This window comes from Pinus tabuliformis, chromosome 3_2, assembly GCF_031772625.1.
Source record: "Pinus tabuliformis cultivar Carrire ecotype Pingquan chromosome 3_2, CPIR1, whole genome shotgun sequence".
In the NCBI taxonomy this organism is placed as follows: domain Eukaryota; kingdom Viridiplantae; phylum Streptophyta; class Pinopsida; order Pinales; family Pinaceae; genus Pinus; species Pinus tabuliformis.
This window is the reverse complement of record NC_142302.1, coordinates 1,024,162,917-1,024,235,005: the sequence shown is the minus strand read 5'-3', so window position 1 is coordinate 1,024,235,005 and position 72,089 is coordinate 1,024,162,917. Positions and strand designations below refer to the sequence as shown.

At 39.6% G+C, this 72,089-nt stretch overlaps 1 pseudogene; it reads left to right on the top strand.

Annotated features, from left to right (window-relative positions):
- Positions 1-37,252: 37,252 nt before the first annotated feature.
- Positions 37,253-68,663, top strand: LOC149184072 (neutral/alkaline invertase 1, mitochondrial pseudogene; annotated as a pseudogene).
- The last annotated feature ends 3,426 nt before the right edge of the window (positions 68,664-72,089 follow it).

Sequence of the window (72,089 nt, the reverse complement as noted above, 5' to 3'; positions counted from 1 at the left end):
ACAGGCCCGAAGGTTCATGTTTACAGGCTGCCGACGATGGATTTGATGCTTGGCTGCATACGTCCGCGTTTTCATTGCATATGGCTAGCGCTGTGAATAGTGTACACTCTAGCGGGCTTAACTGTTACAGGACTCCTGCGGGATGTCTTGTAACAGTTCTTCCTCCTTGGGTGCATGCTGCACGACGAAGGATCTGGCCTCACGATCACGCTCCCAGAGCTTCTGGATGACTGGGATGGATATGGTATGAGATCTCAGCGTTTTTTTCATTTAAAAATTGCTTTTTCTTGATAACTCATCGATCTGCTTTGCTGGTGCAGGTAACTTTGTTGCATGTCGACAAGGATGGTAGGACAAGGTGACAACAGTGTGCAAGGGTGACAACAATAGCTTGCATGCATCCAAACCGATCCTTAGTCGTTAGATCTCCTCATAAAATGGATTTTGGGCCATCCTGAACTTCTACAGGAAGTTTCCTGTAGAAAGTCTGCACCTTCCTGTAGAAAATTTGCATCTTCCTGTAGAAAATCTGCATCTTCCTGTAGAAATCTCCAGCCATGATGAAATTGTGCACATACCTTGGAGAAAAGGAGTATTCTTGGAGGAGGTGCTGGTGAGGTCTCCTGACAGCATGATAAGGACCCTTGGCTTTGAGTTGAGAGGCTTCCTCTCCTCCATAGAACACCTGCAACCTGCATGCAATTTCACATGATGAGCTTGCTGTTATTGTTTTTTTCTTTTTCTTTTTTCCTCTTTTTTTTTGAAAGATAACAGGGGCGCCTCAATGAGGTTTTCACCCTTGCCATATGCCTTAAGCGCCTCGGAGAGGTTTTCACTCAAGGATCTTTTTCAAATCTCTCTCTTTTTTTTTTTTTTGAAAGACAATAGGGGCGCCTCAATGAGGTTTTCACCCCTACCACCTGCCTTGGGCGCCTCAGAAAGGTTTTCACCCAAGGATCTTTATTATTTTTTTATTTTTTTTTATTTATTTTTAGATCTTTCAGGGTATGCCCAAAGCAGAGGCAGAACCCTTCTCTATGACCAACATTGATTTCTCCATAGTTTTGATGAACTCTTGTCTTGAGAGAGGTTTCCTGTAGATCTTCAATCGATGCCCATTGACAAGCATGGGGATGGCTTCCTCATCAATGGTCCGAATAAGAACAGATCCATTGTCATGGCATTTCTCCACTGCATATGGTCCCAACTATCTGGTTCTCAGATTTCCCTTGAAATCTTTGTATCTGGAGTCATACAACAATGCCCAATCTCCTGGCTGGAATTGCTTGTCATTGAGGTGTTGGTCATGCCACACCTTTCTCTAAAGTTGAACCACTTTCGAGTGAAGGAGGGCCTGCATTCAGTGCTCGTCCAGTCCATTCAGCTGCAATAGCCTTTCTTGTTGTGCATGGCTGAGATCTAGGTCCAGCTGAGCTGCCATCCTCAAAGTGTTGTATTCAAATTCAATGGATAGCAAAGCTTTCTTCCCATAGACCAGCTCATAAGGTGTGAAGCCGGTGGTGGTCTTCCAGGTTGTGTTGTAATCCCATGTGGCCTCAACCAGGCGATCTGCCCAGTCCTTTCTGTTGCTGCTCACCACCTTAGTCAAGATCCCTTCCAATGCTCTATTGGTGACTTCCACCTGCCCATTTTCTTGAGGGTGATAGGGGGTGGAAGTCGTATGCTTGATCTTGTGATGAGCTAGTAGATCTTCAACTAGGTTGGATGTGAACTAGCTCCCTTGATCAGTGACTAGCTCTCTTGGGTATCCAAACTTGTAGAAGATGTTTTCTCTTAAGAACTCGGCCACCTTTTCTTCTGTTGTTGCTTTGATTGCTTTAGTCTCTGCCCACTTTGTCAGGTAGTCAGTACACACAATGATGTAAGACCTTTGCCTCGAATGAGGGTTGATGGGACCCACAAAGTCCATACCCCACTTCTCAAATGGCTCAAGAGTCACTTGAGGTTGGAGAGGCATCTCATCCCTTTGAGTCGGTTTCCCCATTCTTTGGCATTGGTCACATTGGCTGATATATCTTCTGACATCTTGATGAAGTGTGGGCCAATAATAGCCTGCCTGTAGGATTTTGAAGGCAGTTCCCTTTGCTGCAAAATGTCCTCCACAAGGCCCATCATGACAGGTGAGGAGGATATCTAAGACTTCCTCCTCCCTTACACAACACCTTAAGATCTGATCGGGGCCAAGCTTGAATAGATTGCCCCCGATCCAAGTAAATGAGGCACTTTTTCTGATGATTCTGCTCTTCTCTCTTGAAGATAGGTGCGGAGGAAACTGTGCTAAAACAAGGTAGTTTGCTATATCAGCAAACCATGGAGAGAGTGCTGAGATAGCAAACAGATGTTCATCGGGCATTTGGTCATCCACTGTTCCATCCTCATCTGCAGACAAATCCAATCTAGATAAAAAGTCAGCAACAACATTTTCTTTACCTGGTTTGTCAACAATGGTCAAATCAAACTGCTGCAACAAAAGTAACCATCTAATAATACGAGCATTCACATCTGGTTTATTCATTAAATATCTAATTGCAGCATGGTCTGTATGTACAAATGTTTGATAGCCAGTGATATAATGTCGGAACTTGTTCAGTGCATGGACCACAGCCAAAAACTCTTTCTCGGTTACAGTGTAATTCAGTTCAGCTTTGGACAAGTTTTTACTAACAAAGTAAATGGCATATGGAATTTTTTGTTCAACTTGTCCTAAGGCTGCACCTATGGCTTTGTTCGAGGCATCAGTGTGGATGTGGAAAGGTAGGGCCCAGTTTGGACCTCTCAAGATTGGGGCTGACACCAACTTGTCCTTTAATTCATTCAAAGCCCTCTGACAATCGTCAGTCCATTTAAACTCCACATCTTTTGCCAACAGGCCAAACAATGGCGAGGCTAGCTTGCTGAAGTCTTTAATGAATCTCCTGTAATACCCTGCTAATCCTAAGAAACTCCGAACATCCCTTACCTTTTGAGGAGGTGGAACCTTCTTGATGAGAGCAATTTTGTTAGGATCCACCTGTAATCCTTGGCAAGAAATGGTATGGCCTAGCACGGTCCCTTCCGTCATCAGGAATTCACATTTTTCAGGACTAAGGGACAGGTTGATCTCAATGCATTTGGTTAGGACTTTTCCCAGATTGGACAATGCTTCCTGGAAGTTGGCCCCATAAGGAGTGAAGTCATCCATATAGATTTCCACTGCATCATGGACCAGCTCCGAGAAGATGCTTAAGACAGCTCTCTGGAAGGTAGCAGGAGCATTGCATAGCCCAAAGGGAAGAACTCTGTAGGCAAAGGTACCCCAAGGACAAGTGAAGGTGGTCTTATCTTGGTCTTCTGGGCTGATTTGAATTTGGTTGTACCCGCTAAACCCATCCAGGAAAGAGAAGAACTTCTTTCCTACCAGTCCATCCAACACTTGATCTATGAAAGGTAGAGGGAAATGGTCTTTCTTGGTAGCTTTGTTCAGTTCTCTGTAGTCCATACAGATTCTCCACTTCCCATTTTTCTTGGGAACCAGCACCAGAGGGGACACCCATTCACTATCTGAGATGGGGTAAATGAATCCGGCATCCAGCAGTTTTTGCAATTCTTCCTTGACAATGTTCTTAAGGGCTGGATTCATTCTCCTCTGAGGTTGTCTAACCGGTTTACAATCCTATTTGATGTATATGTGATGAGTACAGACCGAAGGATGGACTCCTTTCATCTCCTTATAGCTCCAAGCAAAAGCATCTAGATGGCTGGCCAACAGGCTACACAGCTCCTTTTCCTGGGAAGGAGATAGGGAGGAGCTGATCTTTAACGTTCTTTCAGGGCCGAACTCCACATTCTTGACTCTGGGAGTCACAGGGTTGGTTGTACAAAGACCCACTAAGGTGCTTGCTTGGGCATCCTCCACCAATTTCTCTAAGGATAGTGCACTGGAAGGTGGATTCTGGATCAAGGTCTCAATCAAGTCATCCTCAGTTGGGGGGTCTCTTCTAGTGGTATCTAGGGTGCACAAAGGTGCTGAGTACACCTCATCCTCTTCTCCTTCCTCCAACCAAAGTGGTAAGTCATGCTATAAGGAAGGTTGGGCAGGAGGGTATAGGACTAGCTGCTTGGACATAGGACCATTTTTGATGGTCATATTTCCTCCACGACAACTTATGTAAGCATCTACAGTGGCTAACCAAGGCCTTCCCAAAATAAGAGGATATCCAGTAAGCTTTGCCTTGGGTTGCAGAACCAAGAAGTCTGCAGGGTATTCCCAAGAGTCGACAGAGACCAAGACATCCTCCACAATCCCTTCGGGAGTCATAGTGGAGCAATCTGCAAGTTGCAGAACTGTCGAAGTCTTCCTCAAGGAACCTTGAAGATTGAGTTTGAGCATGGTATCCTTGGTCATCACATTAATGGCAGCCCCCAAATCAATCAAGGTGTGAGGTATGATGATGCCATTGATGTGGACATCTACTACAGGACTCCCAGGATCTAGATACTTTGGGCAGATGACTTGTCCTAACATAAGGTCAGACAGTTGTCCTAAGACATTGATGGTTGAAGCATCTCTCTTTCGCTTGCCTGGGTGTTTGAAACACTTTTCCTTAACCAGTTTGTTGTATATTGGCACATCCTTGATGGCTTGGAGAAGTGGTATTTTCACACACAACTGCTTGAGCTCACCCAGAAGCTCATCCTCCTCTGGGTTGGGTTGTGTGGTGGCTGTTAGTCTCTCAGGAAAGGGTGGAATAGCCTTTGGTTCACTTTCCTGTTTATCTTCCTCATCCTCTGGGGGAGGAGGTTGGCGATCTGGAAGAGTCTTTCCAGATCGAAGATTGATCTCCTGGATCTCCACAGCATAAGTAGGGCATGATGTTTCCCCAGTGTATACCTGTTGGGCCTGTCTATTGTTGGGGTTCGGGTTCGGTTGAGCAGGTATTTGAGGTTGCCTTGGAGGAGCAGGAGGTAATGGTTGAGGTTGAACTGGTCGTGGAGGCAAAATGGTAGGAGGAGTGTTGTACTGGGGCCTCCACCCCGACTGAGGTGCATTCCACTGAGGCTGTGGCTGGGCATGTGAGTGATATGAATGAGTAGTTCGTTGAGTAGGGTACTGAGGTGGGTAAGACCATGGAGGAGGCATGGACCAAGAAGGATGAGCAGGGGGACCCCAGGAAGGCATAGGAGTCAACTGGTTGGGGCTGTAATAAGCTTGGGGTGCCCCTTGCATCCCCTGCTGGTAAGGTCTAGGTCCTTGTGGCCTTCTTTGGTTGAGGAAATAGAGAGGTTCAGTGGGAGCTTCTGTCCCTTGGTACATGGCTTTAAATCCCAGTAAGGTTGGACATTGGTTTGTGGGATGGTCCTCCTCACAAACGAAACACACTTCAACCGAATGCAATGGGCATTCGTTCTTAGGGTGTCTCCTTGTACATCTAGGGCAGAAGATAGCCAAGGCTCTCCCAGCTTCTTCCTTCTTCTGATGGATCCAGAATGTGTCCAGCTGCATGGCAATGGTCTGTCTCACCTCACTCTTAAGATCTTCTAATTGATTTGCAAACTCATGTTTGGAGAAAGGGACACCAGCTGAGAGGAGGTTTCCTCTACCTCGTTTCCGAGCTACCCTGGAGTGGTTTCTAAACACAGTCTTGATGTCCTCATAAGGCAGATGGTAAATATCCCCCCCAGCTAACATGTGAAGGGTATCTAAGAGGTCTTCAGGGACTCCTCGGAGCAGGACCAACTTGAGGGATTCAGGGTCAAGTGTGCACCTGGCCCGCTTATAGCTAAGTTGGAACCTCTCCTCATAATCCTCTAAGGACTCATCATTTCCCATGGTCATCCGAAAGATCTCTCCCTTGGTTTCCTTGGACCTACAGTAATCCCGGTACTTGGTATTGAAAGCTTGCTGCATTTGAGCCCAAGTAGTGATACTATTCCCAGGTAAGCCCATGAACCAGCATAATGCTGCATCCTTAAGAGTTGAAGGGAAGAGTTTCAGCTTCTGCTCATCTTTAGTATAGTCATAGGTTCTACAAAGGATAGCAAACTCAAACAGGAAGGTATCAGGATCTTCAGTAGTCAGTCCATGGAAGTGAGGTAAAGCGGAGGGGCTAATGTTCTTCATTTTCATCTCTCCATTGGTCTCTCGGATGGGGAAGGCACTTTCTATTCTCTCATCTTCTCCTCTATTGTCAGCCATAGCTTCAGATGGGATGGTCTCTAATTCTTCTTCTGTTATAGGATCTTCGTATATCTCAGGAGGTTCACCTATAGGTTCTTCTGGATCACTGTCACCGAAGAAGAGAGAAGGGTGACTCAGTGATGTGGTGGGGGTGTTGGGTAAGAATTTGCCTGTTTTATCTCGATTCCTACAAGGCATGAAATGGAAAGATTTTTTTGGTTGCTTTTGTTTTTTCTTTGGTACCTGCAAAACTTAAACAGATTGATCTACAACTAAATATCTTACTGAAATAAAGATGCAGAATTGAATTGAAAGCAGGAAAGAACTAATCTATTTTGCTCAAATGAAATTGCAGGAATGGAAATGCTAGTCTATGCTTGCAGAATTGAAAATACTACTCTACGCTTGCAAAATTGAAATACTAATCTACGCTTGCAAAATTGAAATTACGGAATTGAAAGGCTAATCTATGAAATTAGGAAATGTCTATGCTACTTTTGCAGAATGGAAATGAAATAAACTACTTAGCAGAAAGCAAGAGTAGGAAAGTAGAAGAAAAGCAACAATTACTAATACTCTGATGCTTCCCCGACAACGGTGCCAAAAAGATGGTGGGCTCCAGTATTGTAGCAATAATGCTACAACTCCTGGAGCTTCCTTCTCTAATTTTATCAACCCGGTAGTTCGTAACAAACTTGGAAGCGACGGTGCTGTATGCACAAGTACTAGCTCTTGTCGCAGGTGTCACTTGGTCAGCTGGCACAAGTCTGCTAGGGCTCAAGCCAACTTCTATATGTTCTCAGAAGAAGCTTTCTAAATGATGAACGAAGACTTCCACATCCTCATCCTTTCTTGAGAGTGCATCTGCCACAACATTTTGTTTCCCTTTTTTGTAGATGATTTCAAAGTCATAACCCAACATCTTTGTGACCCATTTTTGTTGCTCTTTTGAAGATAATCTTTGTTCTAAAAAATATTTAAGACTATCATGATCTATTTTTACCTTGAAGTGTCTTTCCATTAGGTAGGGTCGCCATTTCTTAAGTGCATGTAGTATTGCTAACATTTCCTTCTCATAAATAGCTTTTTGTAAATACTTTCCTTTGATTGGACGACTTTCGAAAGAAATTGGTCTTTCTTCTTGCATTAAAACAGCACCAATTCCATTTCCTGAGGCATCACATTCCACAATAAAGGTTTTTGTGAATTCCGGTGTAGCTAAGACTCGTGCTTGACACATTGCCTCTTTAAGATGTTCAAAGGCCTTTGTTGCTTCTGGAGTCCATGAAAGTGCATCTTTCTTCAATAATGTTGTTAGAGGCACTGCTATTCTCCCATAATTCTTAAAAAAATTGTGATAATACCCTGTCAACTCGAGAAATCCTCGTAGATGCTTTATGGATGTGGGGATTTTCCATTCCTTAATGGTTTTAATTTTTCTACGGTCTACCTTAACACCTTCATGAGATACAATATGACCCAGATATTCCACCTCTTGTCCTCCAAAGAAACATTTGGAGATTTTTGCATATAATTGTTTCTCCTCCAATAGTTTGAGCACCATGTCGACATGTTGGACATGATGGTGGGCTCTAGTATTGTAGCAATAATGCTACAACCCCTGGAGCTTCCTTCTCTAATTTTATCAACCCGGTAGTTCGTAACAAACTTGGAAGCGACGGTGCTGTATGCACAAGTACTAGCTCTTGTCGCAGCTGTCACTTGGTCAGCTGGCACAAGTCCGCTAGGGCTCAAGCCAACTTCTATATGTTTTCAGAAGAAGCTTTCTAAATGATGAACGAAGAATATCTCAAAGGAAATTAACCTATGTTGCAAGAATGAACTGAAAGCCAACCAAACATAGAAACCCTAGTAAACCCTAATCTGACTAGCTTAATCCTTACAATGCAATGATGGGAGTGTAACTTCTAAAAATGATGCCATTACTTCTAGTGATATGAAATGCATGAATTTAAACTACTTCCATTGAAAAGAACATTGTTTTGGTATTTTTGCTTAAGTGGTTGGAGTTATCATGATTTTCTTCCTTATTAGGGTTTGATTGTGCAGGGGTAGTGCGAAGGGAAAGAAAGCTTGGGAAAGGTCAGGAGGGCTAGGAGAGGTTCCAGGGGATCTCTAACATCATTCCACAAAATTCCACAACGTTCAGATGCTCAGCAACCGAGTTTGCAGGCTTCTATAGGATGTCTGCAGGGGATCCTACAGGAAGCTCGGGATTTCTACAGGAAGTCTGCTAACTTCTACAGGATGTTCTGTGGTTGGAGTTTTGGGTGATGGAGGAGTGGAGGAGTTGTATGGGTGGATAGGTAGGATGGAAAAGAAGCTTGTGATGGCTCAGGGACAGAGATATGAGATGAGGAAAGAGTGCATGCAGTTGGTTGGTGGATGGAAGGGTGGAAGCAATAGAAAGTCCAAAAAGATGGAGCTACGCGAACAGTAGAAGTGTTGGAAGGCAAACGAGCTGAACAGAGGTTGGTTAGGTGACTTGGGCGTGGTTGAGAAGAAGCAGAAGATAACAAAGTGATGCAACGCAGTGTAAAGGAAACAAATCTGCACAAAACCGAGAATTCATCAACCTGTCCTAACTGTGTTATTAAATCAACGAACAGCAATGTAAATCTTGGAGAGAAAACGTGCATGGAGTTTGAATGAAGAAGTACTGCTTAAGATCAGAATGCATGGATGGATCTACAATTGAAATGACTGTGTTGAAGCTTGAATGAAAGTATAAGATTGCGTTTTTTGGTGGTTGGTACGGCCTACACCCCCAATCTCTAAACAGAGATGGCAGTGAGTGCACTGTCAACCTTTTCTTGGAGCTCTAATGAATACTAATCCTCCTACTCTAATCTAAGCAACTAAAAGCACTTGAACCATAAACTAATCCTACTCAATCACATAAAAGAAATCAAATCAGCAGACTGTAATTTCCAAATGCATGTCAAAACAGAGGAATGAAGTGCTGAAAGGAAAAAGACAAGTAACAATACAAGGAAAAGGAGGTCTATTGCTCTCAGGTTGGGCCCTAACTTGAGAGCTATAGCTCCCTCAATAACTCAGAATTAGATCCAAATCTTCCTGCCTTTATTAAATAATCATAAGTCTAACATCATGCCAAAATTAGCTTACAAAAAGCAAAAACCGAGCTGTAGCTCGTGCTTAGAAATTGCAACAGTAGTTCAAAGGTTCAAAAAGCTTCTATCAAAGGCTACGGCCTTAATATTTATACATGATGAGGACCACGCTGGCTTCCTCAATTAGTGGAGCTTGGCTATCCAACTGAAAGTTAAACTGCTGTTCCTGTAGAATCCATTGGTTGCCTTTAAGCTCGGTGGGGATAGCTGTTGAAGCTCGGAGTTAGGGTGGAGATCACGAGGGAGGTCATTTAAGGCTGTAGACAACCTCCCTATAAACCTGCAATGCCACCTTTGCTGTCTCCTTGTCTCCTTCTGCGTGGTCTTTGCTCCCTTTAATGCCAAAAAACCTGAAATCATCATGTATTAGCCACATAGATATAATGCCTGCCCTTCTTCCTACAAATAACACGAATATACTAAGAAATGAATGCATAAGTGATAAAAGATGAAGGGTTGAGCAAGGTAAGTAGGCCAAATGAGCCCAAATTGTTACCAAAAATTGGGGCTCATCACATGATCCTTCCAAGACTTGTTGTAGATTAGTATATCATCAAAAAATGCTAACACAAATTTTCTAAGGAAGGGTTTGAAAATGGAATTCATCAAACCTTGAAATGTAGAAGGTGCACTAGTAAGGCCAAAAGGCATGACCAAAAATTCATAATGATCCTCATGAGTTTTAAATGCTATTTTTGGAATGTATTTAGTCTTCATTCTAATTTGATGATATCCTGAACAAAGATCCAACTTGGTGAAGTAAATTGATCCATGTAATTCATCCAATAATTCATCAATGACAGGAATGGGAAAATTATCTTTAATAGTGAGCTTGTTGAGCTCCCTATAATCTAGACACATGCGCCATGATCCATCCTTCTTGTGAACCAATACTACTGGAGTAGAGAAAGAACTTTGACTAGGTTGAATTATACTAGCCTATAGCATTTCTGCAACCATACGTTCAATTTCACTCTTTTGTACATAGGGAAATCTGTGAGGCCTGATGTTTCGAGGAACACTTATTGGAATCAAATTAATAACATGATCATGATCACGAATAGGTGCGAGGCCTTTGGGAGTCTCAAATACCTTGGAATGATTGTCCAAGACTTTTTGGAGATCTAGAGAAATGGATTATTTTGATGTGGGAACCTCTACTGAAAATAATTGTGAAATTATGCCTCGTTGTTCTTTCTTTAGAAGCTTTGTCATTCTGTTAGAGTTGATTATCTTTCCCAGTTTCCCTGCGATACCCCTTAATTCAACTTCCTTTCTTTCTGAAGATAATTTCATGAATTTTTTTTGAAAATTAAAAGCTATTATACCCAATGATTGTAGCCATTAGACTCCTAGTACAACATCAGCACCACCCATTGGAATGGAAAGCATTGGGATATTCAATACATATTCTCCCATGGATAGCTTGATATTATGGCACTTTCCTGAGCAATTTATGGTTCCTCCACTTGCAACCATCACTTGACACTCTAGTGCCGGATATAGGAAGCAATTCAATTCCTTGGGTATCTTACAATGAATAAAATTATGGGTACTTCCCGAATCAATCGACACTATTACCTTTTTATTCTTGATATGCCCTTCTATCTTGATAGTTTGAGGAGTGGTAATTCTAGCCAATGCATTACAGGATATGGTCGGATTCATTTCTTCTTTTTCTAGGATTTGTTCCTGGCGTATATCCTCTTCTTTTGATGTTTCTTGTTCCTTTTCTTCCTCCTCTTCAAAATCTATGTAAATCATTTCTTCTTAACACACTTATGACCTTTAGTGTATTTTCTATCACAACTATAACAAAGCCCTTTTGCTCTTTTTTCTTCCAATTGTTGTGGTGTCAACCTTGTAGGTTGTGGATGGCTAGGGGAAACAACACTTCCATCTTTATGATTGTGAGTGGTAGCCTTCCTTGTTGCCATAATTTTGCTTTCCATTTTTATTGCCAACCTGAATGCTTTCTCCAATGTATCTGGTTCCCAAAGGCGAACCTCATGTTGGATGTTATATTATAAATTCCCTATGAACACATCAATCCTATGCTCCTCTGAAATATCTTTTACCCTTATATTCAATTTTTGGAAGTCCTCAATGTGCTCCATCATTGAACCCTTTTGTTTGAGAATTATCAATTGGCTAAAAAAAGTGTTGCTTTTTGTATCCTCATAATGTGCTATCATTTCATTAGTAAAAATAGTCCAAGTGACAATTTTTTTACAAGAGCAAAGCCATCGACACCATACAAACTGATTTGGTTCCAAATATAAAGTTGCAATGCATACCTTTTGTGTGTTCTGCACATTTTGGAGATCGAAAAATTGCTCCATCTATAGTATCCATGTTCCTGGATCCTTGCCATCAAACTTCAAACATATCAATCTTTGGAACATGGTGGTTCTTCGATCCAATGTTAGAGTTTATGAAATCATGATTAACATTTATTTTGTTCTCATCATGAGTTTCCTTTACTACCCTTTCGCCATTAGCAAGCATTTATTGTAGAAACTTTGTCAAATTTGTCTTCAAATCTTCCATTCCTTTCTTTAAATCATCCATCTTAGCTTCCATTCCATCCATATTAGCTTCCATGCTGTCCATATTAGATTGCACGTCATTCATCTTAGTTTCTACGCCTTTCTTTAAACCATCCATCTTAGCTTCCACGCCATACATCTTAGCTTCTACGTCTTTCTTTAAACCATCCATCTTAGCTTCTGTTACTTTTTGTGCGAGCAAAATTTGTTGCACTTGGTCTCATAATTTTGATATATCATGTTGCATTTCTTCCTCTTCTTCATGAGTCATGCGATAGATTTCAGGTTGCTTACTAGGTGTTTCCATTTTATTTCTTCGAGGCATCAATTACCAATAATAATTCTTCACTATGCCCTTTGAATTTCTTCAAACTAATTTTTCAAACCAAGCTTATGCAAAAATTTAAAAAGAACTACACAACTTTTTTCACTTTGTAGGAGCTCGATATTGAATCTGATGTATCTCTGTAATTTTGGATCTCCAAGGTCTGAAATTTATTCCTGTTGTAACCCTCTGAGTAATCATTCTAACCCCGCAAGTATTATCAATATTGGATTCTCTAATGAGGATTTATGCCAAATCTCCCCCAATGACCTGAGTATAGACTGGTTTAGTTGAGGTAACTTGTATGATGTGCCATAGGTCAGTGTTTCAACCTTAGGTTCGAAAAATGATACCCAAAAAACTTCAATCCATCCTCTTTCTATAACTTCTTACGAAAATTCAATCTGATGCTCAAAGCGAAAGTTATGAAGATTTTTCCAAGGTCACCTGTTTGGAATGTAATTCGGGGGTCTGCAAAAACCTTAACTTCCTCAGATTATATCTCCGAAAATATAGCGAGACAAGATTTGAAATTTGGGCCCGAGGTTCAAACCGATTCCATCTCAAATAGGTTTTTGTTTTAGCTTCTGAAACTTTGTAGCAAAAAATTTATAGTGAAAATTCCACGATGACCTATTTGGAGCAGTGAAACCCTAGAATCCAAAGCTTTGATACCAAATGTTATGAAACCAACTCACAAAAATATAGAAGAGATAGATCAACACCTTAGAAATAAGCCTCTTCAAGGGGGAAACCTCCTTTATATTACACAAATGAAAAATTCTTAGATGATTCAAATGACAAAACCTCCTTTCTATATATAGGAGTCTAAGGGGTCACAATATAACCAAAGCCGACCTAACAATAATAATATAAAGGCACAAAAATCACAATAGTGGGATTCTATGGGGCACAATAATAACAATATGGGGAAAATAGGGGCACAAAAATAATAATAAAGGATACAACGATAATAGTAATGGGGGAATCACTAGTATTATAGGGACCTAACAGTGTCTTTGCATACAACTTACCACTACTCTTAAACTTAGCTAAAATGTGCAATATCTTTAACTCAATTGGGTCAGATATTGTTTTATGTTCTTCACAATTTGTGTCTATAATATTGTTTGACTTGGTTGTCTTAAGTCATAGATTGATTGTAATTGGAAGCAAAGGAATTAGACTCAAGAGAATAAACTCATATAAAGAAGAGACATTGAGTTTGAGAAGAGGTGACATGTGAAAGAAATCTTCACTTGTTTTATTCTTGAGGCAAATTTTTATTCAATCTCAATTTGCTAAGGAGAAACAACAAGAGAAATTCATGCTTGGAAACTAGTTCACATGAATTGCTTTAGTAGAATAAAATAATTAAACTGTGCCTAGAAGTAAATGGGATGATAAAATTAGAAATTTATTTATCTGTTTATATGCAAAGATAATAAGATTGAACAGATATGAAGAATACTTTCTTGACTTTCAGTCACATGCTAAAGATGAAAAAAAATGAGAAAAGTGAGTTTAAGATGGACAAAATGGCCAAATATAAACTATAAATTTCAACACAATTAGTTTTAAGACATTCATACAAAATTTATATTCTTCATGTGAGAACACTCGCTTATAGGACAATTTTCTTAGTAGTTACGAAATAAATATTATGTCAAAGGTATAGGAAATGCTAAATTTTAGGGAGCTCACAACAGTTTGTTTCCTTCAACTCTATTGAAAGGAATATCATCCATTTTCATAGAGCAAAGTAGGGATGTTATACCACACTACTTACCATCAATATAATTGGATATCTTATAGTGGGGCATGGCTGCTTGAATAACACTTTGGACCTTCATCAATGTCGGGCTCCTCTCATTGTTCATGTAATTGTGTAGTTGTAAGGATGCAAAGAAAGGGTGGGATGGATCAATCATGGAAAGAAAGGATGGGGATGGTATGGAAATCAACTAGACAAGAAGGGGGAAAAATGAAGGAAGAAGACAACATTGCTTGAGATGAATGGTGGGAAAACTATGAAATGGGAAACTAACAGGTAGGGAACAAGGACAAAGGGAAATAAAGGGGACATAATCCAATAAAGTTAAGCAACATAATTTTTTTATCTTCAAATAAATAAACTTGAGAAAATATAAATGAGTGAGTCTCAGTTATCACATGCCAAAGATTAAAATAAATGAGTTTAAGATGGAGAAAATTCACCTGAGAAAGTTAAATTGTAAATTGTTAGATTCCAAAAACATTCATAAGGAAAATATTTCATTCGCCAAAAAGAAACAGGAATGAAAAGGACATGATTAAGTCCAATGAAAGTCCTAGATTTAGAAAGGGCTCAGAACCCTAGAATATTGTCCATATCATTGTGGAAGAAGAGATAAAGGGTTTCCCCATATGGTTTGAGCATTCAGAGTCTTGGAAAACTGCATATATTTTCTAGCATTACTATTCAATAATGATATCATTATCCATTAACAAAGTTGGATTCATCCCTTGGATGTAACCTCAAGGCAAAAACACGTGGCTCTACTCCTAGTCTTGTAATACCAATGCTTAAGTTATTGCTTCAGCCCTAAATCTCAATGAATTTTCACTCATAGCATATGTCATAGTGTTTGCATATTCTACAAAGAGTAAAAATGGTCTACCCTACACACATATACTTAATGGGGTTTATGTTTCCTAGGTTGCTTTTTAGTACAAAATTCCATTTTTCCTTTTCTTGTTCATATTTATTGCCATTTGTTCCCATCTAATCTTGAACCAAAGTTTGGTTAGATAGCTCTATTGTCTATGCTAGTATGGGTGAAGAGGGTAAATGCTTGCTCGACTAGTAGGAAAACTATGTTAAATGACATATTATAGTAACTTTGGCATACTTCATTTGCAGCTACAACCACTCAAATGATAGGAAATTGAACATGTTTTATTTTAGGAGCAATACTTTTTCAAGTTGGAGTTTCCTGAGGGAAGATACAAGAGGGGATCTCTACTTGATTCATATTCATGGAATTGTTGGGTTTATTGAGAAAATTGTAGTTATTTAAGATGAAGGTTGAAGATATAGTGGATATTTTGGCCCAATCACAAGGGGTGAAAGCACACTTCAAAGAGTAGATGTTCCATCATATGATAGGAGTATGTGAGTGAGAAAGGAGTTAGGAAGAGTCAATAAGAAAGCTTCGAGTAGGTCTCCTAATTGGTTCTTGAAATGTATGTGTTAGTGGAATAAAATGAATTAGACAATTAATTAATTAATCGCTCGTTGAGGATTGTTATTGAGTTCTTTCATATATTACTGCAAAATCTAAGTTGGAGAATTTCCACTCTAAGTGACTTGCTAAAAATTATCCTCACACAAGTTTAAGAATGCCAAGGAATAGGACTGACTAGTCATATTTTCAAAAAATAATGTTGAATCTATCTATTTAAAGAGCAATAATACTTTCTTTATAATTTATTTTAATAAGGATTGTCCATCCTCAAAGTTTAGTATCATCTTGATTGTATCAATTAAAACAGGGAAAACTACACAAGACATCAAGATATTTGCATATATGCCAAGGAAGTTGCTTGGGGTTTTGATATTCCAAATTTTAAGGGCATGATTTAAATTTTGTTGGATAGAGCATGCAAAGTTTTCAAATTGAATGAATACAAGTTGTTGTTTACCCTACTATTTAAACATAATTTATTCCTAACATTTTAAGTCCTGGAAATATGGAGATGGTGATTTATTTCTAAGAAAGAAAATTTCAATGAAAAATCATTCCAAATATAGTGGAGCACTTTGCAAGAAAGTTGTCATCTCTCTTGGTAGTGGATATCATGATCAGTTCATTTCTCTCTGTGGCAGTTATTGAATACTTCACAACTACGTGGACTAGGGATGGAAGTGCTTCATGTATCTTTTGTATTCCCCTAAAGAATAAAATCCAATGAATTTCAGGCAGTGTAGGAACATTACTATTTAGAAAAACTATATCAATTCTTGTGCCACAACCAAAACAAAAGGGTTCAATTTGTGATCTATGAGAGATCTTGGCCCAACCCCAAAAGGCAAAGCCACACCTATGTAGATCCTCCTTCATAATAGGAGAATACAAGAGTGAGAAAGGAGTTAAGAATGGTCCATAAGAAATCTTGGAGGGGATTCCTCATCGATCTACCCTCCCATGCACCTATGCAGATATTTTGGAATAAAAGAGATTTGATCAATATTTAACTATATATCTATAATATTTCTCTAACTTCTATCTAAACACTAATGATTTCCAATCTAAAGTTCATATACTTTGTAATCTATGAAAAAATACCTTTCTTTACTGTCTAAACACTAATGATTTCTTATCTAAAGTTCATATACTTTGTAATTTGTGTAAAATACCTATGGAATTCACTTCATGCAATAGTATTGTATTGGTGTTATACCAAACTTATGTGAGGCATTCTATCGAAAAAAATGAAAAATCGATGCTTCTCGTGCACATGAAATCATGGCTCAATACATACATATTTGTTCAGAATGAAAAAGTGGAGTTGACTTGTTATAGCCACAACGTGACCTTAATAATCTTCAGCGGTCAAACTTCACCCAATTTTTTATGAATATTGTATGTTAGTTGAAGGGACCCAGTTTTGGTCTTTTATGTTTGAGGGAAGGTCATAGATAAATAGGTTTACCAAGGAATGTGGGGAAAATCCCTTCATGGATTCATAAATAATTCTCGTATATTGTGTTGGGACTCATGGGATGCTGGAATATATGCTCTCTAACTTCGTCCCAATGAAAATTTTGGGTATGGAATCTTTCACTGATGCTCTTTATTGTGTTATCATTGAATCAATTGTGAAAAAATTAATGAACCTAAGGATAAAGAAACTTCATAAATTTCAATAGGATATGATTCTTCTTCAGAAGTAAAATTTTTACTTTTTCGATGCCTTATTATGTGATAATATTGGCTTATAAGAAGACTCTTGGTTGTCAAGAAATAAACATATTGTCCAAGATATAAGTTCCCATGGTGAATATTATAGAGTTTACAGTGATTCTTGAGCATTCAAAGGTTTATCTAATCTGTTTCGTACTTAGAAATATATGTATTAAGAATTGTTGCTTTGGAATCTATAGAGACAATGGACAAGAATGATAAGGTCCATGACAAATAGAAAGAAAACCCATTTCTAAAGTATCGTTTTAATTTTAGATTCACTAAAAATTTTAAGCGTCTCTACAAGTGTGGTTAGAATTTATGAACATCATTTGGAAGAAAGTCATTCGACATATATATTGCATGACTATTATCCCACAAAACTGAAGATTTGATGATGGAAATTTGTCCATGAAAATGCAAGAACGTGCGAGTGCAAATCCCTAACATATCTTTATAGGATACTGGTCACTTATCCCTTGAGGGTGCAGATAAGAGGAATAGTGATTATTCAACTATATCTATATTCCTATAGGAGGTACATGAAACAATGCAAAAATTATCATAATGTAATCATGAGATTAACTCTTTTCCAAAATTGTAGCACAACATTCAACATAAATATCTTAATGGAGATATATACAAAGAAAATAAATTCAATATTAAGATCAATGTCTTGAGTTTCAACAAAATAAGTGCTCTTCAAAAGTATATGGATTACTTGGGAAGCATGAGAGGATTTAAGATCATAACAGGGAGACATCAATGTCAGAGGGAGAAGGTAGAATAAGCAAGACTAAAGCATCAAAGACCATTTTATCTTCTAATTATTGGCGTTGATTCAGCTATATGAGCCTTGTTTAGATTTGGCATTATGGATTGTCTGTCCATGGATATCTTCTTGAAAAAATCTTTATTATTGAATTGATGAGACCTTCTTAGTGGCACATTTGATGCATACCTATCAAGGCTCGGTAAAAGTAATTCCAACCTCCATATCAAGGTTGTGATGGATGAATCTAGGAATATACTTCCTTGTGTGTTGGACTCCCCAATGAAAGAGGGAGTTGGTTGCTGAAATGGATAAGAAGAATCTTGGGTTGTGATGCAGAAGCATTCAGCCCAAGGAAAATCATTAATTAGACATAGGGGAGTCATGTATTTTTAGGAAATAGTTTTCCTAAATCTCAAGTTAATGTAATTTAGGCCTTTTAGTGATTTAATTAGATAATGGGAGGAAATTGTAAGTGCTCTCGAATAAATGAGAACATGAGTGGTAATAATGAAAAAAGAGCCTAAAGTCAATTAGGACTCTTTAAACAGTTCCATGATTTGAGGAACTAAGGAGAGCCTTTAGGAATTAATTAGAAGTGGACATAATGGACAGAGGACTTAGGAGTTAGTTCAATATATTTAGGAGTTAATCTAGGATTTACCCTAGAATTAGTTCAACCGAACCATCCTGGATATATGTAAGCCTACGGGTAGAATAGAGGGGAGGCCACTGATAGTGGAAAATCAGGCCTATGTGAGACAGAGGAGTCTCGAATGTAATCTTTGTTTTTACATATATATGCAGAATTTATTTCCTGGCCGTGTCAGTATGTTGAAGAAGTATTTCATATATGAATTACTTGTGAATTCGTAGGCTCTGCAACAGCTTGCAGGTAGAATTCTGAAGGACACAGAGGAACGGAGTTGATTCAGAGGAATCGTAAAAGGATCCTTGAACCAAGTGAGGAAAAGAGTGAAGCTTTGAGGTGGAAGCGCAGTGAGATTTATAGAGGAGTAAAGCTCAGAAGGATTCATGCAATAAAACAGCAAGAAGCACTAAAGACTTAGCAATTTCTAAGTAAAAGGAATGAGCAGAGGAACTAAAAGTGAGGCATAGGAACTGTTAGATCTCTTATAGATCAACGGTTCAAATGATGTCATGAGGAGAAGGGCGAAACATCACTTCGGCAGAATTATTTGTAAAGATTAGGTCTCGCAAACCAAAATTCAATTTACACTGAAATTAGTGCAAACCATAGTCAGAATTAAGTTCTGGACTTGAAATCCTATAAAGAGCAGTTTATAACCTTATTGGGTCTGGAGAACTGGTCGGATCGACGGTTTTAAGTGGTAAGGGTTCCGACCATAGAGGGAGCGATTGCGATAGAGTGATAGATCTAGGACCATCAGATTGAGAGTCCAGATCGATGACCCAGATCTTATCGCTTATCGCATATCGAGAGATCGGGAATCGGCGTATGGAAGAGACTTGCAATAATACAAAGGGCCGATGAATGAACATACCCAACATTACTTAGAGCTACGGTACATAAACTTTGAAGTCCACCTTATATGGTTCAGAGCGGAAGTCTAAGGTAATTCCTTTGTATTACGTTAAAGAGTTGCGCCGAGCCTTTTAAGGCTAGAACATAGGTTTAACGACTCCGATAGTCGCATATCAAAGTCGGATGGGTGATGAAACATGTATGTGGTAAGGCCAGGGAGAATGCGATGGCCGATTGTGATGAGGTCTAACCTCGGCGAATGTGCAAAGTTCATACGAAATGCGGAGGAAGGTATGTTTGTAGTTATTTCCTTTGTTAAAAGGCTATAACAGAAAAAGAGCGTCGATAGTGTATTCATATGTTAAAACCATACGTAACCAATGATTAAAGATGGATGGTTTTATATATGTGAATTATGGGTCATAAACAAAGGTTTTGAAAGGTTTTACAGTCCCAATAGAAAAGATTGAAAAGAAAGACTTTAAATAGTCATATGAGAAGGTTAAGGGGTGATTTAACTCCCAATAGGAGGTTTAGAAGGGGAGATTGGGTTTTGATATAAAGGGACCAAGATAGAAGGGCGTTAACCATTGATATATGGAGATTTGAATCCTTTGTGAGTCAATTGCCTGGGACAGTTGTGTTTATGCATTGTTATGCATAGTGTGGGTATGTGTGGGGGTAACTAGGACATCATTAGTGGTATCAGAGCCAGGTTTGAAATCAGAGTGGGGAGAGACTTCCTATGAAAGGATGTTGCACACAGAAGAAGGTAATGTGCATAAGACTACAATAGAAGACTGTAAGGGGAACTTTTCTGGAATATTATAGCAGTTCCAGCAAAGGCTTGGAATAAACAGGAACAAAGGATTCCTTGAAGGAAAGAAAAAGCAAGATTGCTTGGTGCAAGTTTTGAAGGAAAGAAGATTTGGAGGCAAAATAGAGAACAATCCATGGTGGAATGGTGAAACAAGATCATGCTGAGATCTTGAGGGTAAGGTAATATGTTCTGTTTGAAATTGAGAATGTGTGTTTTTATACTAATACACAGGTGAAAGGAAGAGAAGCTGTGAGAGAAGAACCAAATGTGTTCTTGAAGACAAAGAAAGGAGAATACTCTAAAGGAAAAGTGGCAGTGAACTTGAAGGATCCAACAAGAGATTGGACAGAGAGGACAACTAAAGTGTTCTCAAGAGGGAGTGGGAAATTGCAGAATCCTAGAAGGAGCAAAGGTGTTGCTCAAGAGGAGGTTCCAGACAGAGGACCTATGCTTACCAAAAGACTAAGTGAGGAGAGCTTAGTGAGGTAAGATTGCAGCAAGGAGGACTAGCTATTGCAGAGGTTTGTTGTGGATAAGTGAAGAGCTCATGAAGAAAGAAGAGAAGAAGATGACTACTTATAGTCATAGCAGAGGTTCAGAGAGAAGCCACAGTAGAGGATATAAGAAATGGGATGCCAAAGAAAATGGCAAGAGGATGAGTCAAGAATAAATTGACAAAGAGGTTGCAGAGTTAAAGGAACAACTCGATGCATTAAGGAGGATACTAGAGGAAAACCAAAGACTAGGTTGGGTCTTGAGGAAGAAGCCAGTGGAATGGTATGAGATGCAAAGAAGGCTATAGCAAAAGCAAGTAAGTGGTTGATGGAAAAACTCAAGGACATTGAGTTAGAAATGGAAGAGTCCATTTGTGAACCAGAACAGGGAGAAATTTTGGCAGAAAGTGAAGGCTACACTGAAGCTAAAGAATGGAGATCAAGTGAGGATCTCATGGACTATTGGGATAGTTCAAAACAGCATGACAAGATGCTGACTGAAGATGAAGACTTGAAGATTGAAACTTCAAGTGAGGCCAAAGGGTCACAAGTTTTTAAAACTAACAATTTGTGTATGTTTGTAGGTGAAACATGTAAGGAAGGACAATTTGCTGATATTGTCATGAAGAAGGAAGAAAACAAGCAGAATCCAAATTCTATTTTGGAAGAGGATGAGATAGATAGATCTCATATGCAGTTAGAGAAAGATATCAAGCAACCAAGTGAAGGGCTTGAAGAGATTGAAGAGTAGACTATCAAGGAATTTCTGAATCATATGAAGGATTTGGAACAGCAAGGAGACATGATAGCTGAACCATCAAGTGAGACTACAGAGTCTTATATTTTTAAAACTGATATTTTATGTATGATGGCAGATATTACAGGAGAAAAGTAGCCTTTTGAAGATATCTTCAGAGGAGATGAAGATCTAGAAGCAAAAGGTGACAAAGAAAACTTTTTAGAAGAGGAGGAATTTGACTGCATACAGAAGGAAAAGTCTATGGATGAGTCTATAAAAGCTGTCATGGAAATGAGGAATCAGGATCTTATTCTGATGAACAATGAAGAAATATTGTCTCAGAAAGGTAATTAAATGATTTTTATTGATGAAAATCAAATACAGGAGCATGATAATGCAGATGATGAGACAATGATAGTTCTTGGGGAAGATAAACAACAAGAGGTTGAAGGCAAGCTTGGAGAAGAGACTATGTTAGCTGAAAACATAGTAAAGGATCATCAATTCACCATGATGATAGGCATAGTGGAAATAGCCATGTAAGTTGTTGAGGAAGAAGGACATCTACTGAAATATGTTAATAAGGAAGAAGTCTATGAAAAATACTTAGCACAGGGAGAAATAACACTAATAAAGGAGTGTTTTGCAGAGGATGAGCAATCTATTGAAGTTGTCAGAAGTATGAGGAACTATCTTTCAGAAGATAAAAACTCTGAAATAGAAGAGGATGAAGAATGTCTCTTAAATGAGAAAAGCAATGATTTATTGCAACAGAAAGAACTTACCAATGCATGGATGTGTGAAGATATGACAACACAGGAACAAGTTCTTATGGAAGAAGGAGATGAAGTTCAGTTTGAAGAGCTGATATGTGGAGAAATAGTTGAAACTATTGAACCTTATGATTTCCAAACTAATAATTTGTATATAAATGCAGGAAACATAAGTGATGATGAGATACTTGCAAAGTGTCATAGAGAAATTGCATTGCTGGAATATTTGCTGGAAAATTCGGAGTATGACAATATGATTGCAAAAGAGGAAGTTCACTACAGTGGAAAAGGGAAGGAAGACATCATTAGGACATATGGTGTGGAAGAGAGACTAATTAACAGTCTCATGAATTCTTTTGAGAGATCAAATCAGCATACTGATGTGTTGACAGGGGAGAAAGAAATAGAGCAACAAACTGAATTGTTGCCAAAGGAGGATAAGGCACAACAGCCTCATGTTTTTTATTTTAACAAGTGTTTTTTTGAGTGTAGGTTTTGTTGTAATTGCTAGAGGATATTTGGCACAAGTGAACAACCAAATAAAGGTGAAAGAAGAGAATTCTATGGAAGAACTCAATCCATGGAATAGAGAAGTTAATTTGCTTGAGGAAGTGCTAAACAGTCATGATTCAATCATGAGAGAGGGTAAGGATGATAGGGAGGTAGTCAGCAAAGCAACCAAGACAAAGGTTGAAGAAAGCAAAGAAAGAGTTAGCATAGAATTCATAGCAAGAAAACCAAAAGTTGGCACAAGCAAAATAGAAGTCAAAGTAAGCAAAGCAATTGGAACAAGAGCAAATGAAGAAGAAAAAGTAAACCAACAGCAGTTTAAACAATTAATAGACAGCAACAACAACCTGAAACAAAGAGAAGGAGGTAGAAAAATGAAGCCAAATATGAACCAATCCAAAGATGTACTAGAGATAGAGATTGAAGAAATGTGGGAGTTGATGATGAAGCAGTCCAAATGGAGGAAAATTATAGCAACAGGAAGAAAGATCAATCAGAACTTGAATCTGATTGACAAGAAGAAGAAAATGGAGCAAAAGACAGCAATAGCACAACAACAACAAGGGAACAAGACATGTGGATAGTTACAAAACAAAGTGTGGGATCCAAGCAGATAAAGACCAGAAGACACATGATCAGGAGATCATGAATATTTTCTACTTTGTGAGTCTGATGCAGGAGCATTCAACCCAAGGAAAATCATTGTAATTAAGTAGACATAGGGGGGTCATGTATTTTTAGGAAATAGTTTTCCTAAGTCTCAATTTAATGTAATTTAGGCCTTTTATTGATTTAATTAGATAATGGAAGGAAATTGTAAGTGCTCTCGAATAAATGAGAACATGAGTGGCAATAATGACAAAAGAGCCTAAAGTCAATTAGGACTCTTTAAACAGTTCCATGATTCAAGGAACTAAGGAGAGCCTTTAGGAATTAATTAGAAGTGGACATAATGGACAGAGGACTTAGGAGTCAGTTCAATAGATTTAGGAGTTAATCTAGGATTTACCCTAGAATTAGTTCAACAGAACCACCCTGGATATATGTAAGCCTACGAGCAGAATAGAGGGGAGACCACTAATAGTGGAAAATTAGGCCCGTGCAAGATAAAGGAGTCTCAAATGTAATATTTTTTTTACATATATATACAAAGTTTATTTCCTAGCTTTGTCAGTATGCTGAAGAAGTATTTCATGTATGAATTACTTGTGAATTCGTAGGCTCTGGAACAAGTTGCAAGCAGAATTCTAAAGGACGCAGAGGAATGGAGTTGATTCAGAGGAATCATAAAAGGATCCTTGAACCAAAATGAGGAAAAGAGTAAAGCTATGAGGTGGAAGTGAAGTGAGCTTCATAGAGGAGTAAAGCTCAGGAGGATTCACGCAATAAAACAGCAAGAAGCACTGAAGACTTAGCAATTTCTAAGTAAAAGGAATGAGAGAAGTAACTAAAAGTGAGGCACAGGAACTGTTAGATCTCTTATAGATCAACAATTCAGATGATGTTGTGAGGAGAAGGGCGAAACATCACTTCAGCGGAATTATTTGTAAAGATTAAGTCTCGCAAACCAAAAGTCAGTTTACATTGAAAATTAGTGCAAACCATAGTCGGAATTAGGTTCCAAACTTGAAATCCTACAAAGAGCAGTTTATAACCTTATCGGGTTCGAAGAAATGGTCGGATCGGCGGTTTTAAGTGGTAAGGGTTCCAACCATAGAGGGAGAAATTGCGATAGAGTGATAGATCCAGGACCGTAAGATCGAGAGTCCAGATCGACAACCCAGATCTGATCGCTTATCGCATATTGGGAGATTGAGAATCGGCATATGAAAGATACTTGCAATAATTCAAAGGGCTGATGAATGAACAGACCCAACGTTACTTAGAGCTACAGTACATAAACTTTGAAGTCCGCCTTATATGGTTTGGAGTGGAAGTCTAAGGTAATTCCTTTATATTACGTTAAAGAGTTGTGTCGAGCTTTTTAAGTCTAGAACATAGGTTTAACGACTCCGATAGTTGCATATCGGAGTCGGAGGGGTGATGAACCACATATGTGGTAAGACCGGGGAGAATGCGATGACTGATTACGATCAGGTGTAACCTTGGGGACTGTGCGGAGTTCGTATGAAAGGCGTAGGAAGTTATGTTTATAGTTATTTCCTTTGTTAAAAGGTTATAATGGAAAAAGAGCGCGATAGTGTATTCATATGTTAAAACCATACGTAACCAATGATTAAAGAGGGATGGTTGTATATATGTGAATTATGGGTCATAAACAAAGGTTTTGAAAGGTTTTACAGTCCCGATAGGAAATATTGAAAAGAAGGACTTTAAATAGTCATATGAGAAGGTTAAGGGGTGATTTAACTCTTGATAGGAGGTTTAGAAGGGGAGATTGGGTTCCGATATAAAGGGACCAAGATAAAAGGGCCTTAACCATTGATATATGGAGATTTGACTCCTTTGTGAGTCAATTGCCTGGGATAGTTGTGTTTATGCATTGTTATGCATACTGTGGGTATGTGCGGGGGTAACCCGGACATCAGGTTGATGCCCTATTTGGAACTAGAAATCTAAAGTTTCCCTTGGGAAAGGAAGAATGATATCAAGATTCTACTGTAGGTCTATGATCATGATGTGTAGGCAGCCAATTGGGTTGAAAGGTTTTTTTGATTAACTAAGAAGTACTAATGATAGAAAAAGCACAACCAGTCGTTAGTTTTGGCTTTCCTATGATAAGAAAAAAATCAATCTTCTAGGGCACCTAGTTCTACTAAGGCAAGGTGTATGGCAGGGGTAGGGTACCTACGTTTCGTCGATATAGAGCTCAAACCACTTTAAGATGTCTATTTGGACGATCTCAATTTCCAGATAAAGGATTTTATCTGGTGCAATACCAACGATATGTGTTTGAACATCCCCCATCACCCATATATTTTAGAAGTATTGTGAAGGTTGATGAGCCTCATAAATGGGTAATTATATGGGCTCATTTTACCTCATTACCTAGTCAAATCAACCATTCTCTTAGCTTATTGCATGATTTTCTAATTATATGTATGCTTATAGAGTGAGTTGAGTTAGTTATGATGCCATGTGGTCTAACATGTATTTAATTCAGATTATTGATGGATTTCGAGGTCAAAGCCAAGGATCCAGTGGTCAAATGGCAGAAATAACTCAAAGTAGACAAAGGAGAGGACTTATAGGAGGGAATCCCCCTCATTTATTACTCCTCACTTCGAATTCTCCTTCATTCAGCGTGGAGTACAAGCAACCGAATCATGCACTAGAAGGCAGCCAAGCAAGTGGAGGATGATTGAGAGTTATCTCGAGTTTTGGAAGCCAAGCCTCCCTGATTTTAAGGAAGCTGTTGATAGCTTCAGATGTATAAGTAGAGAGGCCTAAGGCCTCACTAGGGTTGGATTTTTTTTGCTTATGTAAACTCTGCTCAAATTCCGAGCTTATTATCTTGTTACAGGTTTATGTAATCTTGCTATTTTTTTAATAATGAAGATGGAATTCTTTTTGAGCTAGCACTGAGTTACCTCAGAGGACTAAAGTTCTTGGGTTAGGGCCCAATCGAAGTAGCCAAGCTTCTCTTTACTTGTATTTGTATGCTTTACTTCAGTTTGTAGATTAATTATTTGTTAGATGTATTTCTTTTATGGTTAAGAATAGGTTGCTTTTGATGATTTAGTAGTTTTCTTCCATTTGTGCTTTCTGTAGCAAGTTAAGAAATGATCAGAAAAGATTCAAAAGGCTAGAAAAAGTTCCTTGGCCTCTCTTCCTCCCTCTAAGACCATGATTTGAGGCAAAGACTCCCTTGCTGCCCTAAAAACACAGATTTTCCTCATTCATAGGACTTCTAGATTTTGCAACTCTTTAGTAGGTTAATAGTCCAGTTTTTCTTTGCTTTAGATCTCCTTCATCATGTTCACTTCCTGATTTACAATAGTCCTCTTTCATTCTTTCCTTTCTTACATCATTTCTCAGCATTTCCTTTCATAGATCATAGTTTAGACCATTTTGATGCAAAACTCTGTTTTTCCTAGATGCACTCATTTCATTGGTTGCTTGATTTTATCAATTGATTGCCAGTCCCTTTGCAGCAAATCTCTTCCAACATTAGGCTAGCTTACCAATAATCACACGCTCCATCTGATCCATTCCCTACAGGTCTCCCAAATCTCACCTCAATTCTGCCCTAGTTTCCTACATTTTTCCTAGAACTTCTTCCTCTCTCCTTGAGCAAACCCAATCATATTTCTCTCTCTTGGTGGTTCGTGGTAGACCTTAGGTGCCCTAACACCTCATTCCAACCTTCATCCACCTTTTCCACCCACTCTCACACCCTCAAAATAGCGAAAATTGCTCTCAGCCTCCTCCTGTAGGCCTCCTGTAGTTTTCATGTTTTCCTCATGTAGTTTCCCTATGTCCTCCTGTAGTTTTTCCTGTAGGCTTTCTTTTGAAGTTCGAGTGTGGAAAAATCCTCCAGAACGCCACCTAAGACCTCCTAGGACCCATCCACACCATATTACATCCTCCCAAGCTCCAAAACCGCCATTTAACACCACCTGTTCACTGCCACACTCACACACAATAAATTACATGCATGTCAAATTCACATAAAAATACATAAAAGTCCAAAAATATGTTTTTTGCTTATTTACTTCCAGAAATAGCATGGTTAGATGTTGTTTACTTTCTTCAGAGGTAATGACATTGCTTTCATGGTTTTCATAGTGTTTTGGCAAAAGTAGAATTTGCTTGTTAATTAGGGTTTACTAGGCTTTGCTTTGCATTCCAATTTTTTTCCTTTCTGCAATTAGAATAGTTTTTGTAGAGTAATGTTCCTTTTCTTTCATCACACATAAAGATTCTTCTGAAATCTATAGAATTTGGCTTGAGATCCTAGTGATCTCACACCGGCTGACCAAGTGACAACCTGCAGTGAGAACTATTACTTGTGCATACAGCACTGACGCTTCGAAGTTTGTTACGAATTACCGGGTTGATAAAAGTAAAGCTGGCAGCCCAGGAGTTGCAAGATTCTTGCTGCAATACTGGTGCTCACCACTTTTTGGGGTCGTTGCCGATGAAGCGTCAGAGTATTCTTTGATTACTACTTTCTTCTATTTCTTCTTACAACATTCTGCTAATAGTTTATTTTAGCAAAAGTAGACTAGTCATTTCTCTTCTTTCAAGTTCTGCATTTCCTTGCTTCCCTTTTCAATTCTGCAAATTTCATTTCAGCAAAAGTAGAGTAGTCATTTTTTTTCTTTCAATTATGTACTTCCTTGCTTTCCTTTTCAATTCCGCAAATTTCCAATCAGCAAGTTCATTTCAGCTAGTTGCAATTTGTTTCTTTTATCAATTTTAGCTTCTACAGGTACTATCAGTGTGGGGAGAAAGAAAAAAACCAACCAAAAATATTTCCTTTCATGTCTCATAGGAATAGAGATAACTCAGGAAAATTTTTGCTCAACACCCCCATTACTTCACACAGCCAACCTTCTCTCTTCTTCAGTGGCTGTGATCAGGGAGAACCCTTAGGTGAATAGCCAGACATATTTGAAGAACCTATAGGGGAAGAAGAAGAAGAAAACATTCCTTTGGAGCCAATGGCCGAAAACAGAAATGCGAGGGGGAATGGAGAGAGAATAGAGGGTACCTTTCCCATTCGAGAGACCAATGGGGACACCAAAATGAAGAATATAAGTCCTTCAGCCCTACCTCATTTCCATGGTTTGACTATAGAAGATCCCGACACCTTCTTATTTGAGTTTGTTTCCATCTGTCAAACTTATGACTAAACAGAGGACGAGAAAAAGTTGAAACTGTTCCCTTCTACTCTAAAGGATGCGGCGCTGCTGGTTCATGGGATTGCTTGGCCATGGCATCACAACTTGGGCTCAGATGAAGCGGGCCTTTAACAACAAGTATCGAGACTATTGTAGGAAAAAAGATACTAAAGAAGAAATCTTCTGAATGACCATGAGAGGTGATGAGTCCCTGGAAGACTATGAAGAGAGGTTCTAGCTTAATTATAAAAGGTTTAGGTGTCCACTTGACCCTGAGTCTCTAAAGTTGGTCCTACTCAGGGGAATTCGAGAAGACCTTTTAGACACCCCCCATCTACTGGACAGGGGAGACATCTACCAACTATCCTATGAGGACATAAAGAATGTTTTTAGAAACCATTCTAGAGCAGCCAGAAAGCAAGGTAGGGGGAGTCAACCCATAGCTAGTACCTCTTCCTCCAATTCATCCATTAAAGGGGAAATTGGAAGCATGCTGGAAGACTTCAAGAGTGAGATGCTGCAGACTCTTGCCATGCAAATGGATACCTTACATATCAAAAGAAAACAAGAGGAAGCAGAGAGGGCTTTGGCCATTTTTTTTCCTAGATGCATAAGGAGGCATCCTAGGAATGAATGCCCATTGAACTCTATAGAGGTTTATTCAGTCTGCGAAGAAAATGATTCTACAGACAAGTGTCCTTCCTTGCCCAGAATTAAAGTTGTATACCAAGGGGCCGAAGGAGTCACGGAATATATCTATTACATAAACCAAAGGAGACTGCATGGACATAGACCATACTAGTAGGGGATGCAAGGGACATCTTAGGCATACTACCACCCCAACCAAGGCACCTCCATACCTTCTTGGTGCCCCCCTGCTCATCCTGCCTGGTCCACACCTCCTCCTTGGTCCTTCACATCTCAATACCATGCCCAACCAGCCACTCATTCATTTCAACCCTATGCTCAACCGCAACCTCAGTGGAATGCATCTCATCAAGGGTGGAGGCCCCACTACAACTCTCCTCCTGCTCTTCTGCCTCCACAACCTACCCAGCCACAACCATTACCTTCTGCTCCACTAAGGCAACACCAAATGCCTGCCCAGCCAAATCTGAACCTGAACAACAGATAGGCTCAACAAGTGTATAGTGGGGAACCATCATGCCCAACTTATGTAGTGGAGATTCAAGAAATCGACTTGCGATCTAGGAAATTTCTCCCAGATAGCTAGCCTCCACCAAGGGAGGTTGAGAAAGATAAAGAGGAAAGCGAACCTAAATTAAATCCGCCCTTTCTTGAGAGACTATCCACGACAATTCATCTTACCCTAGAAGAGACTGAACTCTTGGGAGAATTGAAACATTTATGTGTGAAGATACCACTTCTCCAAGCCATAAAAGATGTGCCTATCTGCAATAGGTTGATAAAAAAGAAGTGCTTTAGGCACCCAGGAAGGCACAAGAGAGATGCCCCAACCATCAATGTCATAGGGCAACTATCCGACCTGATGTTGGGGTAGATAATCTGTCCAAGATATCTGGATCCTGGAAGCCCAGTAGTTGATGTCCACATCAATGGTACAATGGTCCCACATACCTTGATTGATCTGGGAGCTGACATTACTGTGATGACAAAGGACACAATGCTCAAACTTAACCTCCAGGGCTCCTTGAGGAAGACCACGACAGTGCTGCAGCTAGCAGACCGCTCCACCATGACCCCTGAGGGGATTGTGGAAAATGTGATGGTCTCCGTTACTTCTTGGGAGTACCCTGATGATTTCTTAGTTCTCCAGTCAAAGGCAAAGCTCACTCGGTACCCTCTCATTCTGGGAAGACCCTGGTTGGCTACAGTCGATGCCTACATTAGCTGTTGAGTTGGGAACATGACCATAAATGACGGGCACATGTCCAAGTAGTTAACCCTATATCCTCCTGCCCAACCCTTGCTAGAGCATGATCTACCTCTCTGGTTGGAGGAGAAGGATGAAGATGAAGTTTATTCTGCACCACTTTGCACATTGGAACTCACCATGGGGGGGGAAACCGCAATATGAGGATGATATGATTGAAAATTTGATTCAGAATCCATCTCCCAGTGTATCACCATTAGAAGACATAGTAAGAGAAACCCAAAACAACCCCTCAACTGATCTTTGTTTGGCCAACCCTACTTCTCTCCCTATCAAAAATATAGAGTTCGACCCAGAAAGAACATTGAAAATCAATCCATCCCTATCTACTTCCCAGGAGGAGCTATGCAGCCTACTGAGAAAACATCTAGATGCCTTCTCCTGGAGTTATAAGGAGATGAAGGGAGTGCACCCTTCACTATGTACTCATCATATATAAATCAAGGAAGATTGCAAGCCAGTCAGGCAACCTCAAAGGAGGATGAACCCAGCACCTAAAGAAATTCTTAAGGAAGAATTGCAAAAATTGCTTGATGCAGGATTCATCTATCCCATCTCTGACAGTGAATGGGTCTCTCCTTTGGTGCTAGTGCCAAAGAAAAATGGTAAGTGGATAATCTGTGTCGACTATTGGGAATTGAAAAAAGCCACTAAAAAGGACCATTTTCCTTTACCTTTCATAGATCAAGTGTTAGACGGTCTGGAAGGGAAAAAGTTTTTTTCTTTCCCAGATGGTTTTAGTGGGTACATTCAGATTCAAATCAGCCTAAAAGACCAAGATAAGACCACTTTCACTTGTCCTTGGGGTACCTTTGCATACTGAGTCCTTCCTTTGGCTTTTGCAACGCTCCAGCCACTTTCCAAAGAGTGGTATTGAGTATATTTTCTGAACTGGTTCATGATGCAGTAGAAATATACATGGATGATTTTACTCCTTATGGCTCTGACTTTCAGGAAACTTTCTCTAACCTAGGAAAAGTTCTGGATAAGTGTATTGAGATTAACCTGCCCCTCAGTCCGGAAAAATGTGAATTCTTGATGACTGAAGGGACCGTGCTAGGTCATGCAATATCTCAACAAGGACTGTAGGTGGACCCCAACCAAATTTCCATCATCCAAAGGGTCCCACCTCCTCAAAAGGTGAGAGATGTCAGAAGTTTCCTAGGCTTAGCTGGATATTACAAGAGATTCGTTAAATACTTTAGCAAGATAGCCTCTCCTTTGTTTGGACTCTTAGGCAAAGATGTTGAGTTCATATGGTCAGAAAACTATCAAGAAGCCCTAAATATTGTTATCACTCAGGTTGTTCCCTGCCTCGTGAAGGGAATACGGCTGAGGTAACCACTAACTAATCTTTTAGCTACAGGTCCTAGCCTACCTGCAACCAGAGAGGGCTCTCTCTTTGTAGTTTTAGCTTTGTTTTTGGGGTATCTTAGGCTAGCTATTATGCACAAGTTTTGTTTGGATTCTGTTGGAGGGTAATTTCAGGTGAAAAAGGAATGTAAGTAAGGAACAGTTTCTTCCATCGGGTAGATGGAGTCAGAGTGAATGAACTGTTTAAATGTTGAAGTATTCATTTGGTAAAGGAGTTTACTATAGAGCAGGGTAGTCAATTTAGGAGCAATTTTGGTATCTGAAATGGTGGGATTAAGTCAGAGAATGAAAGGCACTCAAGAATCTTTCATTATGGTGGCAGAGGGAAAGTGCATGAAGATTACTAAGGAGCAATGAAGAATTCCTAAGCAATATTCAGAATTAAAGAACTAATGCAAGTAGGAGCAATTAAGAATTCCTATTTATGATTAATTATGAAGAAAACATATACAGTAACTGAGATTGAACACAGAGTACCCTTAAGAAAATTATGTGCTATTCTTCCTCTCTGCTACCAAGTTTATGGAACATACATGGGATTGCATACAGAGAAAACATAAAAAAAAAAAAAAAACACAGAGAAGAGGGACTTATTGATCCATAAAAGACGCGAGAATTCTGTAGCGTTCCCAGAGCTTCAATTCCACATTCAGGTGGTCCAACACGGTGAAATTCCATCAACCATTTGTATTATATAGCTTTGATAACTTATAGCGCAGTTTAGAAATGAAATTAGCAACCCCAAATACATATTATGGGGGGTATTTATACAAAAGGAGAATATGAAATATCATGAGGATAAGCTTTCAACTCATAACTTTCTTTACCAACTATTTAAGAAGTAGTAAGTGAAGGAATAAATGTTGTAGTAAATATGAATGCGCTAGCTGTCCAATTTGTCAGAGGAGTTTTGACTTTCTGGGCTGAATGAGTCGGCTGCTTGCTGCGCATTTATTCTGCATGTGCTGTCCTGTCGCTGGTATGCTGCTTGTTGTTGTTTTTGTCTTTATCTTCATGGTGCTCGGTTTCTTTGCATTCAATGAGCTGTAGTGGTCATTCCATTTCTACCTTGCATTGCCTTTTCTTGCCTTTCGACGGGTGGAGCATAACATCTGTATGTGCTGACCTATAGGTTACAAAAAGCATTAATAATCAAAATCACCTGAGCAATGTCTCCACCATTCCTCTCCACCAATCCTCTGTAGGTAGCTGATGCCTTTGTATTTTGATCAGTGTCTCATCAGCTTCAGTGTATCTATAAAAGTTTGGCTGGACTTCAAAGAGATGGTTTATCTCGTGTGCAATGTAGAATATATTTTCTAATTTATCAAAGACACTCTATCCAGATGGAGGCCCTGTCTCTTCTGCTATGCTTGAGGAAGCTGTGATTTGATTGGAAGCATAATTGTTCACTCTGTTGGCATAATGCTCATGTGACAACAGTCTTCCAGCGCTGGTTACTAGGCTGGGCAGCTCTCTGCTCTGTAATGCTGTGATCTTTATTTTGAACTCATCTACCTCTGCCTGCATCTCTTGGCACTTTCTTTCCAAGGTCTGCACAAAATTCCTTAGGGTCAACACCCTTTTTACTAGCAAGATAGTGTCAGTCTGATTCCTGATTCCTATTGCCGCCAACTGCTCTTTGGTGTGAGTGTTTAGGAATTGGATCATCCTATTAGCCTGCTCAGGCATATGTCCTAAAGATGCTCTAGCCTTTTGATTTTCAAATTGAGCTATGCCTATCAAATCCATTTGCTCATGCATGGTTTCAATGGATTGCCATTGGTCTATAATGGATTGTCCAATCTTGGCCCACAGAATTTTCTTGATATCAGCTAAAGTTCTATCAAAAGTGAGCTCTTTCTCCAGTTCCTTTATCGTTTTTTCTCGAGCTTTCACTTCCCTTGTATTCTCAGCTACCACCTGCTTTGACTTGTCATATTTTTCCTCAATTTTAGCTAGCTTTTCTTTGGTTTCTTTCAATTCCACCATTTGCAATTCCAGGGCTTCTATTTCTTTCATCATATTGTCCATTCTCAGGCTGGTCCCTTGCTCTGCAGGTGCTGTAGTAGTTGCTGAAATTGGTGCTGAACTTGAGGTACCTGCTTCTGATGCTGGAGTAATGGGAGGGACTGTTGTGGTGGCCGTAGGAGGAGCAGTTGTAAGGATCTGAGCCATTTGAATTGGCTGAGAGGCCAACTCTCCCTGTCTTCCCTGTAATGATGCCTCCAAGGCACTCTCTGTCTCTATCAACCTTTTATGCAAGGTCATAAGCAAAGTTACCACATCTTGCTCTTCTTTTTGTTGGGCTATCTCTGTAGTTTGAGGATGCAATGTAGATGACAGTTTGATTTGTCTTCTAAGGGCGGCTATATCTTCGTCCTTCTTTTTTATCAAAGCTTGCACACCCTTGGGATCAGTGGGATCATGTCCCAGCTCTATAATGATTTCTTCCAAGGATTTGATTCTATTGTCCTTGGCCTGTGATGAAGCTTTCTCCAACTCTAGTTGAGCAGCAGTATTGTGCAAAGAGTTTTGCAATCTATGGGCTAACAATGTTTTATCTACTAAAGTAGAAAATACCATTTCCCCGGTCTGCTTGTGCAATTCATTCTGGTCCATTGGATGGATATCTTTCGCGAACACTTCCAGATTGGTTCTAATATAGTCAGCAGCTGACTGGGGTTGCTGAGTTGTAGGTGTGAAGTGACCGAGGGTCATTCTCCCTTCCTGGATGTCATAGGCTACCTGGGGGGGGCCATCCTTATTCGCTGGTTGTACAGCTGTAATCTTACTGGCTCATTCATAGCTTTGATATCAGTGAATGCTTTTTTTATATCAGAGCCCTGTCGGCCCTATTGCCTGGTGGATGTTACTTCTACCCCCTGTTGTCTCTCTTGCTCCTGCTGAAAGGAACTGGCCGATGTCTCCATTCTTGGAGGAACTTGCTGTTCTATTTTCCCTTCTAGCATTTGCTCTTCTGAAAAAGGATTTAACCTTTGTCTCTTCTCCCCTTGCTGCTCGGTAGATGTCCCTAGAGGGGTTTCTTCTTGTCTAACCCTTTTCTTTGCCCTTTCCTCATTAAGAGGTGTCTGTAACACTGGGATTTATGTTGCTTTTGCTTGACTAGAAGGGTCTTACCCTTGACTTTGTTCATCTGTAGAAGTAGGCCGATCTGCCATTGTTTCTTGTTGTTCCAAATTGTGTATTTGCTCTTCTGAATGCTCCAGCCCTTTACCTTTATCTGTTGTTGCTGGCGGGGCACTTACTTGGGCAAGTTGCTAGGAGGCCGTGGCAGATGAGGTGCCTTCTCCAAGGTGCCGAGGGGCTGTAAAAAACACATGTCCAAAAGATTCCAAGTCAACTACTTTTTCAAGGTCTTTGATTGCTTTTTCTGCTATTTCTTCCTCAGAAAATTCTTCAACTAGTGTGCCCTTTACCCATTCTTGTTGATTAGCATGTCGTTCAATTTGGGGGATACTGCAACGTTCATATGCTGCAAGCCTGTATTTGACTCTTCTAAGGCTTATAAAGTGATTGGGGTCATATGGTGCCCAATAAAAGCTTGTTTTTAGTAACAGAAAATTTTTCAACATCTTGTCTGCCTCCACCTAGGCTTCTTCTCTCTTATTGAAAATAAATGGGCCCAATTGATGCCTAATCTTGAGCTGTGCCTTTTTGCTTTTGCCATAGAAATGAATCATATCTGCATTAACAAATTACCGGAAGTATTCCAAGGTAAATAGTCTCATGGGGACATATTTGGGCAGTCTGTAAGGGGCCAATTCACAACCATAAATCCTGATTACTGTGTAGTTTTGGTAAAAATACCAGTCACCAATGCTGTAGCTTTTGGAAAGCTGCAGAATCTTTTGCATCTCATCAGTGAGTCTAGGAAGAGGAGTGCTCACCAGTAAGGAGGAAGCTGGGTGTATAAATAGTTCAATAAACTCGTAGTAGGTATATGGAGAGTAATAAACATGGAGGTAGACAGATGACCAAAATATTACGGATCTTCACTCCCCCTTGGCATCTAATTTTCTAAGGAAAACTGGGAAACTATCAGGCTGATAGTACAGCAGTAAATGATATATGTAGGAGGTATGTTTGAACACCCTTTCTCTCTCCAGGTTCATGAATTGATCATGAATCTTATCAGATATGAAGGTGGCATAATCATACTGGACAGCAGGGGGCTATCCTGGAGCAAACATGGACAACATTACCAAAACTGTCTCATCAACATACTCACTGGTATTGAATCCTAAGATGCAGGATATGATGTCTACCAGCATTCTCCCTGTTTCATTAAACCACACATGTAGATAAGGAGGAGGCTGCCGGGGCTGAAAATCTGGTTGTATGAACAGCTAGGCAATTCTTGTGATCTCTGAGCTGGGCAGCTTGGGACCTTGGTCAAGCAGAAGTTTCATGGAGAGAGGAACCAGAGGCTTTGTTGGCTCAAAATTCAGCATCCTGTTTATGGCTTGAGGGGTGATGTGAAACAAAATAGTCCGAGATGGAGCCAAAACTGCTCTTTGAGTGGGCTCATAATTCTCACAACATTGATGGATAAGGTCAGGGAATACATTTACTTGTGGGAGATAATAAATTGGCAGATTGGACTCCCAGATACCAAGGATATCAACATTGCTTCTATATCTTTTCCTTATCTCACAAAAGGTTTCAATGTGATATTTGTTGGTCAGTTCCATTGTTTCATTCATTTGGTAATCCCTGTCAGTGAGGGGCAGCCATTCCAAGTTCCTATGTGGTGCATTCAAGGGGGAAATATTTAAAGCTGTGGGAGTGGCCATTCTGAGGTTTACCTGTGCTTATATTTGAAGTGAAGTATAGAGCAGTAACAGAGTGAGACCAACTGCTTTCTGAGGATTTTGCAAAGGGGTTGCACAATGAGTTCAAATGAGGCAATAACCTTCAAGGTCTGTGGCTATCATAAAAGAGGTCAATTTGCAGAGTTTTGAAAGGCTTTTCTTTTCTTTGATGAATTCACAGGGATTAAAAGACTGTGGGAAAACTGCAAAGGGAAAGAGGGATTATTTTAGCCCAATGACTGAAGTTTTTTGCAGTAGAATGTAGCAAAGGGACAATGCACAGGCAATACGAAAATTTTGTCGGCAACACTCAATTTAGAAATGATTTTTTGACGGTGAATTTTGCAAATGGTCGCTGGTTTGCAGGATTTCTTTTGAACAGGGGGTTACTCAGTAAATTTTGGGCAGAATTCAGGTGTTGCAGAGTCTTAAATTTGGCAATTTGCAGGTATTCAAACAAGTGAACTGAAGAAAATGGCAAGAACAGGGGTAAACAGGTGAAATTCGGCAAATACCTGGTTTTAATGGCACCGAGGGCAACTGAGCTGGTGTAATGGAGAACAATGGCAGCGAATTTGCAGGCGGCAGCGGCTCGGATGATCGAATTTGCACTTGGGCGGACAAACAACGTAAAACAGCATGCACAGAGCTTCCAAATTGTCCAATGAAAATGACTTAAAACGGTCGAAACGCGTGTTTTTATGAAAATTTTGGCATATTTGGCGCTTTTGGCGCTTTTCTGCGATGACGTCAGCATGACGTCATCGGCGGGTCCCGGGTACGGCAAGGTGACGTGGCAGCTGACTCGGGCGATGACGTGGCACAGGACACGGTGGCAGGGTGGGGACGCAGGCAGATGAGGTGGCGGTGACACGGAGCAGCAGCAGGTTGACGCAGAGGTGACGTCACGGGGACGTGGCGCCAAGACAGAAGGCGGTAAATGGTTTTATCGGACCGCCTTCTGTACGGGGGCGGTAAGTGTCAGAGGAGGCCTGATGCAATGAAAACAGGACACGCGTCTTTTGTACGACGGCAAAACCGCCGTGCTATCGGACGCTAACTCCCGTACGTCGGGGGCGCTCCGAAATCAACCTGGGCCGTCGGATCTGCCGGACCCAAATCGACGGTTGACGGAATGGTTAGATGTTGGCGCGATACGGCGCGGGGACCCACCCGTATTTAATGTTATAATATGTCGCAGGGTGGGGTTAAAACTTTAGGTTAATGGGTTCCCGATTATGTGGTTTGAGACATGGTTATTAATTTAACCAAAGATTAAATTAATTCCAAAATATAAAATCATGGAGGGTAGTGTGGTAAGGTTTATGGAGGGTTTAGGCGAGGTTAAATAATTTAACCAAATGTTAAATTACTCCCAGGTGTTTGGACGCGGAAGGGCTAATACCAAGGCCCCAAATGGACTAGATATTTCCCAAGACTGCATTATATGGCTATAGTGCCATGGGGTGGGACTTTTTAATATTTTTTGGGGTTTTATATAATTTTTGTAGAACTAGGGGTAGGGAAAATGATTTAGGGAGTTAAATAATAGAGTTAGAAGTTAATATGACTTTATGGATTGAATTTGTATGAATGAATGCTAAGTTTATTGAGTGAACTTAGGCATGAGAGGAGATTAAAATGATGATTTTACATAAGAAATGTGGCTTTGAGCCTTTAAGCAAACCAAAAGTTTTACTTAAATTTTTCATGGAAATGGCGTGAAGTTTAAGAGTTTTGAGCAGATCTCAATCTCTTCAAGGGATGTTAGTGAGTGCTTGTTGTGAGGGAGGAGAGGGGAGGTTAGTCATGCATCCATTGTTCCACAGTTCAAAATTGCCTTAGTGCTTATGTCACTGCTGATATGAGTCTCTCTTGACAAGTCAATAGTGAGCACCCACCTGCTTCTGCAACCTCAAGTACCTACCCAACCTAATATACCTAGCATTTTCTCTTCCATTTGATTGGGTGCATTTGAACTAGCAAACCCTGATTGTCCTCTTTTCTTTTGACTGTCCTCCTATCTAAATCTACCCTTATTTTTTCCAAGGGCCTAGATTAAGCAGTTGGGCTCCTTCACTTCTCTGCTTATCTACTCATCTGCCAAGCTTGAACTGTCTGGACATATATTCATTCTAGTCTAGAACAAGCAATTTAAAACATGGCATGGTCCAGATTGAACTGTTGGGTCATCCATCAAGCTAGCAGTGGCATTTTGGCTAGCCAATTTCCTGGTTATTCTTTGGGGTTCATTTTTATTTTTCTTTATGACCAATTTACTCTTTTTTCCCTTTGATTATTCTTTTAGGGCATACCCTCTTTACATTTTTTAACTTTCTTTTTTCTTTTCACAAAATATGGAACCTTTGCAACATCAAAGATGAACATATTTGGCACTTCCCAGGTCAATCATGAAAAATGAAACCTATTGGTATAGGAACCTAACAGTGGCTCCACTTGGGGATGGCCTTTTCTTGTGAAAGGCCAAGAATAGCAGGTCAGATTGCCTTATTTTTCAGCTTTTGCTGCAGTCTGAAACTTCCTTGTCTTGGAGACCAATACACTGAATCTTTGTAACCTTTACGTAGTACCCTTTGAGCTGATCTGCTGTGAAATTACAGCCCTGCTTCTTGCTAGTTCCTTTGAGTGTTTATTATCATCTTCATACTTCCCAAGTGATTTTCTTGATTTCTTATGATAGACTCAAAAAATATATATCCAAAATGGTGCAGTCTCCTGATTTTTCTTCAAAATTTGCTGCACTTGATTCCTTATCAAACTGTTGTAAATAAAAATGCTGGAAATACAAATATTTATGTACAGTATATGGCTGCGTTGTGTTCATCAAAGGGGGTCAAAATAATGTTTGAGCATTCTCCCATTGACTGGGCCTTCTTCAGTATTTGTGCCATCCAAACTCTTCAAAAAATAAGTGTTATTACCTTGTACAGCTTGAATAATATAAGGTCCCTTCCATAGGAAATCAAACTTGCCATGTTTCCCTTTGTCCTCTCTTCTAGAATCCCATCTCAGCACTTTATTTCCTATGAAGAAATCTTCAGCTTTTGTTCTTTTATCAAAGATCTTCTTGAGTTTATCTTGCAGAACCTGGGTTCTCTGATATACATCTTCTCTTGTCTGCTGCAAGTGAATAGTTTGATTGATCCTTCTTTGAATATCATTATGTTCTGCTTGTATTTCTTGTAGCAACTTGATCACAGAGATTCCCAAAGATGAAGGAAATCTTGCCTCCATTCCATAAACCAATTCATAGGGACTTGTACAAATAGATCTTTTAGTGGTCAACCTGTCTGCCCTTAGTGCATTTACTAGCTTCTTATGCCAATTCTTTTTGTTCTCCTCCAAGACCTTTTTGATGATGTTGATGAGGCTTTTGTTGGAGGACTCAGCTAGGCCATTGCCTTGAGGGTAATAGGCTGTGGAATGGCCCAAGGTCATGTGGTATTTGTGGCAAAAGTTGATCATTTTTTTGGATTTGAAAGTAGCAGCATTGTCTGTAATAATTTTATCTGGACAGCCAAATCTGGACAAGATTTTGGTTTCTAAAACTTGGATGATGATTGAATCATTAGCTTGCCTACAAGGGATGGCTTCTATCCATTTGGTAAAGTAGTCTGTGGCAGTCAAAATCCACCTATGTTGGCCAGAAGAGGAGGGGTGAATTTCACCAATGAAGTCTAAACCCTATTGTTGAAAAGGTCTTTCAGTTGAAATAGGTTTGAGTGGTAATGGTAACAACTTTCTCTTGCCTTCAAAGATCTGGCATTTATGGCAGGAGATTACAAACTTTTTCACATCAACAAACAGGGAGGGCCAATAAAATCCAGCCCTTAGGATTTTATCAGCTGTTGATTTCCAGTATAAGTGTCCTCCACAGTCACCTGCATGAAATTCCTTGAGGACATTGTCAGTTTCATCCAATGTTAGGCAATTAAGTAAAATTCCTTCATGATTTTTCCAAAACAAAACATTGTCTATAATGCAAAACTTTGATGCCTTCATTTTCAAGAATCTCTTTTTAGTTCTGGACAACCCTGGAGGAGCTTGCAGGTTTAATAATACAAAACATATGTCAGCATACCAGGGTGATTGTAAAAAGGCTTGATTGATCTGTGGAGTCGCCATCTCCTCTTCGTTGTCCAGTTCATTGATGTCAAGGGCTTGGAAATTGGTTTCAGTCATTAGTTTGGCTAGCCCTTGTCCTTTTATCAGTTTTGTAGGCTTGATTTCAATATCATACTCTAAAATATTGGCTATCCATTTGCCCCTCTTGCCCTCAATTCCTTCTTGAGTTAAAATGTCCTTAACCACAACATTTGGGACATAGGCAATCACATGAGAGTATAAAATGTAAATTCTGAAATCCTTGATGGCCTTTACAAGGGCATAAGCTTACTTTTCCATGATTTGGTATTTGAGTGGGGCATCTCTAAGAGCTTTGTTGAAGAAAGCAATGGGCTTCTCACACCCTTGATCATCTTTTTGCAATAGGACAGCAGCAATTGTATGCTCAGATGCAAAGGAAAAAATGATGAAATCTCTATCAAACCTAGGACTTGTGAGGACTCGTGTATTTGTCAAAGCTCTTTTGATATCCTCAAAGGCTTGTTTGGCTTCCATGGTCCATTTTACTTTAGAATCTTTCTTCAGCATATTGTTTAACAGTCTTGTGAGCTCGGCCAAATTAGGAATGAATCTTCTCAAGAAGTTAATCTTCCCTAGGAAAGCTTGTAGTTCTTTGATGTTTCTTGGATGAGGCACTTGAAGGATAGCTTGAATTCTGTCTAGGTCGATCCTAATGCCATCTTTTGAGATGATGTGACCTAGGATCTTGCCTTCCTCTAGGCCAAACAGTGATTTCTTTGGGTTCAATGATATGCCATATTTTCTGCAAATTATGAACACTTGTCTGAGATGTTCTAAATGTTCTTGGTCTGATTTTGAGAAGGCAGTAAGATCATCAAGGTATATGACTAGGAAATCATGGATTTCTTTGGAAAAGGCTATGTCCATTGCTCTTTGAAAGGTGGCCCCTGCATTTTTGATTCCAAAAGGCATTTTCACATATTTGAAGGTTCCCCATGGTGTTGTAAAGGCAGTTTTGTCTTGGTCATCCGGGTGTACTAAAATCTGATTGAATCCCGAGAATCCATCTAACAATGAGATCCTAGAGGCTCCTACTACACTTTGCAGGATATGGTCCATTTTTGGTAAGGGGTAATGGTCTTTGAGAGAGACTTTGTTCAAATTTCTTAAGTCAACACACAGTCTTATCTCTCCCGTTCTCTTCCTAGTAGGAACTAAATTTGAAATCCACTCTGAGAACCTAATTGGAGCAATGGTTCCTGCCTCATACATTTGTTTAACTTTTTTTTCAATCAGAGGGATAAGGACAGGATTCACTCTTCTAAGCTTCTGTTTAAAAGGCTTTTGATTCTCTTTCAAGGGTATAGTATGTTGGATGACTGAGGTATCATAAGATTTGAGGTCCTCATAACTCCAGGCAAACACATCTTGGAATTCCTTAAACAAGTCAATGTATTTCAATTTCTGATCAGCAGGCAATGCTTTGGAGAGTTTTACCATTTTGGGATTTTCTGAGGTTCCAATGTTGCAGTCCTCAATTTCAGCATTCAGTGGTTGCATTTTTGGCTTCCTTGAGATGTCATTTGAATCGAATAGATCCTCCAAAGGGGTTAAACCTATAGGCAGAAAATTATCTTTTAGATCAATTACTTCAGCTTCTGCCTCAGCTATTTCATCACAATCTGTTTGCTTCAGTTCTCGTATATTTTTGACATCAAAAATGGTTGGGTGCAAGATCAGATTTTCTCTCTCAGCTGATATATTTTGCTCAATTTTGTCTGTCCGTTGTTGGTGATCTACAGTGCTGGTATCAATGTTGATGTTAGAGAATTCTTCCTTCAGAGTCAGGAAGTTATTTATCTGTGTGTCATTTTCAAAGATCTACCAATTTTTTATATTATCAGGGACAGCAGGTCTATGTTTGATTTCGGTAGTGAAATAGTGATTGGGCTCAAAAGGAAGCTTGCAAGTGCTGGCAAAAGTTGCCAAGCTATGTGCATGTAAATTGTGCTTTCTGGGGATTTTGGTTATCTGAGATTCGAAGAAAGTGTTAAGTATTTCAATGGCTGCCCCTCTGTAAGCCCTTAGCCTAAGATCATTAGTAACAAAATTTCCCTTTATCTGCTGTATGATCAGATCAGAATCCCCTAGTATTGAAATTTTTGTTGCACCTAGTCCTCTGATCAGCTTGAGTCCTAGCAAAAGGGCTTCATACTCGGCCATATTGTTTGTGCATCTGAAGTTTAATCTATATGCATGACCTTCAGCATGGTCATTTTTCATGTTGTGTATCCAAACCCCTGCCCCTGCTCCTAATTTGTTTACTGAGCCATCAAACTCTAAGTACCATAAGATTTCTTGGTTATGACTTGCATTGAGAGTTTTGGAAATTTGTTTAGTGGGCAGATTGGGTTCTTGTAAGTCATATGATATGTCATTTTTCTTTATTGCATTGGTCATATTGACAATTTTTTGATCTGGATCAGCAGATTGTTCATTCATGCTTCCTGGTTGTGCTATTATCAGGAGTTTAGCATCAGTTTTGGGGCACATGTCAGCATTATATAAAATGAATGAGTCCATATCAGAATGTATTGAATAGATGGGGAAGTTTTGGGGCTTTTCTTGACTACTCACCACATATTTCATCAATGTTTCATGGTACAATCTCTTTGGCTGTCCAAAGACTGAAATGGTGGCATAGGACATGTCTAATTGCAAAGATCCTTGGAGTTTTGCACCCCATGATCTTGATAAAAGCATACCGTACTTGGGTGGAATATCAGCTACCACCACATCCATCAGAATTGTTTTGGTTGGGTATTGGACTAAGGATACACAAAGGTCTTTGATTAGTCCTAGACACCTGACCTGGCTGGAATCAAATGAGAACAAATCTTTGTAGGGTCTTGTGATGTCTAGGTCTAGTTTTTCCATCACGGATTTAGGCATTAGGTTATGGGAAGCTCCTGAATCAAACATTGCATTGTGTAACACTTTGTCATGAATGTTTAAACTGACATAAAAAGGTGGAACTCCTCCATTTGCTGTCTTTCCATTAACTTCAGGACCAAAAAGTAATTCAGGTTGATCATCTAAAACATTTACAGCATCCCTATTGTCTGGTATTTGGAGGGACCTATTGATTTGCTGTCTATATACTTCATGTTTGGCCAATTCAGAAAGAGGAATAGCTATTTTCAGCTTGCCAATTTCTGTTTCTAAATTAAAGGGTTTTTCTGTCTGCAGCTTTGTGTTGTGGACAACAAACTTTTCTTTTTCAGCTGGATCTTCAATGATCTTCTCTTGATTTTGAATGTTGTTTTGAAGTACCTCTTTTTTAGAAATATTTTCAGGAACACTGTTTGAATTTGCTTTTGTGGGAGGACCTGTAAATGTCTGATTTTTTGTGGGCTGAACATCTGATATATCTTCCACAATAACTTCTCTTGGGTTTGGGTCTGTTTTATCAGAGGATTCTGTGAGCGTAGCTTTATCTTTTACTTTCTTTGGCTTCTTAGTATCCTTGTGCTTGGTAGTTTCAGGCACATCTATGGTTCTACTTCTTAATTTTTGGTGTTTATGAACCTAATAGACTGCTGCATCATAGCCTTCTCTAAAATCGAATGACTCTCCTGATTTGGTTTGAAATTGATTGAAATTATGGGCCTCTTGATCTTCTTGTGTTAGAAAGACTTGCTATTCACTGTCTAAACCCATCAAGTTGATGTGAGGGTCCTCTATTGGTTCACTAGATTTCGAGGCTGCGGCATAGTTCTCTTGAAAGGGAGGTTTGATGTTCTGGTCGGGGCCAGCCCTTCCAACATTTGGATTTTGATTTTTTCTAAAGTTTGGGTTTCTCACAGTACTTGATTGACCTTCCCATGATGACTTTCTTTCGATGGTTTCCACCCTATTCCCAAGTCTGTCCATGCCTTTGATGATTGCATCAAGCTTTTGTTCAAATGCTGAAGGTTCCTCTTTGAAAGTTGTTCTTCTTTCAGCAATTGCTCGATTTCTTTTAGCAATTAGGTTTGCCTCCACAGTAACAGCTATATTCTGCATGTCTGCTAAGGTTGGAGGAGCTCTTTCCCTGAGTTGATATGCCATGTCGGAATCAAATCCATCAGGGAATTTGATTAAGGCTAAGTCAGGTGGAGGTCTAAGGTTTTGAGGGATAGCATTGTATACACATTTGAATCTAGCACAATAATCTAGGACAGTTTCTTGTGGGCCTCTTTTTATACTGTCATACTCAGATAAAATGTGTAATGGATCTTTTTTCTTTTCCCATCTGTTGAGAAATGTCAGGTAAAGAGCATGCAGATTGGCTATGGAATTTGCAGCAAGTGCTCTAAACCAAGTTCTTACTTCACCTGTTAAACTTTGGACAAAAATTTTCATTCTCACATCATCATCGTCTATCTCATAATTCTCAAAATAGTCTTGCATTTTCTTTGTATGTTGTTGGGCTGTATATGTACCAGTACCATCAAAATAAGTGATCTTACTTTGATAATCTTGAGGCATAGCCCCAGGATTTCCAGGTAACTGTAAAGGAGCATATCTATTTGCCATATTTATAGGGACAAATGGGATAACAGGAAGAAATGGGACAGTTGGAACTGCGGGGAACGGAGTTGAAATATGCACAGTGGATGGAGGTGTAATGAAGGTTCTTTGAGAGGTGGATGAGGCAGAAGGAGAAGTAGGAGAAATGTGAGGACGAACTGAAGCTTTAGCTGGGGCTGAACTGTTTCAGGGCTTGAATCAGCAAAATCTTCTTGTTTCTCTTGTTTCCTAAGGATCTTTGGGATTAAGTTGGGATTGTCAAAAACAATTAGAGGATCTGGGTCAGGATTTGACCTGGTGTACCGAGTTTTCTTCTTTGGAGCCAGCTTCTAAATCTGTTTTGGTATTTTCTTTGAAATATGGGAGGCTTTGGGTTTTCCCTTTGAATACTTTAAAATAGGGAAATTGATCAGATGTTTGGAACAGCTGTTTACAGTCTAGAACTATGCTGGATATTGACTGAAGCAGCTTTTACTTACTCCTGTAAATGCACAGCAAGAACAGTTTTGGAGGCTACCTGGCTAACTTCAGGCTTCATCTGTAGTTTTAGAAAATAGATAGTAGTTACAAATAAACATCCAGTCCCCAGCGGAGTCGCCAATTATGTTATCACTCAGGTTGTTCCCTGCCTCCTAAAGGGAATACGGCTGAGGTAACCACTAACCAATCTTTTAGCTGCAGGTCCTAACCTACCTGCAACCAGAGAGGACTCTCTCTTTGTAGTTTTAGCTTCGTTTTTGGGGTATCTTAGGCTAGCTATTATGCACAAGTTTTGTTTGGATTCTGTTGGAGGGTAATTTCAGGTGAAAAAGGAATGTAAGTAAGGAACAGTTTCTTCCATTGGGTAGATGGAGTCAGCGTGAATGAACTGTTTAAATGTTGAAGTATTCATTTGGTAAAGGAGTTTTCTACAGAGCAGGGTAGTCAATTTAGGAGCAATTTTGGCATCTAAAATGGTGGGATTAAGTCAGAGAATGAAAGGCACTCAAGAATCTTTCATTATGCTGGCAGGGGGAAAGTGCATGAAGATTACTAAGGAGCAATGAAGAATTCCTAAGCAATATTCAGAATTAAAGAACTAATGCAAGTAGGAGCAATTAAGAATTCCTATTTATGATTAATTATGAAGAAAACATATACAGTAACAAAGATTGAACAAAGAGTACCCTTAAGCAAATTATGTGCTATTCTTCCTCTCTGCTACCAAGTTTATGGAACATACATGGGATTGCATACAGAGAAAACATTAAAAAAAAAAAAAAAAAACACAGAGAAGAGGGACTCATTGATCCATAAAAGACGCGAGAATTCTATTGCATTCCCAGAGCTTCAATTCCACATTTGGGTGGTCCAATACAGTGAAATTCCATCAACCATTTGTATTATATAGCTTTCATAACTTACAGCGCAGTTCAGAAATGAAATTACCAACCCCAAATACATATTATGGGGGGGTATTTATACAAAAGGAGGATACAAAATATCACGACGATAAGCTTTCAACTCATAACTTTCTTTACCAACTATTTAAGAAGTAGTAAGTGAAGGAATAAATGCTGTAGTAAATATGAATGCACTAGCTGTCTAATTTCTCAGAGGGGTTTTGACTTTCTGGGCTGAATGAGTCGGCTGCTTGCTACGCATTTATTCTGCGTGTGATGTCCTGTCGCTGGTATGCTGCTTGTTGTTGTCTTTGTCTTTGTCTTCATTATCGGTGCTCGGTTTCTTTGCATTCAATGAGCTGTAGTGGTCATTCTGTTTCTGCCTTGCATTTCCTTTTCTTGCCTTTCGACAGGCGGAGCATAACATCTGTATGTGCTGACCTGTAGGTTACAAAAAGCATTAATAATCAAAATCACCTGAGCAATGTCTCCATCATTCCTCTCCACCAATCCTCTGTAGGTAGCTGATGCCTTTGTATTTTGATCAGTGTCTCATCAGCTTCAGTGTATCTATAAAAGTTTGGCTGGACTTCAAAGAGATGGTTTATCTCATGTGCAATGTAGAATAGATTTTCTAATTTATCAAAGACACTCTGTCCAGATGGAGGCCCTGTCTCTTCTGCTGTGCTTGAGGAAAATGTGATTTTATTGGAAGCATAATTGTTCACTCTGTTGGCATATTTCTCACGTGACAGCAGTCTTCCAGCGCTGGTTACTAGGCTGGGCAGCCCTCTGCTCTGTAATGCTGTGATCTTTATTTTGAACTCATCTACCTCTGCCTGCATCTCTTGGCACTTTCTTTCCAACGTCTGCACAAAATTCCTTAGGGTCAACACCCTTTTTACTAGCAAGATAGTGTCAGTCTGCTTCCTGATTCCTATTGCCGCCAACTGCTCTTTGGTGTGAGTGTTCAGGAATTGGATCATCCTATTAGCCTGGTCAGGAATATGTCCTAAAGATGCTCTAGCCTTTTGATTTTCAAATTGAGCTATGCCTATCAAATCCATTTGCTCATGCATGGTTTCAATGGATTTCCATTGGTCTGTAATGGATTGTCCAATCTTGGCCCACAGAATTTTCTTGATATCAGCTAAAGTTCTATCAAAAGTGAGCTCTTTCTCCAGTTCCTTTATCCTTTTTTCCAGTGCTTTCACTTCCCTTGTCTTCTCAGCTACCTCCTTCTTTGAATTGTCATATTTTTCCTCAATTTTAGATAGCTTTTCTTTGGTTTCTTTCAATTCCGCCATTTGCAATTCCAGGGCTTCTATTTCTTTCATCATATTGTCCATTCTCAGGCTATTCCCTTGCTCTGCAGGTGCTGTAGTAGTTGTTGAAATTGGTGCTGAACTTGAGGTACCTGCTTCTGATGCTAGAGTGAGGGGAGGCACTGTTGTGGTGGCCGTAGGAGGAGTAGCTGTAAGGATCTGAGCCGTTTGAATTGGCTGAGGGGCCAACTCTCCCTGTCTTCCCTGTAATGATGCCTCCAAGGCACTCTCTGTCTCTATCAACCTTTTATGCAAGGTCATAAGCAAAGCTACCACATCCTGCTCTTCTTTTTTTTGGGCTACCTCTGTAGTTTGAGGATGCAATGTAGATGACAGTTTGATTTGTCTTCTAAGGGCGGCTATATCTTCTTCCTTCTTTTTTATCAAAGCTTGCACACCCTTGGGATCAGTGGGATCATATCCCGGCTCTATAATGATTTCTTCCAAGGATTTGATTCTATTGTCGTTGGCCTGTGATGAAGCTTTCTCCAAATCTAGTTGAGCAGAAGTATTGTGCAAAGAGTTTTGCAATCTATTGGCTAACAATGTTTTATCTACTAGAGTAGAATATACCATCTCCCCGGTCTGCTTGTGCAATTCAATCTGGTCCATCGGATGGATATCTTTGGCGAACACTTCCAGATTGGTTCTAATATAGTCAGCAGCTGATTGGGGTTGCTGAGTTGTAGGTCTGAAGTGACCGAGGGTCATTCTCCCTTCCTGGATGTCATAGGCTACCATTAGCCTTTGCTGATTGGTGGGGGCCATCCTTATTAGCTGGTTGTACAGCTGTAATCTTACTGGCTCATTCCTAGCTTTGATATCAGTGAATGCTTTTTTGATATCAGAGCCCTGTTGGCCCTGTTGCCTGGTGGATGTTACTTCTACCCCCTGTTGTCTCTCTTTCTCCTGCTGAAAGGAGCTGGCCGATGTCTCCATGCTTGGAGGAACTTGTTGTTCTATTTGCCGTTCTGGCATTTCCTCTTCTGAAAAAGGATTTAACCTTTGTCTCTTCTCCCCTTGCTGCTCGGTAGATGTCCCTGGAGGGGTTTCTTCTTGTCTATCCCTTTTCTTTGCCCTTTCCCCATTAAGAGGTGTCTGTAACACTAGGATTTCTATTGCTTTTGCTTAACTAGATGGGTCTTGCCCTTGACTTTGTTCATCTGTAGAAGTAGGCCGATCTGCCATTGTTTCTTGCTGTTCCAAATTGTGTATTTTCTCTTCTGAATGCTGCAGCCCTTTACCTTTATCTGTTGTTGTTGGCGGGGCACTTACTTGGGAAGGTTGCTGGGAGGCCGTGGCAGATGAGGTGCCTTCTCCAAGGTACCAAGGGGCTGTAAGAAACAGCTGTCCAAAATATTCCAAGTCAACTGCTTTTTCAAGGTCTTTGATTTCTTTTTCTGCTATTTCTTCCTCAAAAAATTCTTCAACTAGTGTGCCCTTTACCCATTCTTGTTGATTAGCATGTTGTTCAATTTGGGGGATACTACAGTGTTCATATGCTGCAAGCCTGTATTTGACTCTTCTAAGGCTTATAAAGCGATTGGGGTCATATGGTGCCCAATAAAAGCTTGTTTTTAGTAACAAAAAAATTTTCAACATCTTGTCTGCCTCCACCCAGGCTTCTTCTCTCTTATTGAAAATAAATGGGCCCAATTGATGCCTAATCTTGAGCTGTGCCTTTTTGCTTTTGCCATAGAAATGAATCATATCTGCATTACCAAATTGCCAGAAGTATTCCAAGGCAAATAGTCTCATGGGGACATATTTGGGCAGTCTGTAAGGGGCCAATTCACAGTCATAAATCCGTATTACTGTGTGGTTTTGGCAAAAATACTAGTCACCAATGTTGTAGCTTTTGGAAAGCTGCAGAATCTTTTGCATCTCATCAGTTAGTCTAGGAAGAGGAGTGCTCACCAGTAAGGAGGAAGCTGGGTGTATAAATAGGTCAATAAACTCGCAGTAGGTATATGGAGAGTAATAAACATGGAGGCAGACTGATGACCAAAATATTACAGATCTTCGCTCCCCCTTGGCATCTAATTTTCTAAGGAAAAATGGGAAACTATCAGGCTGATAGTACAACAGTAAATGATATATGTAGGAGGTATGTTTGAACACCCTTTCTCTATCCAGGTTCATGAATTTCTCATGAATCTTATCAGCTATGAAGGTGGCATAATCATACTGGATAGCAGGGGGCTGTCCTGGAGCAAACATGGACAACATTACCAAAACTGTCTCATCAACATACTCACTGGTATTGAATCCTAAGATGTAGGATATGATGTCTACCAGCATTCTCCCTGTTTCATTAAACCACACATGTAGATAAGGAGGAGGCTGTCGGGGCTGAAAATCTGGTTGCATGAACAGCTGGGCAATTCTTGTGATCTCTGAGCTGGGCAGCTTGGCACCTTGGTCAAGCAGAAGTTTCATGGAGAGAGGAACCAGAGGCTTTGTTGGCTCAAAGTTCAGCATCCTGTTTATGGCTTGAGGGGTGATGTGAAACAAAACAGTCCCAGATGGAGCCAAAACTTCTCTTTGAGTGGGCTCATAATTCTCACAACATTGATGGATAAGGTCAGGGAATACATTTACTTGTGGGAGATAATAAATTGGCAGATTGGACTCCCAGATACCAAGGATATCAGCATTGCTTCTGTATCTTTTCCTTATCTCACAAAAGGTTTCAATGTGATATTTGTTGGTCAGTTCCACTGTTTCCTTCATTTGGTAATCCCTATCAGCAAGGGGCAGCCATTCCAAGTTCCTATGTGGTGCATTCAAGGGGGCAATATTTAAAGCTATGGGAGTGGCCATTCTGAGGTTTACCTGTGCTTATATTTGAAGTGAAGTATAGAGCAGTAATAGAGTGAGACCAACTGCTTTCTGGGGATTTTGCAAAGGGGTTGCACAATGAGTTCAAATGAGGCAATAACCTTCAAGGTCTGTGGCTATCATAAAAGAGGTCAATTTGCAGAGTTTTGAAAGGCTTTTCTTTTCTTTGATGAATTCACAGGGATTAAAAGACTGTGGGCAAACTGCAGAGGGAAAAGGGGATTATTTTAGCCCAATGACTGAAGTTTTTTGCAGTGGAATGTAGCAAAGGGACAATGCACGGGCAATATGAAAATTCTGCCGGCAACACTCAGTTAGAAATGATTTTTTGATGGTGAATTTTGCAAATGGTCGCGGGTTTGCAGGATTTCTTTTGAACAGGGGGTTACTCAGTAAATTTTGGGCAGAATTCAGGTGTTGCAGAGTCTTAAATTTGGCAATTTGCAGGTATTCAAACAAGTGAACTGAAGAAAATGGCAAGAACAGGGGTAAACAGGCGAAATTCGGCAAATACCTAGTTTTAATGGCGCCGAGGGCAACTGAGCTGGTGCAATGGAGAACAATGGCGGTGAATTTGCAGGCGACAGCGGCTCGGATGATCGAATTTGCACTTGGGTGGATAAACAACGTAAAACAGCATGCACAGAGCTCCCAAATTGTCCAATGAAAATGACTTAAAACGGTCGAAACACGTGTTTTTATGAAAATTTTGGCATATTTGGCGCTTTTGGCGCTTTTCTGCGATGATGTCAGCATGACATCATCGGTGGGTCCCAGGTACAGCAAGGTGATGTGGTAGCTGACTCGGGCGATGATGTGGCACAAGACACGGTGGAAGGGTGGGGACGCAGGCAGATGAGGTGGCGGTGACACGGAGCAGCTGTGGGTTGACACGGAGGTGACGTCATGGGAACGTGGCGCCAAGACAGAAGGCGGTAAATGGTTTTATCGGACCACCTTCTGTACGGGGGCGGTAAGTGTCAGAGGAGGCTCAACGCAATGAAAACAGGGCACGCGTCTTTTGTACGACGGCAAAACCACCGTGCTATCGGGCGCTAACTCCCTACATCGAGGGCGCTCCGAAATCAACCTGGGCCGTCGGATCTGTCGGACCCAAATCGATGGTTGACGGAATGGTTAGATGTTGGCGTGATACGACGCGGGGACCCGCCCGTTTTTAATGTTATAATATGTCGCCGGGGGGGGGGGGGGGGGGGGGGGGGGTTAAAACTTTAGGTTAATGGGTTCCCGATTATGTGGTTTGAGACATGGTTATTAATTTAACCAAAGATTAAATTAATTCCAAAATATAAAAGCGCGGAGGGTAGTGCGGTAAGGTTTATGGAGGGTTTAGGCGAGGTTAAATAATTTAACCAAATGTTAAATTACTCCCAGGTGTTTGGACGCAGAAGGGCTAATACCAAGGCCCCAAATGGACTAGATATTTCCCAAGACTGCATTATATGGCTATAGTGCCATGGGGTGGGACGTTTTAATATTTTTTGGGGTTTTATATAATTTTTGTAGAACTAGGGGCAGGGAAAATGGTTTAGGGAGTTAAATAATAGAGTTAGAAGTTAATATGACTTTTTGGATTGAATTGGTATGGATGAATGCTAAGTTTATTGAGTGAACTTAGGCATGAGAGGAGATTAAAATGATGATTTTACACAAGAAATGTGGCTTTGAACCTTTAAGAAAACTAGAAGTTTTACTTAAATTTTTCATGGAAATGGATTGAAGTTTAAGATTTTTGAGTAGATCTCAATCTCTTCAAGGGATGTTAGTGAGTTCTTGTTGTGAGGGAGGAGAGGGGAGGTTAGTCATGCATCCATTGTTCCACAGTTCAAAATTGCCTTAGTGCTTATGTCACTGTTGATATGAGTCTCTCTTGACAAGTCAATAGTGAGCACCCACCTGCTTCTACAACCTCAAATACCTACCCAACCTAATATACCTAGCATTTTCTCTTCCATTTTATTGGGTGCATTTGAACTAGAAAACCCTGATTGTCCTCTTTTCTTTTGATTGTCCTCCTATCTAAATCTGCCCTTATTTCTTCCAAGGGCCCAGATTAAGCAGTTTGGCTCCTTCACTTCTCTGCCTATCTACTCATCTGCCAAGCTTGAACTGTCTGGACAGATATTCATTCTAGTCTAGAACAAGCAATTTAAAACATGGGATGGTCCAGATTGCACTGTTGGGCCATCCATCAAGCTAGTAGTGGCATTTTGGCTAGCCACTTTCTTGGTCATTCTTTGGGGTTCATTTTTATTTTTCTTTCTGACCAATTTACTCTTTTTTCCCTTTGATTATTCTTTTAGGGCATACCCTCTTTACATTTTTTAACTTTCTTTTTCTTTTCACAAAATATGGAACCTTTGCAGCATCAAAGATGAACATATTTGGCACTTCCTAGGTCAATCATGAAAAATGAAACCTATTGGTATAGGAACCTAACAGATACCCTAAAAAGCAAGCTAGTGACTGCCCCAATTCTCAAAGGCCCAAACTGGGCCCTACCTTTTCACATTCACAAAGATGCCTCGAACAAAGCAATAGGAGCAGCTTTAGGACAAATTGATGAAAAGTTACCTTATGCCATATACTTTATAAACAAAAACTTGTCAAAGGCAAAGTTAAACTACACAGTGACCGAGAAGGAACTCCTAGCTGTCATGCACTCCTTAAACAAATTCAGACATTATATCACAGGTTATCAAACTTTTGTGCACACTGCTCATGCTGCAATTAGATATTTAATGAAAAAACCAGATGTAAATTCTCGTATTATTAGATGGTTGTTTTTACTGCAGCAGTTTGATTTGACTATTATTGATAAGCTTGGTAAAGAGAATGTTGTTGCTGGATTTTTGTCTAGAGTAAATTTACCTGCAGGTGAAGAAGGAATGGTGGATGATCAAATGCCAGATGAACATTTGTTTTCTATATCAATACTCTCTCCATTGTTTGCTGATATAGCAAACTACTTGGTTTCAGCACAGTTCCCACCACACCTATCCTCGAAAGAGAAGAGCAAGATCATAAGGAAAAGCACCCCTTTCACTTGGATTGGAGGCAATCTCTTCAAACTTGGCCCAAATTAGATCTTGAGAAGATGTGTCAGGGAGGAGGAAGTCTTTGACATCCTCCTGACCTGTTATGACAGGCCTTGTGGAGGTCATTTTGGAGCAAAAAGAACCGCCTTCAAGATATTGCAAGCAAGTTACTACTAGCCCACTCTTCATCAGGATGTGAGGATATACACGAGCCAATGTGATCGGTGTCAGAGGATGGGGAAACCCACTCCAAAGGATGGAATTCCCATGCAACCTCAAGTGACCTTTGAGCCATTTGAGAAGTGGGGCATGGACTTTGTGGGACCTATCAACCCCCTTTCAAAGCAGAAGCAGTACATCATAGTGTGCACCGACTACCTGACAAAGTGGGTAGAGACAAAAGCAATCAAAGTAGCAACAGAAGAAAAAGTAGCTGAGTTTTTGAGAGAAAACAAATTCTACAAATTCAGGTATCCGAGAGATTTGGTCACAGACCAAGGCAGTCAGTTCACTTCTAGCCTGATTGAAAACCTACTCACACATCATAAGATCAAGCATAGGACTTCCACCCCTTACCATCCACAAGCCAATGGGCAAGTGGAGGTCACTAATAGAGCATTGGAAGGAATCCTAACCAAGGTAGTGAGCAGCAGCAGAAAAGACTGGGTGGACAGATTAGTTGAGGCCACTTGGGCCTACAACACAACATGGAAGACCACCACCAGGTTCACACCCTATGAACTGGTCTATGGGAAGAAGGCTTTGCTGTCAATAAAGTTTGAATTCAATACCCTAAGGATGGCATCTCAGCTGGACCTAGACCTTAGCCATGCACAGAAGGAAAGATTACTTCAGCTCAATGGATTGGATGAATACAGATTGTAGGCCCTTCTCCATACAGAGGTAGTTCAGCTTCAGAGTAAGATATGGCATGACAGAAACATTAAGGAGAAGAAATTCCAAGAGGGAGATTGGGCACTACTCTATGATTCAAGATACAAAGACCTCAAGGGAAAGCTGAGGATAATATGGTTGGGACCCTACACTGTGGAGAAATGCAATGACAATGGTTCAGTTCTGATCAGGACCATTGATGATGAAGCCATCACCATGCTTGTCAATGGACATTGGTTGAAAGTCTACAAGAAACCCCTCTCCAAGCGAGATTTTATTGAATATCTAAACAAAAGAGTGATGGTAGTGGAGCATGTCTTAGCTTCCACTTCACCCACTCACTGAAGAAAAGAAAAAGATAAAAAATAAGGACTCAAGTGAAAATCTCCAGGAGGCACTTGAGTCCCATCATTGGGTTGAAAACCTCTTTTGAGGCGGCCCAGTGATGTCAAAAAAAAAGAGAGAGAGAGAGAGAGAGAGAGAAAAGAATAAGATCCTTGGGTGAAAACCTCCCTTGGAGGTGCCCAAGGTAGGAAATTAAGGTGAAAACCTCTCTGAGGCACCCTAGTTGTTTTCAAAAAAAAAAGGAAGGAAAAAATGAATTTTTATTGAATTGCAGGTTTGCAGGAGGACTACAAGAAGTAGAAGAAGGTGCCAAGGGGACCTTGACATTCACACCATCATCCATCTCATCTTCTCCACACCTTCCTCCATCATGTTTGGCATCTCTTTCACCCCACTGTACCTTTTTCTTCCAAAACTGTGTTTTCTACAGGAGGCTTTGTGTTTTCTATAGGAGGCTCCTGTAGGAATTACAGAGAGCCAAAAATGTCTATAGAAGGAAATTTGAGGGACCAGGAGAGCTTCATGAGGCACTTATCATCCCTCTTACCACCTTCAAGCCTCCTTGCTATCATTTCCAAGCCTGCATCACACCCCAAGCATCATTTATTTTCCTATCCAAGAAAAACACAGGAAAAAGAATAGTTCTCCAATATTGAAAAAAAACAAAATAAAAAAAAGAAAAGGAAAAGGCACCAATAACCTTACTTGAAGCTTACCTATTATCCCTCCATCATGAAGGACACCTATGGCATTATTCTCAAGTTCCAATCATAGGGAAAAGCTGAAGTTTCAAGGGGAGAAGCAGCTACAGGAGCTCCTGTAGGAATTCCTGTAGCAGCTGATCCCATAGAAGTCCAACACCAACAACAAAAGAGTGCACATCTGAAGGTTGGAAAGGCACATGCAGCTCAGCTCCAGAAAAAGAAGAACCTACAAAAGTACACAACCACACATTAGCTAGCAGAGACAACATGCATGAAGAAGAATGAAGGCATGCAGCAGAGAGAGCCACAACACCTCACAACAAATACACTCGGATCATAGGTAAGTAACTAAGTCACTCCTCTATTTGCATTTGTGTAATTAGGAGTCATACAAGGAAACGAGATGATTGAGATTGAATGAGGGAAAGGAGGCCAGTTAACTTGGCCACCTTCATTTAGTTGACTTCACTCATCCGAGATGTCACCCATACGTGCGCATAGTCAACTCAAGCAAAAGATTCCAAGGACAGGTAGTGGAGAAAGGGTGAACTCCAATGCAATAATGAGGGATGATTATGAGGAGCGGCCATGATGACAAAGTCGGTGGGGACCAATGATCTGAATATGTCCAACGTACACCTTGCCAATTCAACACTCATAATCGAAAATATCCATAAAGGGTAATGAGCACTCCTCCCCGAGCATTCTCACCACCTTTTCTTCATTCTCTCCTCGTAACTCACCCACCATAGTCTTCTTGTGTCCCCATAGCCTCATAACCACCATCCTCCATTTATTTCCTCCCTATCTTTGCTCTCGACATTTTCTACAGGAGCACCTACAGGAAATCGACAAGAGCACCTATAGGAAATCTACAGGAGGGACAACAGGCTTCTATAGGAGGGGCAGTGAGCCATTTTGAAGGGAGAAAACACTGATTTTGACATGAAATTCAGTATGAAGAGGTAGGATTCATGCATGCCCCCTGTGAACATCAATATATGAAAGAACTGGTCTCAAATTGAGGATGAAATAAGTCTTTAGGAGGGAAGAAAATACATAAAAAATTTCTATTTATTAAAAAAAAAACACAGTCTCCTCTGTTTTTTATTTTTCTCGAAAACAATCTATCTCCACCTCCATATTTGGTTTTTTTTTAAAGCACAGGTAGTATGATAGGAGGGTTTAAGAGAATGGAGCCCACCAACTCCACTAGGCTCCATGCACATCCTCAAGTAGTGGACATATTCACAAGGGCAAACTAGATGAACTTCTTTGAGAAATTACAAGGGTTTGATGAGGAGATTGCCCAAGAATTTGCTCTCTCTCTGGTCCCTCACACAAGAACACATGCCACTATAACCATTAGAGGCATCTCCATCGGAATAACACCATAATTCATCAGTAGGGTCACTACCCTTACTCTTGGGCTGCCTTGGAGTAAAGATGAGAAACCAATTGGCTAGGATGCCAAGAAGAAATTTTTCCAAAATAATGAAACCCTTGTTGGAGATAAAAATGGGATTAGAAAGGCTATTATACCATATCCCTGGGATGAGGTTAGCTACCAAATAATCAAATACATTTCTTGTGAGGGGAAGCACAACATTGTCTATGGTTATCATTTCAGAATCCTCCATGACTTGAGGTATGGCATGGATACCCCAGCACCTCAAAAGCTCAGTATCCCTTACTTTCTCCTTCAGTCCCTGATTGACTCCAACACTAAGGTACAAGCAAGGAATTCCGAGGAATTGGCTCACCATGGCTTAATCAAAATCCTAGTAGAGGAAGCCCTCCATACCTTTACACTCCCTATAGCATGGGAAGTTTTCCAAAACATGACAGCTGAGGATGACATAAAGGCATTGACTTATGATGTCAGTCCTACTGGCAGTGAGGAGGAAGCACATCAAGGAGGAGAAGATGAAGCTAGTGGTGACAAAACAGAGCAAAAAAGGAAGGAGGAAGGAAAAGAAACAGAGGAGGGAAAAGTTGAAGAAACAGAAAAAGAGACAGAGGAAGGAGAAAAAGAGGCAGAGAAGGCAGAGCAAGGAGAAGAGTCCCCTGAGACTTTAGAAAGAGAAGTAGCAGCTACCCTCACTACCCTCAGTACACCAGTCAAGCCAAAGCAAAAGAGGAAGAGATAGACCTCCATGTATTTCAGGGCAAGGAAGAGCACAAGAATAAAAACAGGCAAACCTCAGCCCTCTTCAAAAGTACCCATAACCATTGAAGATTCACTAGCTGCCAAGGGGAAAGAATCCCCTTCGAAGACACCTATAACATATGAAAAGGGGACTCCAAGATCTTCTACATGGAAGGGAAAGTCAGTACTACAGGACCCAAAACCAGACCTACAGAAGGCTCAGACAGTTCTACAGGAGACACTGTCCCAACTACAGGAGACCCAAAAGCTTGAGGAAAGGATGGGAAGACAGCCAGAGGTAAAAGAGGAAGCACACGAGCTACAAGAAACTGACCCCCAGCTTAGTCTTGTCTCCTATGACAATCTAATTGAGGGAGGCAGGGTCATCCCACAGAAATTTGCAATTCCATTGTTTTTTTAGTTAGAGAAAGAAAGAAGGAGAACACATAGGTGGATGCAGATAGCCAAATCCAAAGGAGTTGAGGATGTTGGCCATATGGAAAAAGAACTCAAGGAAATGGGTAGAGAGTTGAGTGCTCTCAGAGATAACGAAGCCATTACAAGAAGCCACCTTGAAAATGAGAATGAAATCCTAAGGAGGTAGCTACAAGAGAAAGAGACTCAGCTGGCATACATGGCCAGCTTAGCCATGGAGGCATTACAATGCAGAACACCAGCCAAATCTTATGGCCTCTATCTGAAGGACTAATGGCTTTAATTCCAAATAAATACATTGGCATAAAGAGGCACAATGTCTTTCCAGGACTACAAGCAGTTCATGGATCTGTGTGACCAAAGCACCTCAGAGGATAAAGCAAAAATGGCAGAGTTCTACCTACACAATATGGCCCTCACAGACATGAATGTGTGGGACCCCAATGCCAAGCTATGGGATCTTAAATTAATGGCCATGGCCTCATGGATGAACCATGAAGAATTGAGGGCAACAGAAATAAAAAGATTGATGATAAAAGAGAAAAATGAACCATTAATGCTAAGATCTGAGCCATCAGATCCTATGGCACTCATCAGCACACACAACTTGCTTGCAAATGACCCTCAGATTGCCCCTAGATATATAGCCAATCAAGCACAAGCAATTGCACACCTTGAAGATATGCAAAGGCTACTTGGGGATGACTGTGTGCATGCATGCATGAGGAGATGGAACACCTGGCCGGATAACCAATCTACTCTGACCTCAGGTCTTCGACCTTCACTGACCTTTGGTCAGGTCTTCGACCTTCACTGACCTTTTCTTTTTACTTTGCTTCCCCTTCTACCCCGCCCTTTTCCCCTTCTTCCCCGCCCTTCAGAAACTGGTTTTAATTTTATTAACCTTTCAGGTTATGACCTGCTCAAAAGCCCAGCTCTTCGACCTTCACCGACCTTTGGTCTTCCCCTTCTACCCCTCCCTTCTTTGCATCCCCTTCATCCCCTCCCTTCAGAAACTGGTTTTAATTTTATTAACTTTTCAAGTTGTGCCCTGCTCAAAAGCCCAGCCCTTCAGAAACTGGTTTTAATTTTATTAACTCTTCAAGTTATGTCCTGCTCAAAAGCCCAGCTCTTCACCTTAAAATTTTTCAATACCTCACAATTTGCAAATCAGGGAATACCATTCCCCCATGAGGTTGAAGGAGGCATTGAAAAGAGTGCCAATGTACAAGCACTCCATGTAAAGGCCGAAGGTCAACTAGATTGGCCTCAAACTGAGTCCCCCACTCCTATTAGGCATGCTAGAAGGCAGAAGAGAAGAAGAAGAGGAGGAGTAGTGAAAGGACATAGACAGAACAACAGGGTTTTATGACCAACATAAGTAGACCACATCAGAAGCCTGGGATGCTAGGGATGCCACCAGGGCCATCAAAGATGAGGAGATTGACGAAGTTGCTCAGAGGATGAGCAACACCTTCAATAGCGAGGTGATGATCAGCCTCATAAATGGGTAATTATATGGGCTCATTTTACCTCCTAACCTAGTCAAATCAACCATTCTCTTAGCTTATTGCATGATTTTCTGATTATATGTATGCTTATAGAGTGAGTTGAGTTAGTTATGATGCCATGTGGTCTAACATGTATTTAATGCAGATTATTGATGGATTTCGAGGTCAAATCCAAGGATCCAGTGGTCAAATGGCAGTAATAACTCAAATTAGACAAAGGAGAGGACTTATAGGAGGGAATCCCCCTCATTTATTACTCCTCACTTCGAATTCCCCTTCATTCAGCTCAGAGTACAAGCAGTCGAATCATGCACTAGAAGGCAGCCGAGCAAGTGGAGGATGATTGAGAGTTATCTCAAGTTTTGGGAGCCAAGCCTCCCTAATTTTAAGGACGCTGTTGATAGCTTCAGATGTATAAGTAGAGAGGCATAGGGTCTCACTAGGGTTGGATTTTTTTTGCTTATGTAAACTCTACTCAAATTCCGAGCATATTATCTTGTGACAATTTTATGTAATCTTGCTATTTTTTTTATAATGAAGATGGAATTCTTTTTGAGCTAGCGCTGAGTTACCTCAGAGGGCTGAAGCTCTTGGGTTAGGGCCCAATCAAAGCAGCCAAGCTTCTCTTTACTTGTATTTGTATGCCTTACTTTAGTTTGTAGATTAATTTTTGTTAGATGTATTTTTTTATGGTTAAGAATAGGTTGCTTTTGATGATTTAGTAGTTGGCTTCCATTTGTGATTTTTGTAGTAGGTTAAGAATTGATCAGAAAAGATTCAAAAGGCTAGCAAAAGTACCTTGGCCTCTCTTCCCCCCTTTGGGACCATGATTTGAGGCAAAGACTCCCTTGCTGCTCCAAAAACACAGATTTTCCTCATTCATAGGACTTCTAGTGTTTGCAGCTCTTTAGTAGGTTAATATTTCAGTTTTTCTTTGCTTTAGATCTCCTTCATCATGTTCACTTCTTGATTTTCAATAGTCCTCTTTCATGGTTTCCTTTCTTGCATCATTTCCTTTCATAGATCATAGTTTAGACCATTTTAATGCAAAACTTTGTTTTTCCTAGATGCACTCATTTCATTGGTTGCTTGATTTTCTCGGTTGATTGTCAGTCCCTTTGCAGTACATCTCTTCTAGCAGTAGGCTAGCTTACCAGCAATCACAACCTCCATCTGATCCATGCCCTACAGGTCTCTCAAATCTCACCTCAATTCTGCCCTAGTTTCCTACATTTTTCCTAGAACTTCTCCCTCTCTCCTTGAGAAAACCCAATCATCTTTCTCTCTCTTGGTGGTTCGTGGTAGACCTTAGGCACACTAACACCTCATTACAACCTTCATCCACCTTTTCCATCCACTCTCACACCCTCAAAATAGAGAAAATTTCTCTCGGCCTCCACCTGTAGGCCTCCTGTAGTTTTCCTATTTTCCTCCTGTAGTTTCCCTGTGTCCTCTTGTAGTTTTTCTTGTAGGCTTTCTTTTGAAGGAAGAGTGTGGGAAAAGCCTCTAGAAGGCCACCTAAGACCTCATAGGACCCATCCACACCATCTTACATCCTCCCAAGCTCCAAAACCACCCTTTAACGCCACCTGTTCGCTGCCACAGTCACACACAATAAATTAGATGCATGTCAAATTCACATAAAAATACATAAAAGTCCAAAAATATGTTTTTTTCTTATTTACTTCTAGAAATAGCATGGTTATATGTTGTTTACTTTCTTCAGTAGGTAATGGCATTGATTTCATGGTTTTCATAGTGTTTTGGCAAAAGTAGAATTTGCTTGTTAATTAGGGTTTACAAGGCTTTGCTTTGCATTCTAGTCTTTTTCCTTTCTACAATTAGAATAGCTTCTATAGAGTAATCTTCATTTTCTTTCATCACACATAAAGCTTATTCTAAAATCTATAGAAGTTGGCTTGAGCTCCCAGTGATCTCACACCGACTGACCAAGTGACAACCTGCAGTGAGAACTAGTACTTGTGCATACAACACCGATGCTTCCAAGTTTTTTACGAACTACCAAATTGATAAAAGTAAGGTTGGTAGCCCAGGACTTGCATCATTCTTGCTATAATACTAGCGCTCACAAAATTTGAGATTCAGTTAGAAGCCTTCTGATTTCATTTTCTTGAGAGCGCTTCAGACTACTACAAAATTGTTAGCTTTACATATTCATTAGATGATATTGAGGTGGGCTATTGTGTTTCATTTCAATGGTGGTGTTGGACACCTAATCCTCAATGGGTTAGTGTGGAAGCCAAATGGACAAAAGGAGTCCAAGAGACCTTGGGATGTAAAACCCAATGGTCACAATATGTACTATAAATGTATATCAGTTGTTAATAAAAATTGCACTCCCATGTTTTATCCTTCATATTCTATTGCTGCTCATGTGTGTTTAACATGGTATCAGAGCAGACGATTGCTGGTCCTGCTCCAATTTGAGCCACTTGTTTTGTGGTCTCTATATACATGTCAGTTCTGCCTTTCTCCTAATCAGAATTGATCAGAATTGCCACCTTATAGAGTGTCAGATTCTGCCCGTCCAACAACATTCTTGACAACCTTAATTAATGCCCTATCTGCTTGTCAGAATTGAGCGTTTTATTCCTCATTCTACACCATATTCTTTCCTACGCTCTCTATGGGCTTTCTGCCATAACCCTTCGAATGAAGGGGGGGAATGTTGGACACCTAATCCTCAATCGGTTAGTGTGGAAGCCGAATGGACAAAAGGAGTCCAAGAGACCTTGGGATGTGAAACCAAACAGTCACAATATGTACTATAAATGTATATCAGTTGTTAATAAAAATTGCACTCCCATGTTTTATCCTTCATATTCTATTGCTACCCATGTGTGTTTAACAGGTGGATTACTTTTAATTTTTGGAAAGTTTTCATCCAAGAAACTAAGAATGAGAAGTGCTTCTTTTTCACCCAATTGAGTTCCTAGGATTTATATATGGCTTCCCATTGCATATCATAAACTCCATCCTTCTAAAGAGAACTAATTGTTTTAGCTTTTCCAGTAGGAATGACCTTAGCCTTGACATCTTAAGTACCCAAATCTTGCTGAACAACTTGAGTTTTTGTCTAGATATCTCTTGTAACCATGATTGGGTGTATGCCCATTTTATTTAGACCTTTTATGAAAAAAATTGCCTCCCTTTTAAATGGATCAGAAATGGCCAACATTGCCACTAGTCTTTTATCAAGGCCACCAAAATTCCTATTCTAGCATGTTATTCCATATCCTTTAAATAATCCTCTGCAAATGAAGGTGTAGACACTCCACACTCAGACATCAGCTTCCAGTTACCAACCAAAATATCTATCCCATCTATTAAACGTCTTACATATTTTCCGGCAAGAGCTTCAAATTTTTTGGAAGTTAATCAAGCAGTATTCTTGGTCCCAAGCCCCTTCATATACGTAGTTGTAGGTGGCTCACAAAAGAAATGAAAGTGATATATGTAGTTTACCACTACCCTTTCCAATGGATGCTCACTGCTCAACTCTGTTTGAATCAATTTTGTTGAATGTGTTTGAAGTGGAGGTCACCATAGGAATCTAATGAAATCTTGTTTGAACCATAGTGAAAACAATAAATCATTTTAGATCTGAACTTCTATTGCATGTGGAAGAGTGGCACAATTTTTGCTAGCTTGGGAATCATTTTATATCCAACCTCTATTTGAAAACCACTGAAATTATAGAGTGAACCATAACTCAATGCTCCAGGAAGTCTGAGGATTGTTGGATTAGTTGTGTAAATGGTCAGGATTAAATCTGGCATTTAATTCTTGAAAAATATCATGTGTTTTTGGCACTTCAATGTTATTGACAATGACTGTGGATTCATGGCTATAATTGGTGGGAATTTAGTAATACCTCCAATTTTAGAATGGGAAGATGAAGTTAGAAGATTGCAATAAGGTCATAATTGCATGGGTAAGATTAAGATTCTATTGTTAAATATTACAACAAGGAGAAACTATTTTGAGAAATTCTCCCAGTTGCATATATGATAGAACTTTAGCACTAGTAACAAAGTGTTTTCCTTTTGTGAGGGTACTTGTTTTATCAAAAATAATGCACTACACTTTTTTGGCACGTGGCAATGTGGGTCATTGATTATTTCATGAACAACATAAGAAATAACATCATACCTACTTGAGGGTCATCATCAGAGAAATGCGATCAGGGAGACACCTTGATATATCTTCCCCACTAGATGGGAGAGTTGCACCTATTGTTGGCATAGTGACTCCATCCTCAATACACCAAACATATGCAACTTTAGCACCAATATTCACAACACACGAAGTCAACACTTCATTTACAAATGTTGCAGAAGACTTTCCTGATGGATTACAGTAGTATTGAACTACAAGTCCCACAAAAATTGTTTCAATTCATGATTTTAAAATATCCATATAAGCTAGGAGGACTTAATGTGACACATTAGACCTTGATCGCCAAGGAGCATCATCACTAGTAGTTCACTTCCCATGAAAAATCCCTTTCTAGATCTTAAATGCTAGTTTGTTAGTTAGTTGCATATTTTGTTGTTTCTTCTAGCCTTTAATTTCTATGCATGCCAAATTTAAGGATTCACTCTTCAATTGATGATCTCTTTGTAAAACTATAAAAAATCCATTGCCAAATGAATAAGAACAAATCATTTTTCTTTGGGTTTCATTTATGATTTACTTTCTTTATTCTCTTGGCATTTTTTGTGAATTTCTTTGTGGATGCTTGAGATAAATATCATTAAACCTCATTACATTTATACTTAAAAATTTGATAGGTTTTGTCAACATACCAATAAGATGATGAGTGACATACCTAGACCCTTAGGCTAAGGCATGTTACCATAAATCCAACTTTAATACCATTTTGAAAGAAATGAATGTATGTTGTCTCACATATAGGCTCATGTGAGTGTCAGTGACTTTAAAATTCAAGAATGTAGATGAATTAATCATGCATAAAAAAATTAAACATACACAACATAAATTGGACATAACATTCAAGCATAACATTTACATATTAAATAATAGAGTGATTGGAATATTTATCCTTATAAATATTTTACACAACTAGCTACAAATGTCAAATATTCCATCCAACCATAGTTATTTTTGGACTAATTCTCTCTACAATAGGCCACGCCTAATCTAGGGCTATGATTCCACAAAGGTGAGCATCCTCCTATGGATGTCTATATTGAACACTAAGAGACCAATACCTACCAAATTAAGAGTGATGCGACCCCTACAATAATTCCTACTAGCCAACTCTCTTTCCCATCATATTTCACAATCTAAGGATGATATTTATTTCTATGTATCATAGTACCTTAGACAATCTCCATCCCCTCCAGGGCTCTAACATAGATTGGTAAGGAATATCTTAGTTATGGGATTTAGGAAATCTAACTACTAGTGGAGCACTTACAACAACCTTTACAGAAGCACTTGAGTGATTTCTAAATGAGAACCCCTCGCAAACATGAAAAGCTAGTTCTTATCATAAATATCAACACTAGAGATTGGTCTTCAACACAAATTGTATTTTCTCCTCTTGTAGCACCAAAACTCTATTTTTTTTTTGTCCTCTTGCTTTTTGAAAGTTAGCTATCTCCTCTACTCAAATTCCTTTTCTTATGCATGTTTTGACCCGAGCGATTCAAAACACAATTTTACTCATCACATGTTCTCACATCTAGGTGAGATGACTCTCTCACCCACCTCTTAAATTAATTCAATAAAACCACTCCCCTCATGAGTGTACTTAGCCCATGCTTCGAGAAATAATTGATATGACTCTTCCAACCAAAAAATTCATTTAATGACTGGTTTTAATAAGTCAAATGCGAATTATAAGGTAATGACAATTAATTTATGCTAATAACATGGGATTTTAACAATGTGTGATTTACCTTTGGACCCATTTTTATCCCCCTCATTTATGGAATGATAGGTCTTCCATGAATATGTTCTTATCTATCTTATAACCAGTGATGTATTTTATATTATTATTTTCAATATAAATGCTTACATATAATTTTTTGTTTGATATTGTGTCCATGACTTGTGGGACTAGCATGTGACCTAAGAAACCATAACCTAGGGCATCTAAGCCATCAAAATCACTTGACAATCACACTAGGCCTAGAACACACCAACCCTTAACATGGATAATTTTTTTTGGTGTCTCCTCCTGACTATTGCGAGTTTCGCACATTGGTCACCTTACATAATAAAACCATTGAAATCCAATAATGTTATTGAAATTTGGATACATTTTTACATAACACATGTCTTGGCATTTACACATTCATCATATTTGAAAATATACATTTCTAATCTAGTGACCAAAATTGGGGTGTTACATTTTCCTCCCCTACATTTTTTCACTATATTTGGTGCATATCACCATATAGGTTTACATGTAGATACATAATTGTTTTACATATTAGAACTTTATAATTTGACAATTTAGTAACTCCTATAGAAATTCCAAATGCCCAACTCTCACTCCCCTCAACCTACATAATCCAAGGAAGAGTACTCCCTTCACTCCATCACAATCCTTTAGGATGTCCCACTTACCATTGAGGGCTCAACCACTCGTTGGACATGAAATATCCAAGCTATGGAATTTAGTAATCCTAGCTATAAAAAATGGTGTCTTTAATCATTTATGCACAAATGTACATTCATATTTCCTCAAAATATGCAAAAATCTATGGGTAGTCCTCCCACATAGCCTCTTCATGCTCCCATGTGGTATCTTCAGGATTGCAATTGATCCACTAGACCTTTACCAAGATAATGGATTTGCACAAGAGCACTTCTAATTTTCAGTCTAAGATGCATATTGGTTTCACCCAAAAGTCCCTTTTGTGCTCCACCTAGACCATGGTCTAATCAATCACAAGGTTAGGATTAATAGGCACATACTTTTTCAATAAAGATACATGAAACACTTTTATGAATATTAATGGATGCGAGTAATGCTTGAATGTATATAACCAACTTTATCCTATCTAGCATTTCAAATGGCCCACAATATTGTGCTACCAATTCTGGGTAGCTTCCCAATTTTAGTGAGATCCTTTTAGCCTCCACTTTGAAAAACACATGCCCAACCAATATAAATTATCTATCCATTTTTCCTTTGTTTACGCAACTTTCTACCTATCTTATGTATCCTTTATATTTTAACTTTTTAACATATGTTCTTACATCTCTTTTATAATATATAGCCCAACAATCACTTTGTTTTCTAGGTTGTGGCAACTCAAAATATAACTTTACAATTTCCTTTTTATATAAATTTCCACAATATTGGATTCCTTATCAATCAACTTAATTGAAATAACATGTGTGCCTTTCGTAATCTTTTCCATCACTACCATGATGGAATCATCTCACCTTGTTATCCATGGTAGCTTAGTAATGAAATTTATGGTAACAAACTATATTTTCATTTAGGAATGGACTATGGATATAGAAATCATTTTGGGTGTCTATGAATATGGAACATTGGTAATTTCAGCCCACTCTCAATTATGAAGATTTTGTAAGAGATATATGCTTCTTTTGAAATTACTTCATTTTCACATGTATACCATGAATTCAAGACACGAGCAAATAAGTTGTCTAAAGAAGCTTGTCTCTTGCAAGAGGGTTGTTTAACTTAACTTGAGGAGGCACCCTCATTTCAGCTACAAAAATAAATTTGTATTTCACTGGTCTTTCGCTATGATGATGGTTTTTCGTAGAGGTTTCTCAGATCCATTGGAAGAATTGTGAGTTCTAAATTCGTAGGATAAGTAAGATGTTTAGTTGATCAAGAATAGTTGTCTATAAGACACTAGAAGAAGACTTAAAATTGTGGATTTATTCTTCTGACTGGGGTAGACAATGCAAAGAACAAGAGAGGCTTGAGTTTGTACAGGATTAACCAAGTTCAATATTTACCAAGAGAAAATTCCATCATGGCTTGTTGATTGGATGACTGATCAAGGGTGGTTCCAAAATGGGAACCTCCAGCCTGCTCACATGGATTTTAGGTTTTTCTAGTTGGGTAATCTTTGGGCTATAGTAACTTCCCTAACTACTTCAGAATAGGCTAAAGCTATATTGAACCTAATTGAGAGCAAACATGATGATATTGTGGGCACCATGCCTATGAAAATCTACTTTCCTGCATTAGAATATGAAGAGTGGCGAATTATCACTTGCAGTGATCCTAAGAACATGCTTTGGTCATATCACAATGGAGGATCATGGCCAACACTTCTTTGGAAGTTTACTATTGCACGCATAAATATGGGAAGGCTAGATATAGCAAGTAAAGCAGTGGAATTTGCAGAGAAAAGGATTTCAAAAGACTGGTGCCCAGAGTATTATGAAATAAAAGCAGTGAGATTTATTGGAAAGTAGGCTCAACTCTACCAGGCATGGTCAAGTGTTGGATACCTTGCTGCCAAGTCATTCCTAGCTAATCCAAACATAGCATGCATATTGGCATGTGAAGAGGACTTTGCCTTTATGGAAGGATGTTCGTGTCCCATAAGTGCCAACCCTCGTAGAAAATGTTCTAGAAATTCAATGCTACCATAATCAACCATTCTTATATACAAATCTACCTGGAAATTTTTCTTTAAAAAAATAATAGTTTGGATCTCCAAAAGGGAAAGAAACGTCGGGGCATTAGAAGGAAGGAGAAAGGCTTTATAAAGTTATAAAGTGCCATTAGTATAATAATCTGATAATCGGATTGATATTTAGATTTAGTTCGTTCCTGTATTGCAAATCGATATTGATACCCCACATAGGCATTGACAAAGGCATAGGTATAAGACGTTGAAAACCGGATTGATATTTAGATTTAGTTCATTCCCCAGTTGCAAATTGATATTGATACCCCACATAGGCATTGACAAAGGCATAGACTAAAGGCATAGATGGCAGCTTTTAAAGCAGCAGAGGAGGTGGTGACAACAAAAGTGGTTTCAGTGGTTCCACCAAATAAATCTACCATTTTTTGTTTGAGCGACGATCCCACTAGTTGCAGATCGAGTTGTTCTACTAGCTCCCTTCACTTGGTTCCAAATGTAGTAGATCCCACTGACCGAATGAAAGCATTTGATCCAGTAGAAGTAGATGTAGAGGTAGCGGATACCATTCCAGGTGAAGTCCCATAAGCAGATGAACCAATAAAATATCTTATATACCCTTTTCTGAGCAGTGGAATTAAAAACGGATATAAGTGCCAGAGAGGCGGAGGAGGATACATATAAAGATATAAATCGAGTAGTATAACCAACATCCCTTGATGTTCTACGCCCCATGACTAGAGTTCCAAATTTGGGTACAGATTGAGATTTATGACCACTAACATTAGCTCGGATGATTTGAAGAGTTTATTCTAAACTAATGGAAGAGTTTAATCTAAAATACAATAGTGCATATCACTTTACACCTTGACCCAGATAAATCAAACACCAGAAGTAGGGAACTCTCACCCTCTAAGTGATAAGCTTTGATAACCTCGACCTAGTAGAAAGAACCTAGTAGACCAATGGGACCTACACCTTCAATTCCAGCCTAGCCCCAGCACCTTGAACCTTACCACCGAGACCTAGATAATTCAATTGTCACCTACCGTATCTCACTTCCTTTCTAAAGGTATCACGCACTTCCGGAGATAAAAATCCATTTTTATTGCTAAAAACTAATCACACCAAAATTTGTGCTACTGCAGAGGAATCAAATCAATGTAAATGCCAAAAGAAAATTCTTCGAAGTTTATGAACTTACCAGAGAGTCCGTCCAAGGGCACGAACAAAGCAGTGGAGTAGAAGGAATTGGTGACATAGTACATTTGTGTCGTGGAAATCAATCTTGACACCTCCAGATTAGATTTACATCATGGAAATTGATCCCAGCACCTCCAATTATTCATCTGTGACACTAATATTTGGATGTATGTGGGTAAATCTCCATTGATCGTGTCCTCTCCTCTGTCACGGGAATAGTCAAAATTATTATTTATGTTTTCGCTGACTCTATCAAATCAAATAATAGAGAAATAAATAATCATTTAGGGTTATAACGTGAGCCACTTCTCTTTGATCTTCTGGCAATATTTCTTTCACTATTTATTCATGAAAATAGGCACCGAAAAAATAGATTTTTTGTGGGGCAAGTTAATGAAGATATTCTCCTCCATCAACCAATCCCTCAACATATCGAAATTCAACCTTGAAACCCTGACTATCGGTGAATCACTGCCGCATATCCTGTGAAAACGTAGAAAAAATCTGTAGCTAAGGCATCCAAGTTCAATCGATTTGAAGAACGAGAATCGATCTAGATATCTTAAAGATCGATCGAGTGACATACCCATTTCCATATATTTGCAACGAAGATTGGAGATCGATATTGTTGTGCCGAACTATTGTTCTGGCTTAGTGTTTTGGTGGGAATTAGATCATGGTAAAATATGTTTAAAAACGCGCCTAATTTTGAGCAATATGTGTTAAATTTGTTTTTTTGGTGGGAATTAGATCATGGTAAAATATGTTTAACAACGCACCTAATTTTGAGCAATATGTGTTAAATTATGAGAAGTTGCCCTGAAAAGTTGGTATGCTTTCATTGAAATTGTTGCCAGTAATATCTAATTTTGTAAGTGAAGTGCACTTGGCCAGTGAAGTTGGGATGCTTCCACTTTTATGATCTATTTCTCACTCCTCCATTCCAACTTCCTTCAAAGCCAAAAAAGTAAGAATGATTGAAAATAGAATATATTCCACACAATGGTATGTATGCGTACACACACACACTTTTACATTCAAATATTACTTCAATATATAGTGTTTCTTTGATCTAACTTATTCCTAATTTAAGATGAGAGGTTGAGAGAATTTCTCAACCATCACCAACAACTCATAAACCAATTTATTAGATATAGAATGTAAGCATTAAATCTAAGTGCCCCTCTTAATGATTACATTACATAAACTTATTGAAACCACCCATAGACAACAAAATACATATCATTTTTTAAATGGTTTACAACTTCCAGACCCTTAGAAAGGTGTAGTTAGCAAGCTGGATTCTTGTGTGCCACTCTCAAAGTCCCGAATCGAGGATCTCTTGAAATCAATTATTGAACAATGTCCCAAGTTGTCACATAACCTCATCAAAAGACCACTCCCATGTCTTTAACAAATGAGGGATCATTCCTGTCATGTGGAAAGAGTCAATTTTGCGGACAAAACCAACCTCCCTAGAAGCTAAGGCTTTCTAGTGACAAACAAGACAATTAAGAACTATCCTTCTCTAAATATGCATTTACAATATAAGTAATCAAGTGTTTAGATCCTACCTGTAGTCCAACGCTGTTGTAGTAGTCCAGCCTCGTCGATCCGGATGAGCTCCTACTTCTCTTCGAAACCTGCATTCACTAACAAGAAAACAATTAAATAGCACCTGAATAACTCATAAAATAAAACATATTTAACATACAGACCAAGGAGTATATGAAACAACTCATAAATAACAAATTGTTGAGAAGAATGGACTTATTTGTATTAATAGGAAACAAAAGAAACCTTACAACCTGAGCCTTGGTGTTGTGCAGGTCCCTCCCAGGGTCCAGCAAGAGTTCTCCTTTACTCTGATCAGCTCACCCACTTCCAAATGAAACAAGAAAGGATGGGAATCTTTCCTCACAAGCTTCTACAAGGAAGTCCTAATTCCAGCAGCATCTACCCTTAGGAATGTTCAGCTTTCAACCTCCTCTCCCTCTGGCCCAATGCCTATATTTATAGTGCTTTGGAGGAAGTTAATTAGGTCCACCATGAATGGGATAAGCCCCTCTTTCAATGGGATAGCTCCCCTCTTCATGGGATAAGTTCCTCTTTCTTTGGGGTGCATGAACCATCTGGAGGCGCTCAATACACGTCAAACCATCTTCTAGAATGCTCTAGATTTAACCACAAGTAACTTTTTGAAGTGAAACTCACACCTTTTGACCTT